This window comes from Somniosus microcephalus, unplaced genomic scaffold (assembly GCF_052327205.1).
Source record: "Somniosus microcephalus isolate GS21.2 unplaced genomic scaffold, FLI_Smic_1.0 scaffold50, whole genome shotgun sequence".
NCBI classification, from domain to species: Eukaryota; Metazoa; Chordata; class Chondrichthyes; order Squaliformes; family Somniosidae; genus Somniosus; species Somniosus microcephalus.
Window position 1 is genome coordinate 108,894 of NW_028225237.1, and position 71,934 is coordinate 180,827.

Consider the following 71,934-nt stretch of genomic DNA (forward strand, 5'->3'; position numbering starts at 1 on the left):
GGCTGCACCCCCCTAACAAACATAGCTTATCACAGCACGGCTATCATTCAACTCAACGCCAGTTTGAAGAATGCAACATTTGAAAGTTAGCAACGTGTGCAAGACTTTAGTGAGAGAGAGTTGGGCCGTGATAACATTTCTAAGCAGTAAGATATTCAGTAGGCCTGAGCCCTTGCTGCATAATACAATTCTCCCCATACTGATTCTGCTATCTTCAATTGGTCTCCTCTGGTTACCGTCATACCTGCCACTGGCAAGCGTTTCTCCTTATTACCTCAATCAAATCCCCTTGTAATTTTGAAAGCCTCTTATTAAATTTCCTCTGAACCGTCTGAGGAAAACAATCACAAACTCTCAACATAACTGAAGTTCCTTATCCCTCGGACCACTCTGCAAGACGTCAAACTGACTGTCTCGCTCTGTATGTCTATCTTTGTCTCCCTCTTCGTCCCTGTCTCTCTCTGTATAGGATTCTGAGGGTGCTTGACAGGATAGATGCAGGGAGGATGTTTCCCCTCCTGGGGGAATCTACAACTAGGGGGCAAAGCTCCAGGATATCCGGTCGCCCATTTAAAAGGGAGATGAGGAGGAATTTCTTCTCTCAGAATGTCGTGAATCTTTGGAATCCTCTACCCCAGAGAGCTGTGGAGGCGGAGCCACTGAATATATTCAAGGTGGAGGTAGACATATATTTGAGCTGCAGTGGAGTCAAGGGTTATGGGGAGCGGGCAGGAAAGTGGCGTTGAGTAGAAGATCTGATCAGCCATGATCTTATTGAATGGCGGGGCAGGCTCGAGGGGCCGAATGGCCCACTCCTGCTCCTATTCCTTCTATTCTTATTTCTGTCCCTTCTGCCTCTGTCCCTCTGTTCACAGGTCGATTTTTGCTCTGACAGATTCGGCACCTTTCAGTTCCTCGTTAGTATAGTGGTGAGTATCCCCGCCTGTCACGCGGGAGACCGGGGTTCAATTCCCCGACGGGGAGGATTTTTAACATCCCCAATTTTAAACCTTTGGGCAGCTCCTTAAAAAGACCCTGGGAAAAGTTGAATAGAACAAAATGAACGAAAATAATTTTAAAATATGTACATGACGAAATTTATAACAACTCCCTGCACCAGTTCCTCGTTAGTAGAGTGTTCTCCTTCTGTTTGCCTGTTGTGTGGGGCTCTGAGGAGGGAGAGAGAAAATGAGATAACAGCGGGAGAAAGCACGACTGCTCTTTCAAAGAGACAGCACAGGCACGATTGGCCGAAAGGCCTCCCACCGTGCTGCCAGCCTCCATGAATGCATGACACTGAGATGGATATCTGAGACATACCCACACAAAGAGAGCACATACGGGTATTTTGTGTGTGTTTGCTGCTTTGTCTCAAGCACTGCATAACCATTTCCTGGACAATGTCGTGGATATTATGATGTTCAGTTTTCACTTCCCCGACGGCTTCTCTCTGACTTTATGCCTCTGTCTCTGAGAAAAGCATAGAAGGAAATATATGGCAAATGGACCCCTTCCCGCACTTGATGCTGTGGCTTAGTGAACATGTCCTTTGTGTTCTCGTCTAAAAGATGTCATCTTGTCCGAAAAGTTTGCCTGGCGTGAAAATGATCTGAATTTCAAAGCAGCAAGGAGGAAAGTCTGCGTTGCTCTGCTTGCTGGCAGGCAGCTTCTTGCAGCTTCCCTGGTGGTCTAGTGGTTAGGATTCGGCGCTTTCACCGCCACGGCCCGGGTTCGATTCCCGGTTAGGGAACAGTGCGTTTTGAGGCTGTTTAAAATGCCTCCAATCAATGCACCGGCGCGAAGCAATGTCTGCTCCTGATCAACCTTTGCCATTTCAACACTGCTGCTGCCTCAACAGGTACACAATGCACTTCCTTGCATTTTGTAAAATGCCTGCTGTTTCAAAGTCAGCAGGAAATTACATTTGGGACGAGACAATTTAAACGTGTACATGCCCACATTTAACTGCAGCTGACAGTGTCAGAACAGTCACTGTTATTATCAAACTTCCATGTATTTTCTTGCAGGCTGCACCCCCCTAACAAACATAGCTTATCACAGCACGGCTATCAATCAACTCAACGCCAGTTTGAAGAATGCAACATTTGAAAGTTAGCAACGTGTGCAAGACTTTAGTGAGAGAGAGTTGGGCCGTGATAACATTTCTAAGCAGTAAGATATTCAGTAGGCCTGAGCCTTTGCTGCGTAATACAATTCTCCCCATACTGATTCTGCTATCTTCAATTGGTCTCCTCTGGTTACCGTCATACCTGCCACTGGCAAGCGTTTCTCCTTATTACCTCAATCAAATCCCCTTGTAATTTTGAAAGCCTCTTATTAAATTTCCTCTTAACCGTCTGAGGAAAACAATCACAAACTCTCAACATAACTGAAGTTCCTTATCCCTCGGACCACTCTGCAAGACGTCAAACTGACTGTCTCGCTCTGTATGTCTATCTTTGTCTCCCTCTTTGTCCCTGTCTCTCTCTGTATAGGATTGTGAGGGTGCTTGACAGGATAGATGCAGGGAGGATGTTTCCCCTCCTGGGGGAATCTACAACTAGGGGGCAAAGCTCCAGGATATCCGGTCGCCCATTTAAAACGGAGATGAGGAGGAATTTGTTCTCTCAGAATGTCGTGAATCTTTGGAATCCTCTACCCCAGAGAGCTGTGGAGGCGGAGCCACTGAATATATTCAAGGTGGAGATAGACATATATTTGAGCTGCAGTGGAGTCAAGGGTTATGGGGAGCGGGCAGGAAAGTGGCGTTGAGTACAAGATCTGATCAGCCATGATCTTATTGAATGGCGGGGCAGGCTCGAGGGGCCGAATGGCCCACTCCTGCTCCGATTCCTTCTGTTCTTATTTCTGTCCCTTCTGCCTCTGTCCCTCTGTTCACAGGTCGATTTTTGCTCTGACAGATTCGGCACCTTTCAGTTCCTCGTTAGTATAGTGGTGAGTATCCCCGCCTGTCACGCGGGAGACCGGGGTTCAATTCCCCGACGGGGAGAATTTTTAACATCCCCAACTTTAAACTTTTGGGCAGCTCCTTAAAAAGACCCTGGGAAAAGTTGAATAGAACAAAATGAACGAAAATAATTTTAAAATATGTACATGACGAAATTTATAACAACTCCCTGCACCAGTTCCTCGTTAGTAGAGTGTTCTCCTTCTGTTTGCCTGTTGTGTGGGGCACTGAGGAGGGAGAGAGAAAATGAGATAACAGCGGGAGAAAGCACGACTGCTCTTTCAAAGAGACAGCACAGGCACGATTGGCCGAATGGCCTCCCACCGTGCTGCCAGCCTCCATGAATGCATGACACTGAGATGGATATCTGAGACATACCCACACAAAGAGAGCACATACGGGTATTTTGTGTGTGTTTGCTGCTTTGTCTCAAGCACTGCATAACCATTTCCTGGACAATGTCGTGGATATTATGATGTTCAGTTTTCACTTCCCCGACGGCTTCTCTCTGACTTTATGCCTCTGTCTCTGAGAAAAGCATAGAAGGTAATATATGGCAAATGGACCCCTTCCCGCACTTGATGCTGTGGCTTAGTGAACATGTCCTTTGTGTTCTCGTCTAAAAGATGTCATCTTGTACGAAAAGTTTGCCTGGCGTGAAAGTGATCTGAATTTCAAAGCAGCAAGGAGGAAAGTCTGCGTTGCTCTGCTTGCTGGCAGGCAGCTTTTTGCAGCATCCCTGGTGGTCTAGTGGTTAAGATTCGGCGCTTTTACTGCCGCGGCCCGGGTTCGATTCCCGATTAGAAAACAGTGCGTTTTGAGGCTGTTTGAAATGCCTCCAATCAATGCACCGGCGCGAAGCAATGTCTGCTCCTGATCAACCTTTGCAATTTCAACACTGCTGCTGCCTCAACAGGTACACAATGCACTTCCTTGCCTTTTGTAAAATGCCTGCTGTTTCAAAGTCAGCAGGAAATTACATTTGGGACGAGACAATTTAAACGTGTACATGCCCACATTTAACTGCAGCTGACAGTGTCAGAACAGTCACGGTTATTATCAAACTTCCATGTATTTTCTTGCAGGCTGCACCCCCGTAACAAACTTAGCTTATCACAGCACGGCTATCAATCAACTCAACGCCAGTTTGAAGAATGCAACATTTGAAAGTTAGCAACGTGTGCAAGACTTTAGTGAGAGAGAGTTGGGCCGTGATAACATTTCTAAGCAGTAAGATATTCAGTAGGCCTGAGCCCTTGCTGCGTAATACAATTCTCCCCATACTGATTCTGCTATCTTCAATTGGTCTCCTCTGGTTACCGTCATACCTGCCACTGGCAAGCGTTTCTCCTTATTACCTCAATCAAATCCCCTTGTAATTTTGAAAGCCTCTTATTAAATTTCCTCTTAACCGTCTGAGGAAAACAATCACAAACTCTCAACATAACTGAAGTTCCTTATCCCTCGGACCACTCTGCAAGACGTCAAACTGAGTGTCTCGCTCTGTATGTCTATCTTTGTCTCCCTCTTTGTCCCTGTCTCTCTCTGTATAGGATTCTGAGGGTGCTTGACAGGATAGATGCAGGGAGGATGTTTCCCCTCCTGGGGGAATCTACAACTAGGGGGCAAAGCTCCAGGATATCCGGTCGCCCATTTAAAACGGAGATGAGGAGGAATTTGTTCTCTCAGAATGTCGTGAATTTTTGGAATCCTCTACCCCAGAGAGCTGTGGAGGCGGAGCCACGGAATATATTCAAGGTGGAGATAGACATATATTTGAGCTGCAGTGGAGTCAAGGGTTATGGGGAGCGGGCAGGAAAGTGGCGTTGAGTACAAGATCTGATCAGCCATGATCTTATTGAATGGCGGGGCAGGCTCGAGGGGCCGAATGGCCCACTCCTGCTCCGATTCCTTCTGTTCTTATTTCTGTCCCTTCTGCCTCAGTCCCTCTGTTCACAGGTCGATTTTTGCTCTGACAGATTCGGCACCTTTCAGTTCCTCGTTAGTATAGTGGTGAGTATCCCCGCCTGTCACGCGGGAGACCGGGGTTCAATTCCCCGTCGGGGAGGATTTTTAACATCCCCAACTTTAAACTTTTGGGCAGCTCCTTAAAAAGACCCTGGGAAAAGTTGAATAGAACAAAATGAACGAAAATAATTTTAAAATATGTACATGACGAAATTTATAACAACTCCCTGCACCAGTTCCTCGTTAGTAGAGTGTTCTCCTTCTGTTTGCCTGTTGTGTGGGGCACTGAGGAGGGAGAGAGAAAATGAGATAACAGCGGGAGAAAGCACGACTGCTCTTTCAAAGAGACAGCACAGGCACGATTCGCCTAATGGCCTCCCACCGTGCTGCCAGCCTCCATGAATGCATGACACTGAGATGGATATCTGAGACATACCCACACAAAGAGAGCACATACGGGTATTTTGTGTGTGTTTGCTGCTTTGTCTCAAGCACTGCATAACCATTTCCTGGACAATGTCGTGGATATTATGATGTTCAGTTTTCACTTCCCCGACGGCTTCTCTCTGACTTTATGCCTCTGTCTCTGAGAAAAGCATAGAAGGAAATATATGGCAAATGGACGCCTTCCCGCACTTGATGCTGTGGCTTAGTGAACATGTCCTTTGTGTTCTCGTCTAAAAGATGTCATCTTGTCCGAAAAGTTTGCCTGGCGTGAAAGTGATCTGAATTTCAAAGCAGCAAGGAGGAAAGTCTGCGTTGCTCTGCTTGCTGGCAGGCAGCTTCTTGCAGCTCCCTGCAGCATCCCTGGTGGTCTAGTGGTTAGGAATCGGCGCTTTCACCGCCGCGGCCCGGGTTCGATTCCCGGTTATGGAACAGTGCGTTTTGAGGCTGTTTGAAATGCCTCCAATCAATGCACCCGCGCGAAGCAATGTCTGCTCCTGATCAACCTCAGCAATTTCAACACTGCTGCTGCCTCAACAGGTACACAATGCACTTCCTTGCCTTTTGTAAAATGCCTGCTGTTTCAAAGTCAGCAGGAAATTACATTTGGGACGAGACAATTTAAACGTGTACATGCCCACATTTAACTGCAGCTGACAGTGTCAGAACAGTCACGGTTATTATCAAACTTCCATGTATTTTCTTGCAGGCTGCACCCCCCTAACAAACTTAGCTTATCACAGCACGGCTATCAATCATCTCAACGCCAGTTTGAAGAATGCAACATTTGAAAGTTAGCAACGTGTGCAAGACTTTAGTGAGAGAGAGTTGGGCCGTGATAACATTTCTAAGCAGTAAGATATTCAGTAGGCCTGAGCCCTTGCTGCATAATACAATTCTCCCCATACTGATTCTGCTATCTTCAATTGGTCTCCTCTGGTTACCGTCATACCTGCCACTGGCAAGCGTTTCTCCTTATTACCTCAATCAAATTCCCTTGTAATTTTGAAAGCCTCTTATTAAATTTCCTCTTAACCGTCTGAGGAAAACAATCACAAACTCTCAACATAACTGAAGTTCCTTATCCCTCGGACCACTCTGCAAGACGTCAAACTGACTGTCTCGCTCTGTATGTCTATCTTTGTCTCCCTCTTTGTCCCTGTCTCTCTCTGTATAGGATTCTGAGGGTGCTTGACAGGATAGATGCAGGGAGGATGTTTCCCCTCCTGGGGGAATCTACAACTAGGGGGCAAAGCTCCAGGATATCCGGTCGCCCATTTAAAACGGAGATGAGGAGGAATTTCTTCTCTCAGAATGTCGTGAATCTTTGGAATCCTCTACCCCAGAGAGCTGTGGAGGCGGAGCCACTGAATATATTCAAGGTGGAGGTAGACATATATTTGAGCTGCAGTGGAGTCAAGGGTTATGGGGAGCGGGCAGGAAAGTGGCGTTGAGTAGAAGATCTGATCAGCCATGATCTTATTGAATGGCGGGGCAGGTTCGAGGGGCCGAATGGCCCACTCCTGCTCCTATTCCTTCTATTCTTATTTCTGTCCCTTCTGCCTCTGTCCCTCTGTTCACAGGTCGATTTTTGCTCTGACAGATTCGGCACCTTTCAGTTTCTCGTTAGTATAGTGGTGAGTATCCCCGCCTGTCACGCGGGAGACCGGGGTTCAATTCCCCGACGGGGAGAATTTTTAACATTCCCAATTTTAAACCTTTGAGCAGCTCCTTAAAAAGACCCTGGGAAAAGTTGAATAGAACAAAATGAACGAAAATAATTTTAAAATATGTACATGACGAAATTTATAACAACTCCCTGCACCAGTTCCTCGTTAGTAGAGTGTTCTCCTTCTGTTTGCCTGTTGTGTGGGGCTCTGAGGAGGGAGAGAGAAAATGAGATAACAGCGGGAGAAAGCACGACTGCTCTTTCAAAGAGACAGCACAGGCACGATTGGCCGAAAGGCCTCGCACCGTGCTGCCAGCCTCCATGAATGCATGACACTGAGATGGATATCTGAGACATACCCACACAAAGAGAGCACATACGGGTATTTTGTGTGTGTTTGCTGCTTTGTCTCAAGCACTGCATAACCATTTCCTGGACAATGTCGTGGATATTATGATGTTCAGTTTTCACTTCCCCGAGGGCTTCTCTCTGACTTTATGCCTCTGTCTCTGAGAAAAGCATAGACGGAAATATATGGCAAATGGACCCCTTCCCGCACTTGATGCTGTGGCTTAGTGAACATGTCCTTTGTGTTCTCGTCTAAAAGATGTCATCTTGTCCGAAAAGTTTGCCTGGCGTGAAAGTGATCTGAATTTCAAAGCAGCAAGGAGGAAAGTCTGCGTTGCTCTGCTTACTGGCAGGCAGCTTCTTGCAGCTTCCCTGGTGGTCTAGTGGTTAGGATTCAGCACTTTCACCGCCGCGGCCCGGGTTCGAATCCCGGTTAGGGAACAGTGCGTTTTGAGGCTGTTTGAAATGCCTCCAATCAATGCACCGGCGCGAAGCAATGTCTGCTCCTGATCAACCTTTGCCATTTCAACACTGCTGCTGCCTCAACAGGTACACAATGCACTTCCTTGCCTTTTGTAAAATGCCTGCTGTTTCAAAGTCAGCAGGAAATTACATTTGGGACGAGACAATTTAAACGTGTACATGCCCACATTTAACTGCAGCTGACAGTGTCAGAACAGTCACTGTTATTATCAAACTTCCATGTATTTTCTTGCAGGCTGCACCCCCCTAACAAACATAGCTTATCACAGCACGGCTATCAATCAACTCAACGCCAGTTTGAAGAATGCAACATTTGAAAGTTAGCAACGTGTGCAAGACTTTAGTGAGAGAGAGTTGGGCCGTGATAACATTTCTAAGCAGTAAGATATTCAGTAGGCCTGAGCCCTTGCTGCATAATACAATTCTCCCCATACTGATTCTGCTATCTTCAATTGGTCTCCTCTGGTTACCGTCATACCTGCCACTGGCAAGCGTTTCTCCTTATTACCTCAATCAAATCCCCTTGTAATTTTGAAAGCCTCTTATTAAATTTCCTCTTAACCGTCTGAGGAAAACAATCACAAACTCTCAACATAACTGAAGTTCCTTATCCCTCGGACCACTCTGCAAGACGTCAAACTGACTGTCTCGCTCTGTATGTCTATCTTTGTCTCCCTCTTTGTCCCTGTCTCTCTCTGTATAGGATTCTGAGAGTGCTTGACAGGATAGATGCAGGGAGGATGTTTCCCCTCCTGGGGGAATCTACAACTAGGGGGCAAAGCTCCAGGATATCCGGTCGCCCATTTAAAACGGAGATGAGGAGGAATTTGTTCTCTCAGAATGTCGTGAATTTTTGGAATCCTCTACCCCAGAGAGCTGTGGAGGCGGAGCCACGGAATATATTCAAGGTGGAGATAGACATATATTTGAGCTGCAGTGGAGTCAAGGGTTATGGGGAGCGGGCAGGAAAGTGGCGTTGAGTAGAAGATCTGATCAGCCATGATCTTATTGAATGGCGGGGCAGGTTCGAGGGGCCGAATGGCCCACTCCTGCTCCTATTCCTTCTATTCTTATTTCTGTCCCTTCTGCCTCTGTCCCTCTGTTCACAGGTCGATTTTTGCTCTGACAGGTTCGGCATCTTTCAGTTCCTCGTTAGTATAGTGGTGAGTATCCCCGCCTGTCACGCGGGAGACCGGGGTTCAATTCCCCGACGGGGAGAATTTTTAACATCCCCAATTTTAAACCTTTGGGCAGCTCCTTAAAAAGACCCTGGGAAAAGTTGAATAAAACAAAATGAACGAAAATAATTTTAAAATATGTACATGACGAAATTTATAACAACTCCCTGCACCAGTTCCTCGTTAGTAGAGTGTTCTCCTTCTGTTTGCCTGTTGTGTGGGGCTCTGAGGAGGGAGAGAGAAAATGAGATAACAGCGGGAGAAAGCACGACTGCTCTTTCAAAGAGACAGCACAGGCACGATTGGCCGAATGGCCTCCCACCGTGCTGCCAGCCTCCATGAATGCATGACACTGAGATGGATATCTGAGACATACCCACACAAAGAGAGCGCATACGGGTATTTTGTGTGTGTTTGCTGCTTTGTCTCAAGCACTGCATAACCATGTCGTGGATATTATGATGTTCAGTTTTCACTTCCCCGACGGCTTCTCTCTGACTTTATGCCTCTGTCTCTGAGAAAAGCATAGAAGGTAATATATGGCAAATGGACCCCTTCCCGCACTTGATGCTGTGGCTTAGTGAACATGTCCTTTGTGTTCTCGTCTAAAAGATGTCATCTTGTACGAAAAGTTTGCCTGGCGTGAAAGTGATCTGAATTTCAAAGCAGCAAGGAGGAAAGTCTGCGTTGCTCTGCTTGCTGGCAGGCAGCTTTTTGCAGCATCCCTGGTGGTCTAGTGGTTAAGATTCGGCGCTTTTACTGCCGCGGCCCGGGTTCGATTCCCGATTAGAAAACAGTGCGTTTTGAGGCTGTTTGAAATGCCTCCAATCAATGCACCGGCGCGAAGCAATGTCTGCTCCTGATCAACCTTTGCAATTTCAACACTGCTGCTGCCTCAACAGGTACACAATGCACTTCCTTGCCTTTTGTAAAATGCCTGCTGTTTCAAAGTCAGCAGGAAATTACATTTGGGACGAGACAATTTAAACGTGTACATGCCCACATTTAACTGCAGCTGACAGTGTCAGAACAGTCACGGTTATTATCAAACTTCCATGTATTTTCTTGCAGGCTGCACCCCCTAACAAACTTAGCTTATCACAGCACGGCTATCAATCAACTCAACGCCAGTTTGAAGAATGCAACATTTCAAAGTTAGCAACGTGTGCAAGACTTTAGTGAGAGAGAGTTGGGCCGTGATAACATTTCTAAGCAGTAAGATATTCAGTAGGCCTGAGCCCTTGCTGCGTAATACAATTCTCCCCATACTGATTCTGCTATCTTCAATTGGTCTCCTCTGGTTACCGTCATACCTGCCACTGGCAAGCGTTTCTCCTTATTACCTCAATCAAATCCCCTTGTAATTTTGAAAGCCTCTTATTAAATTTCCTCTTAACCGTCTGAGGAAAACAATCACAAACTCTCAACATAACTGAAGTTCCTTATCCCTCGGACCACTCTGCAAGACGTCAAACTGAGTGTCTCGCTCTGTATGTCTATCTTTGTCTCCCTCTTTGTCCCTGTCTCTCTCTGTATAGGATTCTGAGGGTGCTTGACAGGATAGATGCAGGGAGGATGTTTCCCCTCCTGGGGGAATCTACAACTAGGGGGCAAAGCTCCAGGATATCCGGTCGCCCATTTAAAACGGAGATGAGGAGGAATTTGTTCTCTCAGAATGTCGTGAATTTTTGGAATCCTCTACCCCAGAGAGCTGTGGAGGCGGAGCCACGGAATATATTCAAGGTGGAGATAGACATATATTTGAGCTGCAGTGGAGTCAAGGGTTATGGGGAGCGGGCAGGAAAGTGGCGTTGAGTACAAGATCTGATCAGCCATGATCTTATTGAATGGCGGGGCAGGCTCGAGGGGCCGAATGGCCCACTCCTGCTCCGATTCCTTCTGTTCTTATTTCTGTCCCTTCTGCCTCAGTCCCTCTGTTCACAGGTCGATTTTTGCTCTGACAGATTCGGCACCTTTCAGTTCCTCGTTAGTATAGTGGTGAGTATCCCCGCCTGTCACGCGGGAGACCGGGGTTCAATTCCCCGTCGGGGAGGATTTTTAACATCCCCAACTTTAAACTTTTGGGCAGCTCCTTAAAAAGACCCTGGGAAAAGTTGAATAGAACAAAATGAACGAAAATAATTTTAAAATATGTACATGACGAAATTTATAACAACTCCCTGCACCAGTTCCTCGTTAGTAGAGTGTTCTCCTTCTGTTTGCCTGTTGTGTGGGGCACTGAGGAGGGAGAGAGAAAATGAGATAACAGCGGGAGAAAGCACGACTGCTCTTTCAAAGAGACAGCACAGGCACGATTCGCCGAATGGCCTCCCACCGTGCTGCCAGCCTCCATGAATGCATGACACTGAGATGGATATCTGAGACATACCCACACAAAGAGAGCACATACGGGTATTTTGTGTGTGTTTGCTGCTTTGTCTCAAGCACTGCATAACCATTTCCTGGACAATGTCGTGGATATTATGATGTTCAGTTTTCACTTCCCCGACGGCTTCTCTCTGACTTTATGCCTCTGTCTCTGAGAAAAGCATAGAAGGAAATATATGGCAAATGGACCCCTTCCCGCACTTGATGCTGTGGCTTAGTGAACATGTCCTTTGTGTTCTCGTCTAAAAGATGTCATCTTGTCCGAAAAGTTTGCCTGGCGTGAAAATGATCTGAATTTCAAAGCAGCAAGGAGGAAAGTCTGCGTTGCTCTGCTTGCTGGCAGGCAGCTTCTTGCAGCTTCCCTGGTGGTCTAGTGGTTAGGATTCGGCGCTTTCACCGCCACGGCCCGGGTTCGATTCCCGGTTAGGGAACAGTGCGTTTTGAGGCTGTTTAAAATGCCTCCAATCAATGCACCGGCGCGAAGCAATGTCTGCTCCTGATCAACCTTTGCCATTTCAACACTGCTGCTGCCTCAACAGGTACACAATGCACTTCCTTGCATTTTGTAAAATGCCTGCTGTTTCAAAGTCAGCAGGAAATTACATTTGGGACGAGACAATTTAAACGTGTACATGCCCACATTTAACTGCAGCTGACAGTGTCAGAACAGTCACTGTTATTATCAAACTTCCATGTATTTTCTTGCAGGCTGCACCCCCCTAACAAACATAGCTTATCACAGCACGGCTATCAATCAACTCAACGCCAGTTTGAAGAATGCAACATTTGAAAGTTAGCAACGTGTGCAAGACTTTAGTGAGAGAGAGTTGGGCCGTGATAACATTTCTAAGCAGTAAGATATTCAGTAGGCCTGAGCCTTTGCTGCGTAATACAATTCTCCCCATACTGATTCTGCTATCTTCAATTGGTCTCCTCTGGTTACCGTCATACCTGCCACTGGAAAGCGTTTCTCCTTATTACCTCAATCAAATCCCCTTGTAATTTTGAAAGCCTCTTATTAAATTTCCTCTTAACCGTCTGAGGAAAACAATCACAAACTCTCAACATAACTGAAGTTCCTTATCCCTCGGACCACTCTGCAAGACGTCAAACTGACTGTCTCGCTCTGTATGTCTATCTTTGTCTCCCTCTTTGTCCCTGTCTCTCTCTGTATAGGATTCTGAGGGTGCTTGACAGGATAGATGCAGGGAGGATGTTTCCCCTCCTGGGGGAATCTACAACTAGGGGGCAAAGCTCCAGGATATCCGGTCGCCCATTTAAAACGGAGATGAGGAGGAATTTGTTCTCTCAGAATGTCGTGAATCTTTGGAATCCTCTACCCCAGAGAGCTGTGGAGGCGGAGCCACTGAATATATTCAAGGTGGAGATCGACATATATTTGAGCTGCAGTGGAGTCAAGGGTTATGGGGAGCGGGCAGGAAAGTGGCGTTGAGTACAAGATCTGATCAGCCATGATCTTATTGAATGGCGGGGCAGGCTCGAGGGGCCGAATGGCCCACTCCTGCTCCGATTCCTTCTGTTCTTATTTCTGTCCCTTCTGCCTCTGTCCCTCTGTTCACAGGTCGATTTTTGCTCTGACAGATTCGGCACCTTTCAGTTCCTCGTTAGTATAGTGGTGAGTATCCCCGCCTGTCACGCGGGAGACCGGGGTTCAATTCCCCGACGGGGAGAATTTTTAACATCCCCAACTTTAAACTTTTGGGCAGCTCCTTAAAAAGACCCTGGGAAAAGTTGAATAGAACAAAATGAACGAAAATAATTTTAAAATATGTACATGACGAAATTTATAACAACTCCCTGCACCAGTTCCTCGTTAGTAGAGTGTTCTCCTTCTGTTTGCCTGTTGTGTGGGGCACTGAGGAGGGAGAGAGAAAATGAGATAACAGCGGGAGAAAGCACGACTGCTCTTTCAAAGAGACAGCACAGGCACGATTGGCCGAATGGCCTCCCACCGTGCTGCCAGCCTCCATGAATGCATGACACTGAGATGGATGTCTGAGACATACCCACACAAAGAGAGCACATACGGGTATTTTGTGTGTGTTTGCTGCTTTGTCTCAAGCACTGCATAACCATTTCCTGGACAATGTCGTGGATATTATGATGTTCAGTTTTCACTTCCCCGACGGCTTCTCTCTGACTTTATGCCTCTGTCTCTGAGAAAAGCATAGAAGGTAATATATGGCAAATGGACCCCTTCCCGCACTTGATGCTGTGGCTTAGTGAACATGTCCTTTGTGTTCTCGTCTAAAAGATGTCATCTTGTACGAAAAGTTTGCCTGGCGTGAAAGTGATCTGAATTTCAAAGCAGCAAGGAGGAAAGTCTGCGTTGCTCTGCTTGCTGGCAGGCAGCTTTTTGCAGCATCCCTGGTGGTCTAGTGGTTAAGATTCGGCGCTTTTACTGCCGCGGCCCGGGTTCGATTCCCGATTAGAAAACAGTGCGTTTTGAGGCTGTTTGAAATGCCTCCAATCAATGCACCGGCGCGAAGCAATGTCTGCTCCTGATCAACCTTTGCAATTTCAACACTGCTGCTGCCTCAACAGGTACACAATGCACTTCCTTGCCTTTTGTAAAATGCCTGCTGTTTCAAAGTCAGCAGGAAATTACATTTGGGACGAGACAATTTAAACGTGTACATGCCCACATTTAACTGCAGCTGACAGTGTCAGAACAGTCACGGTTATTATCAAACTTCCATGTATTTTCTTGCAGGCTGCACCCCCGTAACAAACTTAGCTTATCACAGCACGGCTATCAATCAACTCAACGCCAGTTTGAAGAATGCAACATTTGAAAGTTAGCAACGTGTGCAAGACTTTAGTGAGAGAGAGTTGGGCCGTGATAACATTTCTAAGCAGTAAGATATTCAGTAGGCCTGAGCCCTTGCTGCGTAATACAATTCTCCCCATACTGATTCTGCTATCTTCAATTGGTCTCCTCTGGTTACCGTCATACCTGCCACTGGCAAGCGTTTCTCCTTATTACCTCAATCAAATCCCCTTGTAATTTTGAAAGCCTCTTATTAAATTTCCTCTTAACCGTCTGAGGAAAACAATCACAAACTCTCAACATAACTGAAGTTCCTTATCCCTCGGACCACTCTGCAAGACGTCAAACTGAGTGTCTCGCTCTGTATGTCTATCTTTGTCTCCCTCTTTGTCCCTGTCTCTCTCTGTATAGGATTCTGAGGGTGCTTGACAGGATAGATGCAGGGAGGATGTTTCCCCTCCTGGGGGAATCTACAACTAGGGGGCAAAGCTCCAGGATATCCGGTCGCCCATTTAAAACGGAGATGAGGAGGAATTTGTTCTCTCAGAATGTCGTGAATTTTTGGAATCCTCTACCCCAGAGAGCTGTGGAGGCGGAGCCACGGAATATATTCAAGGTGGAGATAGACATATATTTGAGCTGCAGTGGAGTCAAGGGTTATGGGGAGCGGGCAGGAAAGTGGCGTTGAGTACAAGATCTGATCAGCCATGATCTTATTGAATGGCGGGGCAGGCTCGAGGGGCCGAATGGCCCACTCCTGCTCCGATTCCTTCTGTTCTTATTTCTGTCCCTTCTGCCTCAGTCCCTCTGTTCACAGGTCGATTTTTGCTCTGACAGATTCGGCACCTTTCAGTTCCTCGTTAGTATAGTGGTGAGTATCCCCGCCTGTCACGCGGGAGACCGGGGTTCAATTCCCCGACGGGGAGAATTTTTAACATCCCCAACTTTAAACTTTTGGGCAGCTCCTTAAAAAGACCCTGGGAAAAGTTGAATAGAACAAAATGAACGAAAATAATTTTAAAATATGTACATGACGAAATTTATAACAACTCCCTGCACCAGTTCCTCGTTAGTAGAGTGTTCTCCTTCTGTTTGCCTGTTGTGTGGGGCACTGAGGAGGGAGAGAGAAAATGAGATAACAGCGGGAGAAAGCACGACTGCTCTTTCAAAGAGACAGCACAGGCACGATTCGCCTAATGGCCTCCCACCGTGCTGCCAGCCTCCATGAATGCATGACACTGAGATGGATATCTGAGACATACCCACACAAAGAGAGCACATACGGGTATTTTGTGTGTGTTTGCTGCTTTGTCTCAAGCACTGCATAACCATTTCCTGGACAATGTCGTGGATATTATGATGTTCAGTTTTCACTTCCCCGACGGCTTCTCTCTGACTTTATGCCTCTGTCTCTGAGAAAAGCATAGAAGGAAATATATGGCAAATGGACGCCTTCCCGCACTTGATGCTGTGGCTTAGTGAACATGTCCTTTGTGTTCTCGTCTAAAAGATGTCATCTTGTCCGAAAAGTTTGCCTGGCGTGAAAGTGATCTGAATTTCAAAGCAGCAAGGAGGAAAGTCTGCGTTGCTCTGCTTGCTGGCAGGCAGCTTCTTGCAGCTCCCTGCAGCATCCCTGGTGGTCTAGTGGTTAGGAATCGGCGCTTTCACCGCCGCGGCCCGGGTTCGATTCCCGGTTAGGGAACAGTGCGTTTTGAGGCTGTTTGAAATGCCTCCAATCAATGCACCCGCGCGAAGCAATGTCTGCTCCTGATCAACCTCAGCAATTTCAACACTGCTGCTGCCTCAACAGGTACACAATGCACTTCCTTGCCTTTTGTAAAATGCCTGCTGTTTCAAAGTCAGCAGGAAATTACATTTGGGACGAGACAATTTAAACGTGTACATGCCCACATTTAACTGCAGCTGACAGTGTCAGAACAGTCACGGTTATTATCAAACTTCCATGTATTTTCTTGCAGGCTGCACCCCCCTAACAAACTTAGCTTATCACAGCACGGCTATCAATCATCTCAACGCCAGTTTGAAGAATGCAACATTTGAAAGTTAGCAACGTGTGCAAGACTTTAGTGAGAGAGAGTTGGGCCGTGATAACATTTCTAAGCAGTAAGATATTCAGTAGGCCTGAGCCCTTGCTGCATAATACAATTCTCCCCATACTGATTCTGCTATCTTCAATTGGTCTCCTCTGGTTACCGTCATACCTGCCACTGGCAAGCGTTTCTCCTTATTACCTCAATCAAATTCCCTTGTAATTTTGAAAGCCTCTTATTAAATTTCCTCTTAACCGTCTGAGGAAAACAATCACAAACTCTCAACATAACTGAAGTTCCTTATCCCTCGGACCACTCTGCAAGACGTCAAACTGACTGTCTCGCTCTGTATGTCTATCTTTGTCTCCCTCTTTGTCCCTGTCTCTCTCTGTATAGGATTCTGAGGGTGCTTGACAGGATAGATGCAGGGAGGATGTTTCCCCTCCTGGGGGAATCTACAACTAGGGGGCAAAGCTCCAGGATATCCGGTCGCCCATTTAAAACGGAGATGAGGAGGAATTTCTTCTCTCAGAATGTCGTGAATCTTTGGAATCCTCTACCCCAGAGAGCTGTGGAGGCGGAGCCACTGAATATATTCAAGGTGGAGGTAGACATATATTTGAGCTGCAGTGGAGTCAAGGGTTATGGGGAGCGGGCAGGAAAGTGGCGTTGAGTAGAAGATCTGATCAGCCATGATCTTATTGAATGGCGGGGCAGGTTCGAGGGGCCGAATGGCCCACTCCTGCTCCTATTCCTTCTATTCTTATTTCTGTCCCTTCTGCCTCTGTCCCTCTGTTCACAGGTCGATTTTTGCTCTGACAGATTCGGCACCTTTCAGTTCCTCGTTAGTATAGTGGTGAGTATCCCCGCCTGTCACGCGGGAGACCGGGGTTCAATTCCCCGACGGGGAGAATTTTTAACATTCCCAATTTTAAACCTTTGAGCAGCTCCTTAAAAAGACCCTGGGAAAAGTTGAATAGAACAAAATGAACGAAAATAATTTTAAAATATGTACATGACGAAATTTATAACAACTCCCTGCACCAGTTCCTCGTTAGTAGAGTGTTCTCCTTCTGTTTGCCTGTTGTGTGGGGCTCTGAGGAGGGAGAGAGAAAATGAGATAACAGCGGGAGAAAGCACGACTGCTCTTTCAAAGAGACAGCACAGGCACGATTGGCCGAAAGGCCTCGCACCGTGCTGCCAGCCTCCATGAATGCATGACACTGAGATGGATATCTGAGACATACCCACACAAAGAGAGCACATACGGGTATTTTGTGTGTGTTTGCTGCTTTGTCTCAAGCACTGCATAACCATTTCCTGGACAATGTCGTGGATATTATGATGTTCAGTTTTCACTTCCCCGAGGGCTTCTCTCTGACTTTATGCCTCTGTCTCTGAGAAAAGCATAGACGGAAATATATGGCAAATGGACCCCTTCCCGCACTTGATGCTGTGGCTTAGTGAACATGTCCTTTGTGTTCTCGTCTAAAAGATGTCATCTTGTCCGAAAAGTTTGCCTGGCGTGAAAGTGATCTGAATTTCAAAGCAGCAAGGAGGAAAGTCTGCGTTGCTCTGCTTACTGGCAGGCAGCTTCTTGCAGCTTCCCTGGTGGTCTAGTGGTTAGGATTCAGCACTTTCACCGCCGCGGCCCGGGTTCGAATCCCGGTTAGGGAACAGTGCGTTTTGAGGCTGTTTGAAATGCCTCCAATCAATGCACCGGCGCGAAGCAATGTCTGCTCCTGATCAACCTTTGCCATTTCAACACTGCTGCTGCCTCAACAGGTACACAATGCACTTCCTTGCCTTTTGTAAAATGCCTGCTGTTTCAAAGTCAGCAGGAAATTACATTTGGGACGAGACAATTTAAACGTGTACATGCCCACATTTAACTGCAGCTGACAGTGTCAGAACAGTCACTGTTATTATCAAACTTCCATGTATTTTCTTGCAGGCTGCACCCCCCTAACAAACATAGCTTATCACAGCACGGCTATCAATCAACTCAACGCCAGTTTGAAGAATGCAACATTTGAAAGTTAGCAACGTGTGCAAGACTTTAGTGAGAGAGAGTTGGGCCGTGATAACATTTCTAAGCAGTAAGATATTCAGTAGGCCTGAGCCCTTGCTGCATAATACAATTCTCCCCATACTGATTCTGCTATCTTCAATTGGTCTCCTCTGGTTACCGTCATACCTGCCACTGGCAAGCGTTTCTCCTTATTACCTCAATCAAATCCCCTTGTAATTTTGAAAGCCTCTTATTAAATTTCCTCTTAACCGTCTGAGGAAAACAATCACAAACTCTCAACATAACTGAAGTTCCTTATCCCTCGGACCACTCTGCAAGACGTCAAACTGACTGTCTCGCTCTGTATGTCTATCTTTGTCTCCCTCTTTGTCCCTGTCTCTCTCTGTATAGGATTCTGAGAGTGCTTGACAGGATAGATGCAGGGAGGATGTTTCCCCTCCTGGGGGAATCTACAACTAGGGGGCAAAGCTCCAGGATATCCGGTCGCCCATTTAAAACGGAGATGAGGAGGAATTTGTTCTCTCAGAATGTCGTGAATTTTTGGAATCCTCTACCCCAGAGAGCTGTGGAGGCGGAGCCACGGAATATATTCAAGGTGGAGATAGACATATATTTGAGCTGCAGTGGAGTCAAGGGTTATGGGGAGCGGGCAGGAAAGTGGCGTTGAGTAGAAGATCTGATCAGCCATGATCTTATTGAATGGCGGGGCAGGTTCGAGGGGCCGAATGGCCCACTCCTGCTCCTATTCCTTCTATTCTTATTTCTGTCCCTTCTGCCTCTGTCCCTCTGTTCACAGGTCGATTTTTGCTCTGACAGGTTCGGCATCTTTCAGTTCCTCGTTAGTATAGTGGTGAGTATCCCCGCCTGTCACGCGGGAGACCGGGGTTCAATTCCCCGACGGGGAGAATTTTTAACATCCCCAATTTTAAACCTTTGGGCAGCTCCTTAAAAAGACCCTGGGAAAAGTTGAATAAAACAAAATGAACGAAAATAATTTTAAAATATGTACATGACGAAATTTATAACAACTCCCTGCACCAGTTCCTCGTTAGTAGAGTGTTCTCCTTCTGTTTGCCTGTTGTGTGGGGCTCTGAGGAGGGAGAGAGAAAATGAGATAACAGCGGGAGAAAGCACGACTGCTCTTTCAAAGAGACAGCACAGGCACGATTGGCCGAATGGCCTCCCACCGTGCTGCCAGCCTCCATGAATGCATGACACTGAGATGGATATCTGAGACATACCCACACAAAGAGAGCGCATACGGGTATTTTGTGTGTGTTTGCTGCTTTGTCTCAAGCACTGCATAACCATGTCGTGGATATTATGATGTTCAGTTTTCACTTCCCCGACGGCTTCTCTCTGACTTTATGCCTCTGTCTCTGAGAAAAGCATAGAAGGAAATATATGATAAATGGACCCCTTCCCGCACTTGATGCTGTGGCTTAGTGAACATGTCCTTTGTGTTCTCGTCTAAAAGATGTCATCTTGTACGAAAAGTTTGCCTGGCGTGAAAGTGATCTGAATTTCAAAGCAGCAAGGAGGAAAGTCTGCGTTGCTCTGCTTGCTGGCAGGCAGCTTTTTGCAGCTTCCCTGGTGGTCTAGTGGTTAAGATTCGGCGCTTTTACTGCCGCGGCCCGGGTTCGATTCCCGATTAGGGAACAGTGCGTTTTGAGGCTGTTTGAAATGCCTCCAATCAATGCACCCGCGCGAAGCAATGCCTGCTCCTGATCAACCTTTGCAATTTCAACACTGCTGCTGCCTCAACAGGTACACAATGCACTTCCTTGCCTTTTGTAAAATGCCTGCTGTTTCAAAGTCAGCAGGAAATTACATTTGGGACGAGACAATTTAAACGTGTACATGCCCACATTTAACTGCAGCTGATAGTGTCAGAACAGTCACGGTTATTATCAAACTTCCATGTATTTTCTTGCAGGCTGCACCCCCCTAACAAACTTAGCTTATCACAGCACGGCTATCAATCAACTCAACGCCAGTTTGAAGAATGCAACATTTGAAAGTTAGCAACGTGTGCAAGACTTTAGTGAGAGAGAGTTGGGCCGTGATAACATTTCTAAGCAGTAATATATTCAGTAGGCCTGAGCCCTTGCTGCGTAATACAATTCTCCCCATACTGATTCTGCTATCTTCAATTGGTCTCCTCTGGTTACCGTCATACCTGCCACTGGCAAGCGTTTCTCCTTATTACCTCAATCAAATCCCCTTGTAATTTTGAAAGCCTCTTATTAAATTTCCTCTTAACCGTCTGAGGAAAACAATCACAAACTCTCAACATAACTGAAGTTCCTTATCCCTCGGACCACTCTGCAAGACGTCAAACTGACTGTCTCGCTCTGTATGTCTATCTTTGTCTCCCTCTTTGTCCCTGTCTCTCTCTGTATAGGATTCTGAGGGTGCTTGACAGGATAGATGCAGGGAGGATGTTTCCCCTCCTGGGGGAATCTACAACTAGGGGGCAAAGCTCCAGGATATCCGGTCGCCCATTTAAAACGGAGATGAGGAGGAATTTGTTCTCTCAGAATGTCGTGAATCTTTGGAATCCTCTACCCCAGAGAGCTGTGGAGGCGGAGCCACTGAATATATTCAAGGTGGAGATAGACATATATTTGAGCTGCAGTGGAGTCAAGGGTTATGGGGAGCGGGCAGGAAAGTGGCGTTGAGTACAAGATCTGATCAGCCATGATCTTATTGAATGGCGGGGCAGGCTCGAGGGGCCGAATGGCCCACTCCTGCTCCGATTCCTTCTGTTCTTATTTCTGTCCCTTCTGCCTCTGTCCCTCTGTTCACAGGTCGATTTTTGCTCTGACAGATTCGGCACCTTTCAGTTCCTCGTTAGTATAGTGGTGAGTATCCCCGCCTGTCACGCGGGAGACCGGGGTTCAATTCCCCGACGGGGAGAATTTTTAACATCCCCAACTTTAAACTTTTGGGCAGCTCCTTAAAAAGACCCTGGGAAAAGTTGAATAGAACAAAATGAACGAAAATAATTTTAAAATATGTACATGACGAAATTTATAACAACTCCCTGCACCAGTTCCTCGTTAGTAGAGTGTTCTCCTTCTGTTTGCCTGTTGTGTGGGGCACTGAGGAGGGAGAGAGAAAATGAGATAACAGCGGGAGAAAGCACGACTGCTCTTTCAAAGAGACAGCACAGGCACGATTGGCCGAATGGCCTCCCACCGTGCTGCCAGCCTCCATGAATGCATGACACTGAGATGGATATCTGAGACATACCCACACAAAGAGAGCACATACGGGTATTTTGTGTGTGTTTGCTGCTTTGTCTCAAGCACTGCATAACCATTTCCTGGACAATGTCGTGGATATTATGATGTTCAGTTTTCACTTCCCCGACGGCTTCTCTCTGACTTTATGCCTCTGTCTCTGAGAAAAGCATAGAAGGAAATATATGGCAAATGGACCCCTTCCCGCACTTGATGCTGTGGCTTAGTGAACATGTCCTTTGTGTTCTCGTCTAAAAGATGTCATCTTGTCCGAAAAGTTTGCCTGGCGTGAAAGTGATCTGAATTTCAAAGCAGCAAGGACGAAAGTCTGCGTTGCTCTGCTTGCTGGCAGGCAGCTTCTTGCAGCTCCCTGCAGCATCCCTGGTGGTCTAGTGGTTAGGATTCGGCGCTTTCACCGCCGCGGCCCGGGTTCGATTCCCGGTTAGGGAACAGTGCGTTTTGAGGCTGTTTGAAATGCCTCCAATCAATGCACCCGCGCGAAGCAATGTCTGCTCCTGATCAACCTTTGCCATTTCAAAACAGCTGCTGCCTCAACAGGTACACAATGCACTTCCTTGCCTTTTGTAAAATGCCTGCTGTTTCAAAGTCAGCAGGAAATTACATTTGGGACGAGACAATTTAAACGTGTACATGCCCACATTTAACTGCAGCTGACAGTGTCAGATCAGTCACTGTTATTATCAAACTTCCATGTATTTTCTTGCAGGCTGCACCCCCCTAACAAACATAGCTTATCACAGCACGGCTATCATTCAACTCAACGCCAGTTTGAAGAATGCAACATTTGAAAGTTAGCAACGTGTGCAAGACTTTAGTGAGAGAGAGTTGGGCCGTGATAACATTTCTAAGCAGTAAGATATTCAGTAGGCCTGAGCCCTTGCTGCATAATACAATTCTCCCCATACTGATTCTGCTATCTTCAATTGGTCTCCTCTGGTTACCGTCATACCTGCCACTGGCAAGCGTTTCTCCTTATTACCTCAATCAAATCCCCTTGTAATTTTGAAAGCCTCTTATTAAATTTCCTCTGAACCGTCTGAGGAAAACAATCACAAACTCTCAACATAACTGAAGTTCCTTATCCCTCGGACCACTCTGCAAGACGTCAAACTGACTGTCTCGCTCTGTATGTCTATCTTTGTCTCCCTCTTTGTCCCTGTCTCTCTCTGTATAGGATTCTGAGGGTGCTTGACAGGATAGATGCAGGGAGGATGTTTCCCCTCCTGGGGGAATCTACAACTAGGGGGCAAAGCTCCAGGATATCCGGTCGCCCATTTAAAACGGAGATGAGGAGGAATTTCTTCTCTCAGAATGTCGTGAATCTTTGGAATCCTCTACCCCAGAGAGCTGTGGAGGCGGAGCCACTGAATATATTCAAGGTGGAGGTAGACATATATTTGAGCTGCAGTGGAGTCAAGGGTTATGGGGAGCGGGCAGGAAAGTGGCGTTGAGTAGAAGATCTGATCAGCCATGATCTTATTGAATGGCGGGGCAGGTTCGAGGGGCCGAATGGCCCACTCCTGCTCCTATTCCTTCTATTCTTATTTCTGTCCCTTCTGCCTCTGTCCCTCTGTTCACAGGTCGATTTTTGCTCTGACAGATTCGGCACCTTTCAGTTCCTCGTTAGTATAGTGGTGAGTATCCCCGCCTGTCACGCGGGAGACCGGGGTTCAATTCCCCGACGGGGAGAATTTTTAACATCCCCAATTTTAAACCTTTGGGCAGCTCCTTAAAAAGACCCTGGGAAAAGTTGAATAGAACAAAATGAACGAAAATAATTTTAAAATATGTACATGACGAAATTTATAACAACTCCCTGCACCAGTTCCTCGTTAGTAGAGTGTTCTCCTTCTGTTTGCCTGTTGTGTGGGGCTCTGAGGAGGGAGAGAGAAAATGAGATAACAGCGGGAGAAAGCACGACTGCTCTTTCAAAGAGACAGCACAGGCACGATTGGCCGAATGGCCTCCCACCGTGCTGCCAGCCTCCATGAATGCATGACACTGAGATGGATATCTGAGACATACCCACACAAAGAGAGCACATACGGGTATTTTGTGTGTGTTTGCTGCTTTGTCTCAAGCACTGCATAACCATTTCCTGGACAATGTCGTGGATATTATGATGTTCAGTTTTCACTTCCCCGACGGCTTCTCTCTGACTTTATGCCTCTGTCTCTGAGAAAAGCATAGAAGGTAATATATGGCAAATGGACCCCTTCCCGCACTAGATGCTGTGGCTTAGTGAACATGTCCTTTGTGTTCTCGTCTAAAAGATGTCATCTTGTACGAAAAGTTTGCCTGGCGTGAAAGTGATCTGAATTTCAAAGCAGCAAGGAGGAAAGTCTGCGTTGCTCTGCTTGCTGGCAGGCAGCTTTTTGCAGCTTCCCTGGTGGTCTAGTGGTTAAGATTCGGCGCTTTTACTGCCGCGGCCCGGGTTCGATTCCCGATTAGGCAACAGTGCGTTTTGAGGCTGTTTGAAATGCCCCCAATCAATGCACCCGCGCGAAGCAATGCCTGCTCCTGATCAACCTTTGCAATTTCAACACTGCTGCTGCCTCAACAGGTACACAATGCACTTCCTTGCCTTTTGTAAAATGCCTGCTGTTTCAAAGTCAGCAGGAAATTACATTTGGGACGAGACAATTTAAACGTGTACATGCCCACATTTAACTGCAGCTGACAGTGTCAGAACAGTCACGGTTATTATCAAACTTCCATGTATTTTCTTGCAGGCTGCACCCCCCTAACAAACTTAGCTTATCACAGCACGGCTATCAATCAACTCAACGCCAGTTTGAAGAATGCAACATTTGAAAGTTAGCAACGTGTGCAAGACTTTAGTGAGAGAGAGTTGGGCCGTGATAACATTTCTAAGCAGTAAGATATTCAGTAGGCCTGAGCCCTTGCTGCGTAATACAATTCTCCCCATACTGATTCTGCTATCTTCAATTGGTCTCCTCTGGTTACCGTCATACCTGCCACTGGCAAGCGTTTCTCCTTATTACCTCAATCAAATCCCCTTGTAATTTTGAAAGCCTCTTATTAAATTTCCTCTTAACCGTCTGAGGAAAACAATCACAAACTCTCAACATAACTGAAGTTCCTTATCCCTCGGACCACTCTGCAAGACGTCAAACTGACTGTCTCGCTCTGTATGTCTATCTTTGTCTCCCTCTTTGTCCCTGTCTCTCTCTGTATAGGATTCTGAGGGTGCTTGACAGGATAGATGCAGGGAGGATGTTTCCCCTCCTGGGGGAATCTACAACTAGGGGGCAAAGCTCCAGGATATCCGGTCGCCCATTTAAAACGGAGATGAGGAGGAATTTGTTCTCTCAGAATGTCGTGAATTTTTGGAATCCTCTACCCCAGAGAGCTGTGGAGGCGGAGCCACGGAATATATTCAAGGTGGAGATAGACATATATTTGAGCTGCAGTGGAGTCAAGGGTTATGGGGAGCGGGCAGGAAAGTGGCGTTGAGTACAAGATCTGATCAGCCATGATCTTATTGAATGGCGGGGCAGGCTCGAGGGGCCGAATGGCCCACTCCTGCTCCGATTCCTTCTGTTCTTATTTCTGTCCCTTCTGCCTCTGTCCCTCTGTTCACAGGTCGATTTTTGCTCTGACAGATTCGGCACCTTTCAGTTCCTCGTTAGTATAGTGGTGAGTATCCCCGCCTGTCACGCGGGAGACCGGGGTTCAATTCCCCGACGGGGAGGATTTTTAACATCCCCAACTTTAAACTTTTGGGCAGCTCCTTAAAAAGACCCTGGGAAAAGTTGAATAGAACAAAATGAACGAAAATAATTTTAAAATATGTACATGACGAAATTTATAACAACTCCCTGCACCAGTTCCTCGTTAGTAGAGTGTTATCCTTTTGTTTGCCTGTTGTGTGGGGCACTGAGGAGGGAGAGAGAAAATGAGATAACAGCGGGAGAAAGCACGACTGCTCTTTCAAAGAGACAGCACAGGCACGATTGGCCGAATGGCCTCCCACCGTGCTGCCAGCCTCCATGAATGCATGACACTGAGATGGATATCTGAGACATACCCACACAAAGAGAGCACATACGGGTATTTTGTGTGTGTTTGCTGCTTTGTCTCAAGCACTGCATAACCATTTCCTGGACAATGTCGTGGATATTATAATGTTCAGTTTTCACTTCCCCGACGGCTTCTCTCTGACTTTATGCCTCTGTCTCTGAGAAAAGCATAGAAGGAAATATATGGCAAATGGACCCCTTCCCGCACTTGATGCTGTGGCTTAGTGAACATGTCCTTTGTGTTCTCGTCTAAAAGATGTCATCTTGTCCGAAAAGTTTGCCTGGCGTGAAAGTGATCTGAATTTCAAAGCAGCAAGGAGGAAAGTCTGCGTTGCTCTGCTTGCTGGCAGGCAGCTTCTTGCAGCTTCCCTGGTGGTCTAGTGGTTAGGATTCGGCGCTTTCACCGCCGCGGCCCGGGTTCGATTCCCGGTTAGGGAACAGTGCGTTTTGAGGCTGTTTGAAATGCCTCCAATCAATGCACCGGCGCGAAGCAATGTCTGCTCCTGATCAACCTTTGCCATTTCAACACTGCTGCTGCCTCAACAGGTACACAATGCACTTCCTTGCCTTTTGTAAAATGCCTGCTGTTTCAAAGTCAGCAGGAAATTACATTTGGGACGAGACAATTTAAACGTGTACATGCCCACATTTAACTGCAGCTGACAGTGTCAGAACAGTCACTGTTATTATCAAACTTCCATGTATTTTCTTGCAGGCTGCACCCCCCTAACAAACATAGCTTATCACAGCACGGCTATCATTCAACTCAACGCCAGTTTGAAGAATGCAACATTTGAAAGTTAGCAACGTGTGCAAGACTTTAGTGAGAGAGAGTTGGGCCGTGATAACATTTCTAAGCAGTAAGATATTCAGTAGGCCTGAGCCCTTGCTGCATAATACAATTCTCCCCATACTGATTCTGCTATCTTCAATTGGTCTCCTCTGGTTACCGTCATACCTGCCACTGGCAAGCGTTTCTCCTTATTACCTCAATCAAATCCCCTTGTAATTTTGAAAGCCTCTTATTAAATTTCCTCTGAACCGTCTGAGGAAAACAATCACAAACTCTCAACATAACTGAAGTTCCTTTTCCCTCGGACCACTCTGCAAGACGTCAAACTGACTGTCTCGCTCTGTATGTCTATCTTTGTCTCCCTCTTTGTCCCTGTCTCTCTCTGTATAGGATTCTGAGGGTGCTTGACAGGATAGATGCAGGGAGGATGTTTCCCCTCCTGGGGGAATCTACAACTAGGGGGCAAAGCTCCAGGATATCCGGTCGCCCATTTAAAACGGAGATGAGGAGGAATTTCTTCTCTCAGAATGTCGTGAATCTTTGGAATCCTCTACCCCAGAGAGCTGTGGAGGCGGAGCCACTGAATATATTCAAGGTGGAGGTAGACATATATTTGAGCTGCAGTGGAGTCAAGGGGTATGGGGAGCGGGCAGGAAAGTGGCGTTGAGTAGAAGATCTGATCAGCCATGATCTTATTGAATGGCGGGGCAGGTTCGAGGGGCCGAATGGCCCACTCCTGCTCCTATTCCTTCTATTCTTATTTCTGTCCCTTCTGCCTCTGTCCCTCTGTTCACAGGTCGATTTTTGCTCTGACAGATTCGGCACCTTTCAGTTCCTCGTTAGTATAGTGGTGAGTATCCCCGCCTGTCACGCGGGAGACCGGGGTTCAATTCCCCGACGGGGAGAATTTTTAACATCCCCAATTTTAAACCTTTGAGCAGCTCCTTAAAAAGACCCTGGGAAAAGTTGAATAGAACAAAATGAACGAAAATAATTTTAAAATATGTACATGACGAAATTTATAACAACTCCCTGCACCAGTTCCTCGTTAGTAGAGTGTTCTCCTTCTGTTTGCCTGTTGTGTGGGGCTCTGAGGAGGGAGAGAGAAAATGAGATAACAGCGGGAGAAAGCACGACTGCTCTTTCAAAGAGACAGCACAGGCACGATTGGCCGAATGGTCTCCCACCGTGCTGCCAGCCTCCATGAATGCATGACACAGAGATGGATATCTGAGACATACCCACACAAAGAGAGCACATACGGGTATTTTGTGTGTGTTTGCTGCTTTGTCTCAAGCACTGCATAACCATTTCCTGGACAATGTCGTGGATATTATGATGTTCAGTTTTCACTTCCCCGACGGCTTCTCTCTGACTTTATGCCTCTGTCTCTGAGAAAAGCATAGAAGGAAATATATGGCAAATGGACCCCTTCCCGCACTTGATGCTGTGGCTTAGTGAACATGTCCTTTGTGCTCTCGTCTAAAAGATGTCATCTTGTCCGAAAAGTTTGCCTGGCGTGAAAGTGATCTGAATTTCAAAGCAGCAAGGAGGAAAGTCTGCGTTGCTCTGCTTGCTGGCAGGCAGCTTCTTGCAGCTTCCCTGGTGGTCTAGTGGTTAGGATTCGGCGCTTTCACCGCCGCGGCCCGGGTTCGATTCCCGGTTAGGGAACAGTGCGTTTTGAGGCTGTTTGAAATGCCTCCAATCAATGCACCGGCGCGAAGCAATGTCTGCTCCTGATCAACCTTTGCCATTTCAACACTGCTGCTGCCTCAACAGGTACACAATGCACTTCCTTGCATTTTGTAAAATGCCTGCTGTTTCAAAGTCAGCAGGAAATTACATTTGGGACGAGACAATTTAAACGTGTACATGCCCACATTTAACTGCAGCTGACAGTGTCAGAACAGTCACTGTTATTATCAAACTTCCATGTATTTTCTTGCAGGCTGCACCCCCCTAACAAACATAGCTCAGCACGGCTATCAATCAACTCAACGCCAGTTTGAAGAATGCAACATTTGAAAGTTAGCAACGTGTGCAAGACTTTAGTGAGAGAGAGTTGGGCCGTGATAACATTTCTAAGCAGTAAGATATTCAGTAGGCCTGAGCCCTTGCTGCGTAATACAATTCTCCCCATACTGATTCTGCTATCTTCAATTGGTCTCCTCTGGTTACCGTCATACCTGCCACTGGCAAGCGTTTCTCTTTATTACCTCAATCAAATCCCCTTGTAATTTTGAAAGCCTCTTATTAAATTTCCTCTTAACCGTCTGAGGAAAACAATCACAAACTCTCAACATAACTGAAGTTCCTTATCCCTCGGACCACTCTGCAAGATGTCAAACTGACTGTCTCGCTCTGTATGTCTATCTTTGTCTCCCTCTTTGTCCCTGTCTCTCTCTGTATAGGATTCTGAGGGTGCTTGACAGGATAGATGCAGGGAGGATGTTTCCCCTCCTGGGGGAATCTACAACTAGGGGGCAAAGCTCCAGGATATCCGGTCGCCCATTTAAAACGGAGATGAGGAGGAATTTCTTCTCTCAGAATGTCGTGAATCTTTGGAATCCTCTACCCCAGAGAGCTGTGGAGGCGGAGCCACTGAATATATTCAAGGTGGAGGTAGACATATATTTGAGCTGCAGTGGAGTCAAGGGTTATGGGGAGCGGGCAGGAAAGTGGCGTTGAGTAGAAGATCTGATCAGCCATGATCTTATTGAATGGCGGGGCAGGTTCGAGGGGCCGAATGGCCCACTCCTGCTCCTATTCCTTCTATTCTTATTTCTGTCCCATCTGCCTCTGTCCCTCTGTTCACAGGTCGATTTTTGCTCTGACAGATTCGGCATCTTTCAGTTCCTCGTTAGTATAGTGGTGAGTATCCCCGCCTGTCACGCGGGAGACCGGGGTTCAATTCCCCGACGGGGAGAATTTTTAACATCCCCAATTTTAAACCTTTGGGCAGCTCCTTAAAAAGACCCTGGGAAAAGTTGAATAGAACAAAATGAACGAAAATAATTTTAAAATATGTACATGACGAAATTTATAACAACTCCCTGCACCAGTTCCTCGTTAGTAGAGTGTTCTCCTTCTGTTTGCCTGTTGTGTGGGGCACTGAGGAGGGAGAGAGAAAATGAGATAACAGCGGGAGAAAGCACGACTGCTCTTTCAAAGAGACAGCACAGGCACGATTGGCCGAATGGCCTCCCACCGTGCTGCCAGCCTCCATGAATGCATGACACAGAGATGGATATCTGAGACATACCCACACAAAGAGAGCACATACGGGTATTTTGTGTGTGTTTGCTGCTTTGTCTCAAGCACTGCATAACCATTTCCTGGACAATGTCGTGGATATTATGATGTTCAGTTTTCACTTCCCCGACGGCTTCTCTCTGACTTTATGCCTCTGTCTCTGAGAAAAGCATAGAAGGAAATATATGGCAAATGGACCCCTTCCCGCACTTGATGCTGTGGCTTAGTGAACATGTCCTTTGTGCTCTCGTCTAAAAGATGTCATCTTGTCCGAAAAGTTTGCCTGGCGTGAAAGTGATCTGAATTTCAAAGCAGCAAGGAGGAAAGTCTGCGTTGCTCTGCTTGCTGGCAGGCAGCTTCTTGCAGCTTCCCTGGTGGTCTAGTGGTTAGGATTCGGCGCTTTCACCGCCGCGGCCCGGGTTCGATTCCCGGTTAGGGAACAGTGCGTTTTGAGGCTGTTTGAAATGCCTCCAATCAATGCACCGGCGCGAAGCAATGTCTGCTCCTGATCAACCTTTGCCATTTCAACACTGCTGCTGCCTCAACAGGTACACAATGCACTTCCTTGCATTTTGTAAAATGCCTGCTGTTTCAAAGTCAGCAGGAAATTACATTTGGGACGAGACAATTTAAACGTGTACATGCCCACATTTAACTGCAGCTGACAGTGTCAGAACAGTCACTGTTATTATCAAACTTCCATGTATTTTCTTGCAGGCTGCACCCCCCTAACAAACATAGCTCAGCACGGCTATCAATCAACTCAACGCCAGTTTGAAGAATGCAACATTTGAAAGTTAGCAACGTGTGCAAGACTTTAGTGAGAGAGAGTTGGGCCGTGATAACATTTCTAAGCAGTAAGATATTCAGTAGGCCTGAGCCCTTGCTGCGTAATACAATTCTCCCCATACTGATTCTGCTATCTTCAATTGGTCTCCTCTGGTTACCGTCATACCTGCCACTGGCAAGCGTTTCTCCTTATTACCTCAATCAAATCCCCTTGTAATTTTGAAAGCCTCTTATTAAATTTCCTCTTAACCGTCTGAGGAAAACAATCACAAACTCTCAACATAACTGAAGTTCCTTATCCCTCGGACCACTCTGCAAGATGTCAAACTGACTGTCTCGCTCTGTATGTCTATCTTTGTCTCCCTCTTTGTCCCTGTCTCTCTCTGTATAGGATTCTGAGGGTGCTTGACAGGATAGATGCAGGGAGGATGTTTCCCCTCCTGGGGGAATCTACAACTAGGGGGCAAAGCTCCAGGATATCCGGTCGCCCATTTAAAACGGAGATGAGGAGGAATTTCTTCTCTCAGAATGTCGTGAATCTTTGGAATCCTCTACCCCAGAGAGCTGTGGAGGCGGAGCCACTGAATATATTCAAGGTGGAGGTAGACATATATTTGAGCTGCAGTGGAGTCAAGGGTTATGGGGAGCGGGCAGGAAAGTGGCGTTGAGTAGAAGATCTGATCAGCCATGATCTTATTGAATGGCGGGGCAGGTTCGAGGGGCCGAATGGCCCACTCCTGCTCCTATTCCTTCTATTCTTATTTCTGTCCCTTCTGCCTCTGTCCCTCTGTTCACAGGTCGATTTTTGCTCTGACAGATTCGGCACCTTTCAGTTCCTCGTTAGTATAGTGGTGAGTATCCCCGCCTGTCACGCGGGAGACCGGGTTTCAATTCCCCGACGGGGAGAATTTTTAACATCCCCAATTTTAAACCTTTGAGCAGCTCCTTAAAAAGACCCTGGGAAAAGTTGAATAGAACAAAATGAACGAAAATAATTTTAAAATATGTACATGACGAAATTTATAACAACTCCCTGCACCAGTTCCTCGTTAGTAGAGTGTTCTCCTTCTGTTTGCCTGTTGTGTGGGGCTCTGAGGAGGGAGAGAGAAAATGAGATAACAGCGGGAGAAAGCACGACTGCTCTTTCAAAGAGACAGCACAGGCACGATTGGCCGAATGGCCTCCCACCGTGCTGCCAGCCTCCATGAATGCATGACACTGAGATGGATATCTGAGACATACCCACACAAAGAGAGCACATACGGGTATTTTGTGTGTGTTTGCTGCTTTGTCTCAAGCACTGCATAACCATTTCCTGGACAATGTCGTGGATATTATGATGTTCAGTTTTCACTTCCCCGACGGCTTCTCTCTGACTTTATGCCTCTGTCTCTGAGAAAAGCATAGAAGGAAATATATGGCAAATGGACCCCTTCCCGCACTTGATGCTGTGGCTTAGTGAACATGTCCTTTGTGCTCTCGTCTAAAAGATGTCATCTTGTCCGAAAAGTTTGCCTGGCGTGAAAGTGATCTGAATTTCAAAGCAGCAAGGAGGAAAGTCTGCGTTGCTCTGCTTGCTGGCAGGCAGCTTCTTGCAGCTTCCCTGGTGGTCTAGTGGTTAGGATTCGGCGCTTTCACCGCCGCGGCCCGGGTTCGATTCCCGGTTAGGGAACAGTGCGTTTTGAGGCTGTTTGAAATGCCTCCAATCAATGCACCGGCGCGAAGCAATGTCTGCTCCTGATCAACCTTTGCCATTTCAACACTGCTGCTGCCTCAACAGGTACACAATGCACTTCCTTGCATTTTGTAAAATGCCTGCTGTTTCAAAGTCAGCAGGAAATTACATTTGGGACGAGACAATTTAAACGTGTACATGCCCACATTTAACTGCAGCTGACAGTGTCAGAACAGTCACTGTTATTATCAAACTTCCATGTATTTTCTTGCAGGCTGCACCCCCCTAACAAACATAGCTCAGCACGGCTATCAATCAACTCAACGCCAGTTTGAAGAATGCAACATTTGAAAGTTAGCAACGTGTGCAAGACTTTAGTGAGAGAGAGTTGGGCCGTGATAACATTTCTAAGCAGTAAGATATTCAGTAGGCCTGAGCCCTTGCTGCGTAATACAATTCTCCCCATACTGATTCTGCTATCTTCAATTGGTCTCCTCTGGTTACCGTCATACCTGCCACTGGCAAGCGTTTCTCTTTATTACCTCAATCAAATCCCCTTGTAATTTTGAAAGCCTCTTATTAAATTTCCTCTTAACCGTCTGAGGAAAACAATCACAAACTCTCAACATAACTGAAGTTCCTTATCCCTCGGACCACTCTGCAAGATGTCAAACTGACTGTCTCGCTCTGTATGTCTATCTTTGTCTCCCTCTTTGTCCCTGTCTCTCTCTGTATAGGATTCTGAGGGTGCTTGACAGGATAGATGCAGGGAGGATGTTTCCCCTCCTGGGGGAATCTACAACTAGGGGGCAAAGCTCCAGGATATCCGGTCGCCCATTTAAAACGGAGATGAGGAGGAATTTCTTCTCTCAGAATGTCGTGAATCTTTGGAATCCTCTACCCCAGAGAGCTGTGGAGGCGGAGCCACTGAATATATTCAAGGTGGAGGTAGACATATATTTGAGCTGCAGTGGAGTCAAGGGTTATGGGGAGCGGGCAGGAAAGTGGCGTTGAGTAGAAGATCTGATCAGCCATGATCTTATTGAATGGCGGGGCAGGTTCGAGGGGCCGAATGGCCCACTCCTGCTCCTATTCCTTCTATTCTTATTTCTGTCCCATCTGCCTCTGTCCCTCTGTTCACAGGTCGATTTTTGCTCTGACAGATTCGGCATCTTTCAGTTCCTCGTTAGTATAGTGGTGAGTATCCCCGCCTGTCACGCGGGAGACCGGGGTTCAATTCCCCGACGGGGAGAATTTTTAACATCCCCAATTTTAAACCTTTGGGCAGCTCCTTAAAAAGATCCTGGGAAAAGTTGAATAGAACAAAATGAACGAAAATAATTTTAAAATATGTACATGACGAAATTTATAACAACTCCCTGCACCAGTTCCTCGTTAGTAGAGTGTTCTCCTTCTGTTTGCCTGTTGTGTGGGGCACTGAGGAGGGAGAGAGAAAATGAGATAACAGCGGGAGAAAGCACGACTGCTCTTTCAAAGAGACAGCACAGGCACGATTGGCCGAATGGCCTCCCACCGTGCTGCCAGCCTCCATGAATGCATGACACAGAGATGGATATCTGAGACATACCCACACAAAGAGAGCACATACGGGTATTTTGTGTGTGTTTGCTGCTTTGTCTCAAGCACTGCATAACCATTTCCTGGACAATGTCGTGGATATTATGATGTTCAGTTTTCACTTCCCCGACGGCTTCTCTCTGACTTTATGCCTCTGTCTCTGAGAAAAGCATAGAAGGAAATATATGGCAAATGGACCCCTTCCCGCACTTGATGCTGTGGCTTAGTGAACATGTCCTTTGTGCTCTCGTCTAAAAGATGTCATCTTGTCCGAAAAGTTTGCCTGGCGTGAAAGTGATCTGAATTTCAAAGCAGCAAGGAGGAAAGTCTGCGTTGCTCTGCTTGCTGGCAGGCAGCTTCTTGCAGCTTCCCTGGTGGTCTAGTGGTTAGGATTCGGCGCTTTCACCGCCGCGGCCCGGGTTCGATTCCCGGTTAGGGAACAGTGCGTTTTGAGGCTGTTTGAAATGCCTCCAATCAATGCACCGGCGCGAAGCAATGTCTGCTCCTGATCAACCTTTGCCATTTCAACACTGCTGCTGCCTCAACAGGTACACAATGCACTTCCTTGCATTTTGTAAAATGCCTGCTGTTTCAAAGTCAGCAGGAAATTACATTTGGGACGAGACAATTTAAACGTGTACATGCCCACATTTAACTGCAGCTGACAGTGTCAGAACAGTCACTGTTATTATCAAACTTCCATGTATTTTCTTGCAGGCTGCACCCCCCTAACAAACATAGCTCAGCACGGCTATCAATCAACTCAACGCCAGTTTGAAGAATGCAACATTTGAAAGTTAGCAACGTGTGCAAGACTTTAGTGAGAGAGAGTTGGGCCGTGATAACATTTCTAAGCAGTAAGATATTCAGTAGGCCTGAGCCCTTGCTGCGTAATACAATTCTCCCCATACTGATTCTGCTATCTTCAATTGGTCTCCTCTGGTTACCGTCATACCTGCCACTGGCAAGCGTTTCTCCTTATTACCTCAATCAAATCCCCTTGTAATTTTGAAAGCCTCTTATTAAATTTCCTCTTAACCGTCTGAGGAAAACAATCACAAACTCTCAACATAACTGAAGTTCCTTATCCCTCGGACCACTCTGCAAGATGTCAAACTGACTGTCTCGCTCTGTATGTCTATCTTTGTCTCCCTCTTTGTCCCTGTCTCTCTCTGTATAGGATTCTGAGGGTGCTTGACAGGATAGATGCAGGGAGGATGTTTCCCCTCCTGGGGGAATCTACAACTAGGGGGCAAAGCTCCAGGATATCCGGTCGCCCATTTAAAACGGAGATGAGGAGGAATTTCTTCTCTCAGAATGTCGTGAATCTTTGGAATCCTCTACCCCAGAGAGCTGTGGAGGCGGAGCCACTGAATATATTCAAGGTGGAGGTAGACATATATTTGAGCTGCAGTGGAGTCAAGGGTTATGGGGAGCGGGCAGGAAAGTGGCGTTGAGTAGAAGATCTGATCAGCCATGATCTTATTGAATGGCGGGGCAGGTTCGAGGGGCCGAATGGCCCACTCCTGCTCCTATTCCTTCTATTCTTATTTCTGTCCCTTCTGCCTCTGTCCCTCTGTTCACAGGTCGATTTTTGCTCTGACAGATTCGGCATCTTTCAGTTCCTCGTTAGTATAGTGGTGAGTATCCCCGCCTGTCACGCGGGAGACCGGGGTTCAATTCCCCGACGGGGAGAATTTTTAACATCCCCAATTTTAAACCTTTGGGCAGCTCCTTAAAAAGACCCTGGGAAAAGTTGAATAGAACAAAATGAACGAAAATAATTTTAAAATATGTACATGACGAAATTTATAACAACTCCCTGCACCAGTTCCTCGTTAGTAGAGTGTTCTCCTTCTGTTTGCCTGTTGTGTGGGGCACTGAGGAGGGAGAGAGAAAATGAGATAACAGCGGGAGAAAGCACGACTGCTCTTTCAAAGAGACAGCACAGGCACGATTGGCCGAATGGCCTCCCACCGTGCTGCCAGCCTCCATGAATGCATGACACTGAGATGGATATCTGAGACATACCCACACAAAGAGAGCACATACGGGTATTTTGTGTGTGTTTGCTGCTTTGTCTCAAGCACTGCATAACCATTTCCTGGACAATGTCGTGGATATTATGATGTTCAGTTTTCACTTCCCCGACGGCTTCTCTCTGCCTTAATGCCTCTGTCTCTGAGAAAAGCATAGAAGGTAATATATGGCAAATGGACCCCTTCCCGCACTTGATGCTGTGGCTTAGTGAACATGTCCTTTGTGTTCTCGTCTAAAAGATGTCATCTTGTCCGAAAAGTTTGCCTGGCGTGAAAGTGATCTGAATTTCAAAGCAGCAAGGAGGAAAGTCTGCGTTGCTCTGCTTGCTGGCAGGCAGCTTCTTGCAGCTTCCCTGGTGGTCTAGTGGTTAAGATTCGGCGCTTTCACCGCCGCGGCCCGCGTTCGATTCCCGGTTAGGGAACAGTGCGTTTTGAGGCTGTTTGAAATGCCTCCAATCAATGCACCGGCGCGAAGCAATGTCTGCTCCTGATCAACCTTTGCCATTTCAACACTGCTGCTGCCTCAACAGGTACACAATGCACTTCCTTGCATTTTGTAAAATGCCTGCTGTTTCAAAGTCAGCAGGAAATTACATTTGGGACGAGACAATTTAAACGTGTACATGCCCACATTTAACTGCAGCTGACAGTGTCAGAACAGTCACTGTTATTATCAAACTTCCATGTATTTTCTTGCAGGCTGCACCCCCCTAACAAACATAGCTTATCACAGCACGGCTATCATTCAACTCAACGCCAGTTTGAAGAATGCAACATTTGAAAGTTAGCAACGTGTGCAAGACTTTAGTGAGAGAGAGTTGGGCCGTGATAACATTTCTAAGCAGTAAGATATTCAGTAGGCCTGAGCCCTTGCTGCATAATACAATTCTCCCCATACTGATTCTGCTATCTTCAATTGGTCTCCTCTGGTTACCGTCATACCTGCCACTGGCAAGCGTTTCTCCTTATTACCTCAATCAAATCCCCTTGTAATTTTGAAAGCCTCTTATTAAATTTCCTCTGAACCGTCTGAGGAAAACAATCACAAACTCTCAACATAACTGAAGTTCCTTATCCCTCGGACCACTCTGCAAGACGTCAAACTGACTGTCTCGCTCTGTATGTCTATCTTTGTCTCCCTCTTTGTCCCTGTCTCTCTCTGTATAGGATTCTGAGGGTGCTTGACAGGATAGATGCAGGGAGGATGTTTCCCCTCCTGGCGGAATCTACAACTAGGGGGCAAAGCTCCAGGATATCCGGTCGCCCATTTAAAACGGAGATGAGGAGGAATTTCTTCTCTCAGAATGTCGTGAATCTTTGGAATCCTCTACCCCAGAGAGCTGTGGAGGCGGAGTCACTGAATATATTCAAGGTGGAGATAGACATATATTTGAGCTGCAGTGGAGTCTAGGGTTATGGGGAGCGGGCAGGAAAGTGGCGTTGAGTAGAAGATCTGATCAGCCATGATCTTATTGAATGGCGGGGCAGGCTCGAGGGGCCGAATGGCCCACTCCTGCTCCTATTCCTTCTGTTCTTATTCTTCTTTCTGTCCCTTCTGCCTCTGTCCCTCTGTTCACAGGTCGATTTTTGCTCTGACAGATTCGGCACCTTTCAGTTCCTCGTTAGTATAGCGGTGAGTATCCCCGCCTGTCACGCTGGAGACCGGGGTTCAATTCCCCGACGGGGAGGATTTTTAACATCCCCAATTTTAAACCTTTGGGCAGCTCCTTAAAAAGACCCTGGGAAAAGTTGAATAGAACCAAATGAACGAAAATAATTTTAAAATATGTACATGACGAAATTTATAACAACTCCCTGCACCAGTTCCTCGTTAGTAGAGTGTTCTCCTTCTGTTTGCCTGTTGTGTGGGGCACTGAGGAGGGAGAGAGAAAATGAGATAACAGCGGGAGAAAGCACGACTGCTCTTTCAAAGAGACAGCACAGGCGCGATTGGCCGAATGGCCTCCCACCGTGCTGCCAGCCTCCATGAATGCATGACACTGAGATGGATATCTGAGACATACGAGCACATACGGGTATTTTGTGTGTGTTTGCTGCTTTGTCTCAAGCACTGCATAACCATTTCCTCTACAATGTCGTGTATATTATGATGTTCAGTTTTCACTTCCCCGACGGCTTCTCTCTGACTTTATGCCTCTGTCTCTGAGAAAAGCATAGAAGGAAATATATGGCAAATGGACGCCTTCCCGCACTTGATGCTGTGACTTAGTGAACATGTCCTTTGTGTTCTCGTCTAAAAGATGTCATCTTGTACGAAAAGTTTGCCTGGCGTGAAAGTGATCTGAATTTCAAAGCAGCAAGGAGGAAAGTCTGCGTTGCTCTGCTTGCTGGCAGGCAGCTTCTTGCAGCTTCCCTGGTGGTCTAGTGGTTAAGATTCGGCGCTTTCACCGCCGCGATCCGGGTTCGATTCCCGGTTAGGAAACAGTGCGTTTTGAGGCTGTTTGAAATGCCTCCAATCAATGCACCCGCGCGAAGCATTGCCTGCTCCTGATCAACCTTTGCAATTTCAACACTGCTGCTGCCTCAACAGGTACACAATGCACTTCCATGCCTGCTGTTTCAAAGTCAGCAGGAAATTACATTTGGAACGAGACAATTTAAACGTGTACATGCCCACATTTAACTGCAGCTGACAGTGTCAGAACAGTCACGGTTATTATCAAACTTCCATGTATTTTCTTGCAGGCTGCACCCCCCTAACAAACTTAGCTTATCACAGCACGGCTATCAATCAACGCAACGCCAGTGTGAAGAATGCAACATTTGAAAGTTAGCAACGTGTGCAAGACTTTAGTGAGAGAGAGTTGGGCCGTGATAACATTTCTAAGCAGTAAGATATTCAGTAGGCCTGAGCCCTTGCTGCGTAATACAATTCTCCCCATACTGATTCTGTTATCTTCAATTGGTCTCCTCTGGTTACCGTCATACCTGCCACTGGCAAGCGTTTCTCCTTATTACCTCAATCAAATCCCCTTGTAATTTTGAAAGCCTCTTATTAAATTTCTTCTTAACCGTCTGAGGAAAACAATCACAAACTCTCAACATAACTGAAGTTCCTTATCCCTCGGACCACTCTGCAAACGTCAAACTGAGTGTCTCGCTCTGTATGTCTATCTTTGTCTCCCTCTTTGTCTCTCTCTGTACAGGATTCTGAGGGTGCTTGACAGGATAGATGCAGGGAGGATGTTTCCCCTCCTGGCGGAATCTACAACTAGGGGGCAAAGCTCCAGGATATCCGGTCGCCCATTTAAAACGGAGATGAGGAGGAATTTCTTCTCTCAGAATGTCGTGAATCTTTGGAATCCTCTACCCCAGAGAGCTGTGGAGGCGGAGTCACTGAATATATTCAAGGTGGAGATAGACATATATTTGAGCTGCAGTGGAGTCTAGGGTTATGGGGAGCGGGCAGGAAAGTGGCGTTGAGTAGAAGATCTGATCAGCCATGATCTTATTGAATGGCGGGGCAGGCTCGAGGGGCCGAATGGCCCACTCCTGCTCCTATTCCTTCTGTTCTTATTCTTCTTTCTGTCCCTTCTGCCTCTGTCCCTCTGTTCACAGGTCGATTTTTGCTCTGACAGATTCGGCACCTTTCAGTTCCTCGTTAGTATAGCGGTGAGTATCCCCGCCTGTCACGCGGGAGACCGGGGTTCAATTCCCCGACGGGGAGAATTTTTAACATCCCCAATTTTAAACCTTTGGGCAGCTCCTTAAAAAGACCCTGGGAAAAGTTGAATAGAACCAAATGAACGAAAATAATTTTAAAATATGTACATGACGAAATTTATAACAACTCCCTGCACCAGTTCCTCGTTAGTAGAGTGTTCTCCTTCTGTTTGCCTGTTGTGTGGGGCACTGAGGAGGGAGAGAGAAAATGAGATAACAGCGGGAGAAAGCACGACTGCTCTTTCAAAGAGACAGCACAGGCGCGATTGGCCGAATGGCCTCCCACCGTGCTGCCAGCCTCCATGAATGCATGACACTGAGATGGATATCTGAGACATACGAGCACATACGGGTATTTTGTGTGTGTTTGCTGCTTTGTCTCAAGCACTGCATAACCATTTCCTCTACAATGTCGTGTATATTATGATGTTCAGTTTTCACTTCCCCGACGGCTTCTCTCTGACTTTATGCCTCTGTCTCTGAGAAAAGCATAGAAGGAAATATATGGCAAATGGACGCCTTCCCGCACTTGATGCTGTGACTTAGTGAACATGTCCTTTGTGTTCTCGTCTAAAAGATGTCATCTTGTACGAAAAGTTTGCCTGGCGTGAAAGTGATCTGAATTTCAAAGCAGCAAGGAGGAAAGTCTGCGTTGCTCTGCTTGCTGGCAGGCAGCTTCTTGCAGCTTCCCTGGTGGTCTAGTGGTTAAGATTCGGCGCTTTCACCGCCGCGATCCGGGTTCGATTCCCGGTTAGGAAACAGTGCGTTTTGAGGCTGTTTGAAATGCCTCCAATCAATGCACCCGCGCGAAGCGTTGCCTGCTCCTGATCAACCTTTGCAATTTCAACACTGCTGCTGCCTCAACAGGTACACAATGCACTTCCATGCCTGCTGTTTCAAAGTCAGCAGGAAATTACATTTGGAACGAGACAATTTAAACGTGTACATGCCCACATTTAACTGCAGCTGACAGTGTCAGAACAGTCACGGTTATTATCAAACTTCCATGTATTTTCTTGCAGGCTGCACCCCCCTAACAAACTTAGCTTATCACAGCACGGCTATCAATCAACTCAACGCCAGTGTGAAGAATGCAACATTTGAAAGTTAGCAACGTGTGCAAGACTTTAGTGAGAGAGAGTTGGGCCGTGATAACATTTCTAAGCAGTAAGATATTCAGTAGGCCTGAGCCCTTGCTGCGTAATACAATTCTCCCCATACTGATTCTGTTATCTTCAATTGGTCTCCTCTGGTTACCGTCATACCTGCCACTGGCAAGCGTTTCTCCTTATTACCTCAATCAAATCCCCTTGTAATTTTGAAAGCCTCTTATTAAATTTCTTCTTAACCGTCTGAGGAAAACAATCACAAACTCTCAACATAACTGAAGTTCCTTATCCCTCGGACCACTCTGCAAGACGTCAAACTGAGTGTCTCGCTCTGTATGTCTATCTTTGTCTCCCTCTTTGTCTCTCTCTGTACAGGATTCTGAGGGTGCTTGACAGGATAGATGCAGGGAGGATGTTTCCCCTCCTGGCGGAATCTACAACTAGGGGGCAAAGCTCCAGGATATCCGGTCGCCCATTTAAAACGGAGATGAGGAGGAATTTCTTCTCTCAGAATGTCGTGAATCTTTGGAATCCTCTACCCGAGAGAGCTGTGGAGGCGGAGTCACTGAATATATTCAAGGTGGAGATAGACATATAATTGAGCTGCAGTGGAGTCTAGGGTTATGGGGAGCGGGCAGGAAAGTGGCGTTGAGTAGAAGATCTGATCAGCCATGATCTTATTGAATGGCGGGGCAGGCTCGAGGGGCCGAATGGCCCACTCCTGCTCCTATTCCTTCTGTTCTTATTCTTATTTCTGTCCCTTCTGCCTCTGTCCCTCTGTTCACAGGTCGATTTTTGCTCTGACAGATTCGGCACCTTTCAGTTCCTCGTTAGTATAGTGGTGAGTATCCCCGCCTGTCACGCGTGAGACCGGGGTTCAGTTCCCCGACGGGGAGGATTTTTAACATCCCCAATTTTAAACCTTTGGGCAGCTCCTTAAAAAGACCCTGGGAAAAGTTGAATAGAACCAAATGAACGAAAATAATTTTAAATATGTACATGACGAAATTTATAACAACTCCCTGCACCAGTTCCTCGTTAGTAGAGTGTTCTCCTTCTGTTTGCCTGTTGTGTGGGGCACTGAGGAGGGAGAGAGAAAATGAGATAACAGCGGGAGAAAGCACGACTGCTCTTTCAAAGAGACAGCACAGGCACGATTGGCCGAATGGCCTCCCACCGTGCTTCCAGCCTCCATGAATGCATGACACTGAGATGGATATCTGAGACATACGAGCACATACGGGTATTTTGTGTGTGTTTGCTGCTTTGTCTCAAGCACTGCATAACCATTTCCTCTACAATGTCGTGTATATTATGATGTTCAGTTTTCACTTCCCCGACGGCTTCTCTCTGACTTTATGCCTCTGTCTCTGAGAAAAGCATAGAAGGAAATATATGGCAAATGGACGCCTTCCCGCACTTGATGCTGTGGCTTAGTGAACATGTCCTTTGTGTTCTCGTCTAAAAGATGTCATCTTGTACGAAAAGTTTGCCTGGCGTGAAAGTGATCTGAATTTCAAAGCAGCAAGGAGGAAAGTCTGCGTTGCTCTGCTTGCTGGCAGGCAGCTTCTTGCAGCTTCCCTGGTGGTCTAGTGGTTAAGATTCGGCGCTTTCACCGCCGCGATCCGGGTTCGATTCCCGGTTAGAAAACAGTGCGTTTTGAGGCTGTTTGAAATGCCTCCAATCAATGCACTCGCGCGAAGCAATGCCTGCTCCTGATCAACCTTTGCAATTTCAACACTGCTGCTGCCTCAACAGGTACACAATGCACTTCCTTGCCTTCTGTAAAATGCCTGCTGTTTCAAAGTCAGCAGGAAATTACATTTGGAACGAGACAATTTAAACGTGTACATGCCCACATTTAACTGCAGCTGACAGTGTCAGAACAGTCACGGTTATTATCAAACTTCCATGTATTTTCTTGCAGGCTGCACCCCCCTAACAAACTTAGCTTATCACAGCACGGCTATCAATCAACTCAACGCCAGTGTGAAGAATGCAACATTTGAAAGTTAGCAACGTGTGCAAGACTTTAGTGAGAGAGAGTTGGGCCGTGATAACATTTCTAAGCAGTAAGATATTCAGTAGGCCTGAGCCCTTGCTGCGTAATACAATTCTCCCCATACTGATTCTGTTATCTTCAATTGGTCTCCTCTGGTTACCGTCATACCTGCCACTGGCAAGCGTTTCTCCTTATTACCTCAATCAAATCCCCTTGTAATTTTGAAAGCCTCTTATTAAATTTCTTCTTAACCGTCTGAGGAAAACAATCACAAACTCTCAACATAACTGAAGTTCCTTATCCCTCGGACCACTCTGCAAGACGTCAAACTGAGTGTCTCGCTCTGTATGTCTATCTTTGTCTCCCTCTTTGTCCCTGTCTCTCTCTGTATCGGATTCTGAGGGTGCTTGACAGGATAGATGCAGGGAGGATGTTTCCCCTCCTGGGGGAATCTACAACTAGGGGGCAAAGCTCCAGGATATCCGGTCGCCCATTTAAAACGGAGATGAGGAGGTATTTCTTCTCTCAGAATGTCGTGAATCTTTGGAATCCTCTACCCCAGAGAGCTGTGGAGGCGGAGTCACTGAATATATTCAAGGTGGAGATAGACATATATTTGAGCTGCAGTGGAGTCAAGGGTTATGGGGAGCGGGCAGGAAAGTGGCGTTGAGTAGAAGATCTGATCAGCCATGATCTTATTGAATGGCGGTGCAGGCTCGAGGGGCCGAATGGCCCACTCCTGCTCCTATTCCTTCTGTTCTTATTCTTATTTCTGTCAATTCTGCCTCTGTCCCTCTGTTCACAGGTCGATTTTTGCTCTGACAGGTTCGGCATTTTTCAGTTCCTCGTTAGTATAGTGGTGAGTATCCCCGCCTGTCACGCGGGAGACCAGGGTTCAATTCCCCGACGGGGAGGAATTTAAACATCCGCAATTTTAAACCTTTGGGCAGCTCCTTAAAAAGACCCTGGGAAAAATTGAATAGAATCAAATGAGCGAAAATAATTTTAAAATATGTACATGACGAAATTTATAACAACTCCCTGCACCAGTTCCTCGTTAGTAGAGTGTTCTCCTTCTGTTCGCCTGTTGTGTGGGGCACTGAGGAGGGAGAGAGAAAATGAGATAACAGCGGGAGAAAGCCAGACTGCTCTTTCAAAGAGAAAGCACAGGCACGATTGGCCGAATGGCCTCCCACCGTGCTGCCAGCCTCCATGAATGCATGACACTCAGATGGATATCTGAGACATACCCGCCGCGGCGCGGGTTCGATTCCCGGTAAGGGAACAGTGCGTTTTGAGGCTGTTTGAAATGCCTCCAATCAATGCACCCGCGCGAAGCAATGGCTGCTCCTGATCAACCTTTGCAATTTCAACACTGCTGCTGCCTCAACAGGTACACAATGCACTTCCTTGCCTTCTGTAAAATGCCTGCTGTTTCAAAGTCAGCAGGAAATTACATTTGGAACGAGACAATTTAACTGCAGCTGACAGTGTCAGAACAGTCACGGTTATTATCAAACTTCCATGTATTTTCTTGCAGGCTGCACCCCACTAACAAACTTAACTTATCACAGCACGGCTATCAATCAACTCAACGCCAGTGTGAAGAATGCAACATTTGAAAGTTAGCAACGTGTGCAAGACTTTAGTGAGAGAGAGTTGGGCCGTGATAACATTTCTAAGCTGTAAGATATTCAGTAGGCCTGAGCCCTTGCTGCGTAATACAATTCTCCCCATACAGATTCTGTTATCTTCAATTGTTCTCCTCTGGTTACCATCATACCTGCCACTGGCAAGCGTTTCTCCTTATTACCTCAATCAAATCCCCTTGTAATTTTGAAAGCCTCTTATTAAATTTCCTCTTAACCGTCTGAGGAAAACAATCACAAACTCTCAACATAACTGAAGTTCCTTAGCCCTCGGACCACTCTGCAAGACGTCAAACTGAGTGTCTCGCACTGTATGTCTATCTTTGTCTCCCTCTTTGTCCCTGTCTCTCTCTGTATAGGATTCTGAGGGTGCTTGACAGGATAGATGCAGGGAGGACGTTTCCCCTCCTGGGGGAATCTACAACTAGGGGGCAAAGCTCCAGGATATCCGGTCGCCCATTTAAAACGGAGATGAGGAGGAATTTCTTCTCTCAGAATGTCGTGAATCTTTGGAATCCTCTACCCCAGAGAGCTGTGGAGGCGGAGTCACTGAATATATTCAAGGTGGAGATAGACATATATTTGAGCTGCAGTGGAGTCAAGGGTTATGGGGAGCGGGCAGGAAAGTGGCGTTGAGTAGAAGATCTGATCAGCCATGATCTTATTGAATGGCGGGGCAGGTTCGAGGGGCCGAATGGCCCACTCCTGCTCCTATTCCTTCTGTTCTTATTTCTGTCCCTTCTGCCTCTGTCCCTCTGTTCACAGGTCGATTTTTGCTCTGACAGATTCGGCACCTTTCAGTTTCTCGTTAGTATAGTGGTGAGTATCCTCGCCTGTCACGTGGGAGACCGGGGTTCAATTCCCCGACGGGGAGAATTTTTAACATCCCCAATTTTACACCTTTGGGCAGTTCCTTAAAAAGACCCTGGGAAAAGTTGAATAGAACAAAATGAACGAAAATAATTTTAAAATATGTACATGACGATATTTATAACAACTCCCTGCACCAGTTCCTCGTTAGTGGAGTGTTCTCCTTCTGTTTGCCTGTTGTGTGGGGCACTGAGGAGGGAGAGAGAAAATGAGATAACAGCGGGAGAAAGCACGACTGCTCTTTCAAAGAGACAGCACAGGCACGATTGGCCGAATGGCCTCCCACCGTGCTGCCAGCCTCCATGAATGCATGACACTGAGATGGATATCTGAGACATACCCACACAAAGAGAGCACATACGGGTATTTTGTGTGTGTTTGCTGCTTTGTCTCAAGCACTGCATAACCATTTCCTCTACAATGTCGTGGATATTATGATGTTCAGTTTTCACTTCCCCGACGGCTTCTCTCTGACTTTATGCCTCTGTCTCTGAGAAAAGCATAGAAGGAAATATATGGCAAATGGACGCCTTCCCGCACTTGATGCTGTGGCTTAGTGAACATGTCCTTTGTGTTCTCGTCCAAAAGATGTCATCTTGTACGAAAAGTTTGCCTGGCGTGAAAGTGATCTGATATCTTATATATTTCATTAAGATCGCCTCTCATTCTTCTGACCTCCAATGAGTAGAGTCCCAATCTACTCAACCTCTCCTCATATGTCCACCCCCTCATCCCCGGGATTAACCGAGTGCACCTTCTTTGTACTGACTCGAGAGCAAGTATGTCTTTTCTTAAAGTAAGGACACCAAAACTGTGTGCAGTATTCCAGGTACGGTCTCACCAATACCTTGTACAATTGCAACAATACCTCCCTGTTTTTATATTCTCTCCCCCTAGCAATAAAAGCCAACATTCCCTTGGCCATCTTGATCACTTGCTGCACCTGCATACTTACTTTTTGAGTTTCGTGCACCAGGACCCCCAATCCCTTTCTACTACAGTACTTTCCAGTTTCTTGTCATTCAGATAATAACATGCTCTATGATTTTTCCCATCAAAGTGTATACCCTCACACTTTCCAGTATTGTATTCCATCTGCCGAATCTCTGCCCACTTACTTAGCCTGTCTATGTCCCATTGCAGGTTTTTTATGTCCCCCTCATTCACTAATTTCCTTCCAATCTTTGCATCATCTGCAAACTTTGTTATTTTACACTCGGTCCCCTCCTCCAAATCGTTAATATAGATTGTAAAGAGTTGGGGACCCAGCACTGACCCCTGCGGAACGCCACTAGTTACTGGTTGCCAGTCTGAGAATGAACCATTTATCCCAACTCTCTGCTTTCTGTTACACACTGTCTACACTGGGCTCCTTGGGCCTGATATTGTGGCGAGTCGCTTTCTTCCAGGCCGCCCGAGGGTCCGGTGTTCGGGGACATTCACAAACTCACTCACGCACTGTCGACACTGGCCTCCCTGGGCCTGAAATTGTGGTGAGCTGCTCCCACCCGGGCTGCGGGGCCGGTGATCGGGGTCATTCACACACTCACTCTCACACTTTCTGCAATGGGCTCACTGGGACTGATATTGTGTCGAGGCACTCTCCCCCGGGCCGAATGCCCGTGGGGCTGGTGCCCTTAAAGATAAACGTTGGGACTAACAAATGTACATTCCCCTGGATTTCTGTGGACATACAGGCTAGTAGAAAGAATAAAAGGGAGGTGAATGAGAGATACCGAGTGCTAAATACTGCAGAATGTTTAGAGGAGTACGGAAAGTACAGGACTGCAATTAAAAACGAAATTAAGAAAGCAAAGTGAGTACATGAACAATTCTTGGCAAGTAAAATCCAGGAAACACGAAAGATATTAATGAATATTTTAAGTTTAAGAGTATAACTAAAGAAAGTGTAGGGCCTATTAGAGATCATGAGGGTTATCTGTGAGTGGAGGCGGGAGACATCAGTCGCGTTCTTAATGAATATTTTGCGTCCGTCTTCACAAAGGAGCAGGCAATGCAGACATTGCTATCAGTGGGAATGAGTGTGAAGTTTTAGATGAAATAAACATAGTGAGAGAGGAAGTACTAAGGGGATTCGCAGCTTTAAAAGTGGTTAAATCCCCAGGCTCGGATGAAATGTATCCCAGGCTGTTAAGCAAAGCGAAAGAGGAAATAGCAAAGTCCCTGACCATCACCTTCCAATCTTCTCTGGCTTCAGGTGTGGTGCCGGAGTAATGGAGGACTGCTAATGTGGTACCCTGGTTTAAAAAGGGAGCTAAGGTTAGACAGAGTAATTACAGGCCAGTCAACCTAACCATGGTGGTGGGAAAAATATTGGATAGAATTCTGAAGGAAAGCGTCGGCGGGATTCTCGAGCGGCAGAGCGGGGCTATAAAAGTCCCAGAGACCAGGTAAGGCCTCACAGCATCGGCGGGAATCCTGAGCGGCAGAGCGGGGCTATAAAAGTCCCACAGACCAGGTAAGGTTTACCAATCTCCAGTCTGGAAACTCGGAGGGAAGGAGAGAGGTAAAAAGTAATCCAAGTGTGACGTCACCAGAAAGCGGGTAATGATTGGTTGGTAAGTATTTCTCCCTTTTTAAGCTTAAATCTCTTTGGTTTATAATTTCTAAGGTGTGATATTCAACATCCAGAATCGGGGCAGAGGGTATTTAAGAATAATATTAATAAATTTAATTAATTACATAGAATGGGAGATCAGGTGATGTGTTGCTGCTGCAATATGTGGGAGCTGGTGACCACCATTGATGCTCACGGTGATCACATTTGCAGTAATTGTTGGCTGCTCGAGAAAACACCGGCTCCGTGTTGAAGAGCTGGAGTCCGAGCTTCAAACACTGAGACACATCAGGGAGGGGGAGAGTTACCTGGACTCTGTGTATCACGAGGTATTCACACCAATTAGATTAATTAATTCAGATGTAGTCCGTGGCCATGGTCAGGATGGTGTGACTAGAAGTGAGGCAGGTACGGGGATCCAGGAGGTAGTGTTGGAGGAGCCGCAGCCCTTGCTCTTGTCCAACAGGTTTGAGGCTCTTACTCCCTGTGAGGATGGGAACAGGGACTGAGGGGAGGATGAGCAACCTGGCCACAGCACCGTGGAGCAGGGGGCCATTCAAGTGGGGGACTTAAAAGAAATCTTGTAGTGGTAGGGGATAGTATCGTTAAGGGGATAGATAGAGTTCTTTGCAGCCGAGAGCGAGAGTCCCGAAGGCTGTGTTGCCTGCCCGGTGCCAGGGTTAAGGACATCTCCTCTGGACTGGAGAGGAACTTTGAGTGGGAGGGGGAGGATCCAGTTGTCGTGGTCCATGTTGGTACCAACGACATAGATAGGACAAGGAAGGAGGTTCTGCTGAGGGAGTTTGAGCAGCTAGGGGCCAAATTAAAAAGCAGAACCACAAGGGTAATAATCTCTGGATTATTACCTGAGCCACGAGCGAATTTGGCTAGGACAAATAAAATTAGAGAGTTAAATGCGTGGCTCAAAGACTGGTGTGGGAGAAATGGGTTTTGCTTCCTGGGACACTGGCACCAGTACTGGGGCAGGAGGTAGCTGTTCCGTTCGGACGGGCTTCACTTGGCCAGTGTTGGGGCTAGAGTCCTGGCGGATCATATAACTAGAGCTGTAGAGAGGGCTTTAAACTAACCAGTGGGGGGGAGGTTCCAAGAGAGCAAATAATAAAAATGACAACAAAGAAGGTGATAGACTTAGGTAGCAGTGGGTAAATTAAAAACCAGAGCGTGTCAGGAAGGGGCAGAAGGTATGGAGTAAAAGGTAAAGTAATAAAAAGGGCAAAAGCAGGAACTAAGTGTCACAAAACATATTTGAAAGTTCTCTATCTGAATGCACGTAGCATTCGTTCTGAATGCACGTAGCATTCACAACAAAATAGACGAGTTAATGACACAAAAAACTACATATGGGTATGATCTTGTGGCCATTACAGAAACATGGCTGCAGGGTGACAATGCCTGGGAATTAAACATACCAGGTCATTTAACGATCAGGAAGGACAGGCAGGAAGGAAGGGGAGGTGGGGTGGCTATGTTAATAAAGGAAGGAATCACTGTAATACAGAGAAATGATATTGTGTCAAAACATCAGGATAATGAAACAGTTTGGGTGGAGGTAAGGAATAATAAGGGGGAAAAACACTAGTGGGCGTAGTCTATAGGCCTCCAAACAATGGCAACTCTGATGGATGGAGTATCAATCAGGAAATAGTTGAGGCTTGTAATAAGGGAACATCTATAATTATGGGGGATTTTAACAATCATATTAATTGGACAAATCAAATTGGGCAGGGCTGCCTTGAGGATGAGTTCATTGAGTGCATTAGGGATGGGTTTCTTGAGCAGTATGTAACTGAACCGACCAGGGGGCAAGCAACCTTAGATCTGGTCCTGTGTAACGAGACAGGATTAATTAAAAATGTCCTAGTAAAGGATCCCCTTGGAATGAGTGACCATAACATGGTTGAATTCCATATTCAATTAGAGGGTGAGAAGGTGGGATCTCAAACAAGCGTGCTAAGCTTGAATAAAGGAGACTATGAAGTTATGAGAGCGGAATTGAGTAGAGTGGATTGGGAAAATAGATTAAAGGGTAAGACGATACATGATCAGTGGTGTACATTTAAGGAGTTATTTTACAACTTCCAAAAAAAAAAATATTCCACTGAAAAGTAAAGGGTGTAAAAGAAAAGACAGCCATCCGTGGCTAAGTAAATAAATTAAGGATTGTATTCGACTAAAAACAAGGGCATATAAGGTCGCCAAATCTAGTGGGATGATAGAGGATTGGGAAAACTTTAAAAGACAGCAAAAAATAACAAAAAGATTGATTAAGAAAGGGAAGATAGATTATGAAAGTAAATTAGCAAAAAATATAAAAACAGATATAAGAGTGTTTATAGTTATATAAAAAGAAAAAGGGTGGCTAAAGTAAATGTTGGTCCATTAGAGGATGAGACCAGGAAATTAATGGTGGGAAATATGGAGATGGCAAAAACACTGAATGAATATTTTACATCAGTCTTTACAGTAGAAGACACTAAGAATACCCCAACACTGGACAAACAGGGGGCTAAAGGGGGGAGGAGCTAAACACGATCAAAATCACTAAGGAAGTGGTACTCGGTAAAATAATGGGACTCAAGGCGGATAAATCACCTGGACCTGTTGGCTTACATCCTAGGGTCTTGAGGGAAGTGGCGGTAGGGATTGTGGATGCATTGGTAATAATTTTCCAAAACTCCCTGGACTCGGCAAAGGTCCCGTCAGACTGGAAAACTGCTAATGTAACACGCTTATTTAAAAAGGGCAGTAGACAGAAGGCTGGAAACTATAAACCGGTTAGCCTAACATGTGTGGTAGGTAAAATTTTGGAGTCCATTATTAAGGAGACAGTAACAGGACATTTGGATAATCATAATTTAATAGGACAAAGTCAGCATGGTTTTATGAAGGGGAAGTCATGTTTGACAAATTTGCTGGAGTTCTTTGAGGAAGTAACGTATAGAGTGGATAAAGGGCAACCAGTGGAGGTAGTGTATTTACACTTCCAAAAGGCATATGTCAAGGTGCCACACAAAAGATTATTGCTTAAGATAAAAAATCACGGGTTGGGGGTAATATTCTGGCATGGAGAGAGTATTGGCTATCTAACAGAAGGCAGAGAGTTGGGATAAATGGTTCATTCTCAGACTGGCAATCAGTAACTAGTGGTGTTCAGCAGGGGTCAGTGCTGGGTCCCCAACTCTTTACAATCTATATTAACGATTTGGAGGAGGGGAATGAGTGTAACATATCAAAGTTTGCAGATGCTACTAAGATGGGAGGGAAAGTAGTGAGTGAGGAGGACATAAAAAACCTGCAAGGGGACATAGACCAGAAGTGGGCAGACATTTGGCAGATGGAATACAATACTGGAAAGTGTGAGGTTATGCACTTTGGCAGGAAAAATCGTAGGTCAAGTTATTATCTTAATGCAAGAAACTGGAAAGTACTGAAGTACAAAGGGATCTGGGGGTCCTGGTGCACGAAACTCAAAGGTTAGTATGCAGGTGCAGCAAGTGATTAGGAAGGCCAATGGAATATTGGCTTTCATTGCTAGGGGGATAGAATATAAAAATAGGGAGGCATTGCTTCTGTTGTAGAAGGTATTGGTGAGACCGCACCTGGAATACTGCGTACAGTTTTGGTGTCCATACTTAAGAAAGGACATACTTTCTCTCGAGTTAGTACAAAGAAGGTTCACTCGGTTAATCCCGGGGATGAGGGGGTGGACATATGAGGAGAGGTTGAGTAGATTGGGACTCTACTCATTGGAGTTCAGAAAAATGAGAGGCGATCTTATTGAAACATATAAGATTGTGAAGGGGTTGGATCGGGTGGATGCGGGGAAGATGTTCCTGATGATGGGTGAAACTAGAACTAGGGGGCATAGTCTTAGAATAAGGGGCTGCTCTTTCAAAACTGAGATGAGGATGAACTACTTCACTCAGAGGGTGGTAAGTCCATGGAATATGCTGCCCCAAAAAGCTGTAGAAGCTACATCATTACATAAATTTAAAACAGAAATAGACAGTTTCCTTGAATTAAAGGGAATTAAGGGTTACGGGGAGCGGGCAGGAATGTGGACATGAGTCTAGGTTCGGATCGGTCATGGCCCTGTCGGTAGCGGAGCGGGCCCAGCGGCCGTCTAGCCTGATCCTGCTCCTATTTCGTGTGTCTAATTCTGTTAGATTCCATAGATTGTTCTGTGATAGTGGATTGGCGGTTAGGGTCAGATCAGCCATGATCTTATAGAATGGCAGAGCAGGCTCGAGGGGCCGATTGGCCTACTCCTGCTCCTATTTCTTATGTTCTTAAGTTCTTATGTTCATTTAGAAAGATGCTGATTGATCAAGGATCGTCAGCGCCGATTTGTTAAGGGGAAGTCGTGTCTGACAAACTTCATTGAATAATTTTGGGCGGTAACAAGGAGGGTCGATGAGGACAGGTCATTTGTTGTAGTCTACATGCATTTTGGAAGGCTCTTGATGAGGTTCCACATGGCAGACCGACCACGAAGTTAAAAGACCATGGCATCCACGGCAAAGTGTGAAGTTGGATTCAATACTGGCTCGGAGACAGGAAGCAGAGGGTAATGGTCGATTGTTATTTCTGTGATTGGAAGGCTGTACCCAGTGGGGTTCTGCAGCTCACTTGCTCTTTGTGGTATATGTCAATGATCTTGACTTGAATATAATGGGTATGCCTAAGAAGTTTTCAGATTATACTAAAATCGGCTGTGTGGTTGAAACGGAAGAAGGAAGCTGTATACTGCAGGAAGATATCTATAAATTGGTCAGGTGGTCAGAACAGTGGCAAATAGAATTCAATCCGGAGAAGTGTGGTGTATTGCTTTTGTGCAGGGCTAACAAGGAAATGAAATACACATTAAATGGTAGTACACTGAGTAGTGTAGAGGTACAAAGGGGCCTTGGAGTGCATGTCCACAGATCCCTGAAGGTAGCAGGCCAGGTAGATAAGCTGGTTTAGAATGTAAACGGGCTGCTTGCCATTATTAGACGTGGCATAGAATACAAGAGCAGGGAGGCTATGCTTCAACTGTATAAAACACTAGTTAGGCCTCAGCTATTGTACTGCTTGCAGTTCTGGTCACCACATTACAGAAAAGCTGTGATTGCACTACAGAGTGTACAGAGGATACGTAAAAGGCTGTTGCCGGGAGTAGAGAATCTTAGCTACGAGGAGAGACTGGATAGGCTGGGTTTGTTTTCTTTGGAACAGAGGAGGCTGAGGCGAGACCTTATTGAGGTGTATTAAATTATGAGGGGCCTAGATAAAGTGGATTGAAAGGACCTATTTCCCTTAGCAGATGGGTGAAAAACCAGGGGCAAAGATTTAAAGTAATTTGTGGAAGGTTTAGAGCTGATTTGAGGGGAGATTTCTTCACGCAGAGGATTGTGGGGGTCTGGAACTCACTGCCTGACAGGGCGATAGAGGCAGAATACCTAACCACATTTAAAAAGTACTTGGATATGCACTTTGGATGCTGTAAGCTGCAGGGCTACGGACCAAGAGCTGAGAAATGGGATTAGGCTGGAGAGCTCTTTGATGGCGAGCGCAGAGACGATGTGCTGAAATGACCGCCTTCCACGCTGTAACTTTCTATGATCTATGATTCTATGATTCTCTCGGGAACATTCGCTCACACACTTTCTACACTGGGCTCTCTGGGCCTGTTATTGAGGTAAGCGCTCTCCCCCATGCCGCCTGCGGATCCGGTGATCAGCGACATTAACATACACAATCACACATTGCCTACACTGGCCTCCCTGGGCTTGATATTGTGTGAGCTGCTCTCTCCAGGTCGCCCGCAGGGCCGGTGGTCGGGGACATTCACACGCTCGCTCACACGCTGGGCTCCCTCGGCTGTAATAGTTTCAGGGGCTGTATTAATTTCAGGGCCTGCCTTACATTGAGTGGCTGTATTAAATTTAGGGGCTGTATTTGTTTGAGGGACTCTATAATTTGAGGGGCTCTGTTACTTTCAGAGGCTGTATTAGTTACAGGTTCTGTATTAGTTTGAGAGGCTGTATCAGTTTCAGGGGCTGTATTAGTTTGATGTGCTGTATTAATTTGAGGGGCTGTTTTAGATTGAGGGGATGTATTAGTTTCAGGTGATGTATTAGATTGAGAGTCTGTAAAGTTTGAGGGGCTGTATTAGTTTGAGGGGCTGTATTAGTTTGAGGGGCTGCATTAGTTTGAGGTGCTGTATTAGTTCAGCAGCTGTATTAGTTTGAGGGGCTGCATTAGTTTGAGGTGCTGTATTAGTTGAGGAGCTGTATTAGTTTGAGGTGCTGTGTTAATTTCAGTGGCTTTAATAGTTTGAAGGACTGTATTAGATTGAGGGCATGTAATAGTTAGAGGGACTATATTATTTTGAGGAGCTGTACTAGTTTGATGGGCTGTAGTAATTTTAGATGCTGTATTAGTTTGAGGGACTGTATTAGATTGAGGGGCTGTATTCGTTTGAGGTGCTGTATTAATCTGAGGTGCTGTATTAGTTTGAAAGGCTGTTTCAGTTTGAGGGTCTGTATAAGTTTGAATACTGTATTAGTTTGAGAGGCTGTGTTAATTTCAGAGGCTGTATTATTTTGACAGTCTATATTGGCATGTTGGGCTGTATTAGGTGAGGGAATGTGTTAGATTGAGGTGATCTATTAGTTTGAGGTGCTGTATTAGTTTAAGGGGCTATATAAGTTTGAGGTGCCGTATTACTTTGAGTGTCTGTATTATTTGAGGTGCTGTTTTAGTTGAGGTGCTGTATTAGATTGATGGGCTGTATTAGTTTGAGGGGCAGTATTAGTTTGAGGGGCTGCATTACTAAGGGGGTCTCTATTGGTTTGAGGGGCTGCATTAATAAGAGTGGCTGTATTAGTTTGAGTAGGTGTCTTACTTTGAGGGGTTGTATCAGTTTAACGGGCTTTATTAGCTTGAATGTTGTATTAGTTTGAGAGCCCCTGTTAGTTTCAGAGGCTGTTTTATTGCGACGAGCTGTATTCGTTTGATGGGATCTATTAGGCACGGGACTGTGTTAGATTGAGGTGCTCCATTAGTTTGAGTTGCTGTGTTGCCTTTGGGGGCTATATTAGTTTGAGGGGCGTTATTAGTTTTAGGCATTGTATTAGTTTGAGGGGCTGTATTAGTTTGAGGGGCTGTATTGGTTTGAATGGCTGTATTATTTTTAATGGATGTGTTAGTTTGAAGGGCTGTCTTATTTTGAGGGGTTGTATTAGTTTGTGTGGCTGTATTAGTTTGAGGGGTTGTGTTGGTTGAGGGGCTGTATTATTTTGAGGAGCTGTAGCAGTTTGAGGGGCTGTATTAGATTGAGGTGTTTTATTATTTTGAGGTACTGAATTAGTTTGAGGCGCAGTATGAGTTTGAGGGTCTGTATTATTTTGTGGCGCTGTTTCAGTTTGAGGGGTTGTATTAGTTTGACATACTGTATTAATTTCAGTGGCTGTAAAAGTTTGAGGGACTGTATTAGATTGAGGGCATGTATTAATTTGAGGGGCTTTATTTCTTTGAGGAGCGGTATTAGTTTGATGATCTGCATTACTTTTAGAAGCCATATTAGGTTGAGGGGTTGTGTTGGGTTGAGGGGCTGTATTAGTTTTAGGAGCTGAATCAGTTTGAGGAGCTGTATTAGTTTGAAATACTTTGTTAATTTCAGTGGCTGTAATAGCTTGAAGGACTGTATTAGATTGAGGGCATGTACTAGTTGAGGGACTATATTATTTTGAGGAGCTGTATTAGTTTGATGTGCTGTATTACTTTAGAAGCTCTATTAGTTTGATGGACTGTATTAGATTGAGGGGTTGTATTCGTTTGAGGTGCTGTATTAAGCTGAGGTGCTGTATTAGTTTGAAAGGCTGTTTCAGTTTGAGCATCTGTATAAATTTGATTACTGTATTAGTTTTAGAGGCTGTGTTAGTTTCAGAGGCTGTATTATTTTGACCGTCTGTATTATTATGTTGGGCTTTATTAGCTGAGGGACTGTTATTTTAGGTGACCTTTTAGTTTGATGTGCTGTAATAGTTTGTGGGGCTATATAAGTTTGAGGGGCCGTATTAGTTTGAGTGGCTGTATTATTTGAGGTGCTGTTTTAGTTTGAGTCGCTGCATTAGATTGATGGGCTGTATTAGTTTGAGTGGCGATATTAGTTTGAGAGGCTGCATTACTAAGGGGGTCTCTATTAGTTTGAGGAGGTGTATTAGTTTGAGGTGTTATTTTCGGTTGAAGGGCCGTATTTTTTTGAAGGGCTTTGTTAGTTTGAGAAGTTGTATTAGATTGAGGGGCTCTATCAATTTGAGGTGCTGTATGTATCTGAGGTTCTGTAATAGTTTGAATGTTGTATTAGTTAGAGAGGCTGTGTCAGTTCCAGAGGCTGTATTATTTTGACGGTCTCTATTAGTATGAGGGGCTTTATTAGGTGAGGGACTGTGTTAGATTGAAGCGCTCTACTAATTTGAGGTGCTGTATTAATTTGAGTGGCTGTATTAATTTCAGGGTCTGTGTTCGTTTCAGGGGCTAGTTTAGTTGGAGGCGCTCTAATATTGAGGTGCTCCATTAGTTTAAGGGACTGTATTAGATTGAGGTGCTTTATAAGTTTGAGATAATTTATTAGTTTGATGTGCTTTATTAGTTTGAGGGGCAGAATTAGTTTGAGTGGCTCTATTAGTTTGAGGGGCTGTGTTACTTTGAGGGGCTGTATTAGTTTGACGAGCTGTATGAATTTGAGGAAATACATTACATTGAGGTGCATTATAAGTATGAGGGGCTGGATTAGTTTGAGGTACTGTATGACTTTGAGCGGCTCTCTTAGTTTGGGGGCTGTATTAATTTGAGGAGTAGTATGAATTTAATGAGCTATATTAGTTTGAGATAATGTATTAACTTCAGTGGCTGTAATAGTTTGAGGGTCTGAATTAGATTGAGGGCATATATTAGTTTGATTGCCTGTATTAATTTCAGAGACTGTGTTAGTTTGAGGCACGGCATTATATTGAGGTGCTGTATTAATTTGATGGTCTGTATCTTTTGAGGGGCTGTATTAGTTCGAGGCGCTGTATTATTTGAGGTGCTCCATTAGTTTCAGGGACTGTATTAGATTGAGGTGCTTTATTAGTTTGATGGGATGTATTAGTTTGAGAGGCTGCATTAATAAGAGGGGCTGTATTAGTTTGAGAAGGTGTCTTAGTTTGAGGGGTTGTATCAGTTTAACGGGCTGTATTAGTGTTAATGTTGTATTAGTTTGAGAGGCTGTGTTAGTTTCAGAGGTTGTTTTATTGTGATGATATGTATTAGTTTGAGGAGCTGTTTAGGTGCGGGACTGTGTTAGATTGAGGTGCTCCATTAGTTTGAGGCGCTGTATTAACTTTGGGGGCTATATTAGTTTTAGGCGTTGTATTAGTTTGAGGGGCTGTATTAGTTTGAGTGTCTGCATTAGTTTGAGCGGCTCTATTATTGTGAGTTGCTGTATTAGTTTGAGGGGCTGTATTCGTTTGAGTGGCTGCATTATATTGATGGGATGTGTTAGTTTGAAGGGCTGTCTTATTTTGAGGGGCAGTATTAGTTTGAGGCACTGTATTATATTGAGGTGCTCTATTATTATAATGGACCATATTAGATTGAAGTGCTTTATTGCTTTGAGGTACTGTATTAGTTTGAGGTGGAGTAATAGTTTGAGGGGCTGTATTAGTTTGAGGGGCTTTATTAGTTTGTGGGTCTGAATTAGTTTGAGGGGTTGTGTTGGTTTGAAGGGCTGTATTAGTTTGTGGAGCTGTATCAGTTTGAGGCACTGTATTAGATTGAGGTGTTTTATTAGTTTGAGGTAGTGTATTAGTTTGAGGCGCAGTATGAGTTTGAGGGCCTGTATTATTTTGTGGTGCTGTGTCAGTTTCATGGGTGGTATTTGCTTGAGATACTGTATTAATTTCAGTAGCTATAAAAGTTTGAGGAACTGTATTAGATTGAGGGCATGTATTAATTTGAGGAGCTTTATTACTTTGAGGAGCTGTATTAGTTTGCTTTGACTGCATTAATTATAGAAGCTGTGTTAGTTTGAGGGACTGTATTAGATTTAGGTGATGTATTAATTTGAGGGACTGTATGAGATTGAGGGGCTGTAGAATTTTGAGGTGCTTTGTTAGTTTCAGGGGTTGTATTAGTTTGAGAGACTGTATTAGATTGTGTGGCTTTATTTGTCTGAGGGACAGTATCAGTTTGAGTAGCATTGTTAGTTTGAGAAACTGTTTGAGTTTGAGGGGCTGTATTATTTTGAGGGGATGTATTACTTTGAAGGGCTTTATTAGATTGATCGGCTGTATTAATCTGTGGGTTTGTATTAGTTTGAGCGCCTGTATTATTTTGAGTTGGTGCATTAGATTGAGGGACTGCATTAGTTTGAGGAGGTGTATTACTTTGAGGGGTCGTATTAGTTTGAGGAGCTGTATTATTATGAGTGGTTCTATTAGTTCGAGTGGCTGTATTAGTTTGAGGTACTGTAATAGTTTGAGGGTCTGTATTAGTTGGAGCTGATGAGTTAGTTTGAGGGAATGTATTAGTTTGAGGGGGTTCAGTAGTTTGTGGGTCTGTAATCGTTTGAGGGGCTGTATTATTTTGAGGTACTCTTATTAGTTTGAGGGTCTGTATTGGTTTGAGGGACTGTAGTAGTTTGTGGGACTGTATTATTTTGGGGGTCTGTATTAGTTTGAGGGTCTGTATTAGTTTGAGGGGTATATTTGTTTGTGGGTCTGTATTAGTTTGAGGGGCTGTATTAGTTTGAGGGACTGTATTAGTTTTAGGGTCTGTATTTGTTTGAGGGACTGTATTAGTTTGCCGGTCTGTATTAGTTTGAAGTACGTCTTAGATTAAAGCTCTGTATTTGTTTGAGGGACTGTATTAGTTTGAGAATCTATTAGTTTGAGGGGATGTATTAGTTTGCACGGCTGTATTAGTTTGAGTGTCTGTATTAGTTTTCAGGCTGTATTACTTTTAGGGGCAGTATTATTGTGAGGTGCTGTATTAGATTGGGGGTCGCTATTAGTTTGAGAGGCTGTATTACTTTGAGGGGCTGCATTAGTTTACGGGACTGTATTATGTTGAGGGTCTGCATTAGTTTGCGGTTCTTTTTTAGTTTGAGTGATTGTATTAGTTTGATGGACTGCATTAGTTTGAGGATACGTATTAGTTTGAGGGGCTGTATTAGTGTGAGGTATTGTTTTATATTGGGTGTTGTGGTGTATGTGCCTTTAAGAGCAATTATGGTGTATGTGCCTTTAAGAGCCCCAGATGTGCGTAATGCCGGTAATTGCCACTTGGGCCATATAAGCCTGTGTATTGTGTATATCCTTTAGAAACCCACCCCCCCCCAAGACTTGCTTAGTAAATACCTATGAACCAACTCCTGTCTTCAGTGTCTTTATCTATACACGGCCACTACAGTGATGACGAAGTGGAAACGGACTTACCTGCAATTCGGCAGCACCTCAAGGACATCCATTCCTCCAGCGTCCAGAAGATTCAAGGAAGTAAGAGAAACTGTGATTTCACCAGCTGGCCAAGCTGGTGACAGGTACTGCGCTAATCCTTCCTGGGCGTCAGGCTGGAGCTCCAGCGGCGGGCTCGACAGCTGAGACAGGCAGCGAAATTGGAGGCAAGCAATAACGGACTGGGAGGGTGCACTCGAGAGACGGCCGGTGCGGCAAGCAGGTCAGCGTTTAGACCTCCGTCGGGAACGAGGCTCCAGCAGTGAATAAACGGAAACCACAGCAAAACAGCGTTGTTATCGGTAGCAGCGGCGGGAAAGCACGGGAAGCGCCATATCGTTGCTACAGAGAGAGAGAAAAAAAGAAAAAAAAAGAAAATAAGCGCGGGAAGCGCCATATCTTTTCTGAAATGCCTAAATCTGGTAATATTGAGGCTTTTGATGGCGAAATAGAAGATTGGACCACATACGTGGAAAGAGTAGAGGTTTATTGCACTGCAAATGGAATAACAGATGAAAAAAGAGCTTCAGTACTTCTGAACTTAATGGGCGCGAAGGCATACGGGCTGTTACGAAATTTAATCACTCCAGCCAAACCAAAGGACAAGACTTTTAAAGAAATTGTTGATACCCTGCAGGAGCATTTAAACCCAACACCGCTGCTGATAGCGGAACGATTCAAGTTCTTCAAGAGAAATCAACACAAGAATGAAAGTAACGCTGATTACCTAACCGAATTAAGAAAGCTATCAAAGTACTGCCAATTCGGAGCAGGACTATCAGATTATCTTCGAGACAAATTTGTTTGCGGTCTCTTAAGTGAAGGAACACACAAAAGACTGCTTTCTGAAAAAGATTTAACATTGGACAAAGCTTTCAGTATGGCTGTATCATACGAAGCAGCAGCAAAAGGAGCTGCAGAGATACAACAAGAGAAACAGGACTTCGGCACCCATAAAATGACACAGGTGTTCGGAAGATGTTATTGCTGCAGCAGATCCACCCATAACCAGAGGGACTGCTGGTTCAAGGGCAAAGCTTGCAGGCAATGTGGTAAGATTGGACACATTGCACGGGTATGCCAATCTGGACAAAATAAATCCACTGACAGAAAACAAAAAATCAATAAAGAAAAGTACAGGAAGGTACAAATGATGACGCACAATAGCTCCGAAGACCAGAATAGCGATAGCAACTCCGGAAACAAGAGACTAAGCTGTCTCAAATTACATAATGTACTTGCCAAAGAGGATTACCAAACCATTTGGGTTACCCTCACAATAGCAGGGTCCCCAGTTAAAATGGAGCTAGATACAGGATCCGCTCTAACCGTAATAAATCGACGAGATTACAAGAGGCTATTTTCGCATATACCTCTAAAAGACACATTCATTATCTTAAAAACATATACGGGGCAGAAAGTCTACCCCAAAGGAAAAATAAGGGTGCCTGTGGTATACAACGGCAAAGAAATACAAAAGTTGTATTTATACATTCTACAAGATGGTGGTCCACCGTTGTTGGGACGTGAATGGATAAGGAAGATACGTTTAGACTGGCACTCCATTCAGGCACTGCCGGTAACCAGTAAGGAAAAAAACAATGATGACATCATACCTGAACGATTAAAAGACATCTTGGCCAACGCCAAAGAAGTGTTTCAAGAGAAACTAGGAACCTTGAAAGGCATCACTGCCTCAATAAAAGTGGAAGATGCAGCAATTCCAAAAAAATTTAAGGCAAGACGGTGCCATACGCAATACGACCGGCAGTCGAGGCAGAGCTGAAGAATTTGGAAAAGGCAGGCGTATTATCCAAAATAGATTGGAGCGAATGGGCAACACCCATCGTTCCAGTCATGAAAAAAACATTGAAAAATAACTCTGAGGAACAGAAAAAAATTCGCATCTGTGGGGACTTTAAGGTGACTGTAAACCCGGTCCTTCACACGGTACAGTATCCTCTTCCGAGGATAGAAGATATTTTCGCCTCACTATCCGGAGGGAAACGTTTCACAAAAATTGACTTGGCACAGGCATATCTACAGATGGAGGTTGAGGAGACCTCTAAAAAATATCTCACAATAAACACACACAAAGGCCTGTACCAGTACAATCGACTGGATTTTGGAATAGCATCAGCTCCAGCTATCTGGCAAAGAGCTATGGAGCAAGTCCTGCAAGGGATTCCGGGGACTCAATGCTACCTAGGCGACATCCTTATAACAGGAGAAAACGACAATGAGCACCTTGCCAATTTGGAGCAGGTGCTCACTAGGCTGAAAGAACGAGGCCTACGAGCAACTCGCCCCAAGTGCGAATTTTTCCAAAATCAGATATCATATTGTGGCCACATAATTAATAAGGAAGGGTTGCATAAGTCACCTGAAAAAATTGAAGCAGCTATAAAAGCCCCAGCACCTGAAAATGTTTCACAATTAAGGTCATTCCTGGGATTAATAAATTACTATCATAAATTTTTACCGAACTTATCAACTATTCTACACCCTCTTAATGATCTTCTACACACAGGAGTGATTTGGAAATGGAACGAAGACTGTAAACGTGCCTTCCATAAATGAAAAGGCTTAATCACATCCGAGAAAGTTTTGGCTCATTACAACCCATCACTACCAATCAGACTGGCGTGCGATGCATCCCCTTACGGCATAGGAGCAGTATTGTCCCATAGATTCCCTGATGGCTCGGAACGGCCGATAGCTTTTGCGTCATGCTCATTGAACTCAGCTGAGCGTAACTATTCCCAGATAGACAGGGAAGCACTCAGCCTGGTATGGGGAGTGAAGAAATTCAACCATTACCTACACGGACAAAATTTACCTTGCTGACTGACCATCAACCCCTCATCTCCATATTCAACCCTAAGAAAGGTGTCCCCATTATGACGGCACAAAGACTACAGAGGTGGTCCCTTTTTCTAGGGGCACACCAATACAACATTGAATACAAAGGGTCAAAACAGCATGGGAATGCTGACGGTTTATCGCACCTGCCGTTGCCAACGGTAGAAGAGGCACCTACAGTAGACCCAATAGATATATTCCACTCTACCATAGTGGAATGTCTACCGGTGACAAATTCTGCCATTGAAAGGGAGACCAGAAATGACCCTACACTCTCACGGGTCTACGATTTAACAATGAAGGGATGGCCAGCACATGGCGAACCACTGTTGCCAGCATTCTCGCAAAGAAGAGAACAGCTGTCAGTGTGCCGAGGAACCTTGATGTGCGGATCCAGAGTGGTGATTCCACCCAAACTCCAGGATAAAGTGCTAAAGGAGCTTCACGAGGGGCATCTGGGTGGAGTGAAAATGAAGAACCTAGCTAGGGCGTTTGTATGGCGGCCAGGTATCGATGGAGACATCGAAGACATGACCAAGAGCTGCCTAGGATTCCAGAAGGTCCAAAATGCTCCGCCACAGGCCCCTCTACATCCATGGGAGTGGCCCTCATCTCCCTGGCAAAGGGTGCACATCGACTTTGCTGGTCCATTTATGGACTCAATGTTCTTAATCGCAGTTGATTCACACTCCAAGTGGCTGGAGGTAATAAAGATGTCCTCCACCACCACGGAAAAAACCATCACAGCATTAAGGACCATATTTGCCAGGAATGGGCTGCCGGAACAGATATGTTCTGATAATGGACCGCAATTTGTGTCCGAAGAATTCAGAAAGTTCTTAAGGAACAATGGGGTAAAGCACTACACGTCCGCCCCATACCATCCCGCCACCAATGGATTGGCTGAAAGGTTTGTCCAGACCTTTAAGAAGGCCATAAAGGCCATGGGTAATGAAGACATAAAACTTCAGCACAAGGTGGATATCTTCTTATTTGCATATAGGAATGCAACACATATGGTTACAAACCAGACTCCCGCCATGATGTTCTACAATAGAAACCTAAGATGCCGGCTGGATTTGGTCAAGCCCAACATCCAAAGGGACGTGGAGAACCGGCAGTTTCAGGGCATGAATGAAAGGCCAACTAGAGCCTTCCAGATAGGCCAATCGGTTTTGGCCCGGGACTACCATACCGAGAAATGGCAGCCTGGAACTATCTGCACTCGACTAGGACCACTGATGTATACCGTGGACATCGGAGAAAGCATAATAAGGCGCCATGCTGACCAAATCATTAAGTCATCCGAAAAGGGACAACCTACACCACCACGCTATACATCTAACGATGAAGTAGAGATACCCATATCTACCTCTGATCCGGTGATACTGGAACCCAATGAACCCGACACTGGCCTTCAAGCCGAATCAGCCGTGCCAGAAGAACCTACTACACCACCAGAAACGACTACACCCCCGATGCCTTATCCGGACCGAGTCAGGAAGCCTCCTGAGAGGCTAACTTATAATTAATTAATACAGCAATGTATATTATTTTGCATATAACATGTAATCAATAATTACTTAAAATATGATGTACTAGTTAGATAGAAGGGGAGGAATTGTGGTGTAGGTGCCTTTAAGAGCAATTGTGGTGTATATGCCTTTAAGAGCCCCAGGTGTGCACAATGCCAGTAATTGCCACTTGGGCTATATAAGCCTGTGTATTGTGTATATCCTTTAGAACCACCCCCCCAGACATGCTTAGTAAATACCTATGAACCAACTCCTGTCTTCAGTGTCTTTATCTACACACGGACACTACAAAAGAGCTACAGTTTTAAGGCACAATCAGATAGTACATATGCCTTAAGCTGAGTATAATAGACATACAACCCGTGACAGTAGAAAGCGATCTACGACTCCCCGAAGCAGACTGACACGACCGGACGGACGGGAAGGCAGTAGGGTGGTCTCGGATTGGGTGGATTCCTGCAGTCTGCTGCAGTGGTCACTTCCGTTGTGTCATCTCTCAAGCTGCTGGAGGTGTTAGGCCATCAGCCACCTCAGAGTTTAAACTTGACCAAGGTGTTAGGCCGTAGCCACTTTGGGGAAGCCTTCGACCCTGACTGCCTGATTTCCACTCTCGGTCATCTATATTTATAGTTATTTTTGTGGGCTGGTAATCACCTGGTGTCAATCATTTGATCCCCATCCTATTGTCCAATTGTGAAGCGGGAAGGCAACCTTCGCCGTCCCTTTCTGTATGACTGACAAGGCCTCCCTCTTATCTTTCTGAGGAATGTTTTGTCAAGTTTCTTCAAGGGCATTTTATGGCTTCGTGGCTCCTTTATATCTAGCAGGTGCTATTCTCACTGTTTCGTTACATTTTACAATTCCCTTATCACTTCTACTTGTCTTTTGATGCTTGATAATCGACCTTGCTGGCATTCATGCTATCTTTTTCCGCTTGCCTGTTGTCAGTCTCTGTTCTAAGAATTAAAACCCATCTATGAATCTAACAGCTATTCCTTACACTCCCTCCTCGCAGGGACTCACCTCACTGAGCTAAGGCCACAGATCGGTGCAGGTTACCTGTGTAAAGTCTCTGAATCAGAGATAAGAACTGGTCCATCGAACCACAATCAGCTACAGAAGTGCAATAATCAGTAAGCACAGCCAAATATTCATCCCGTTTGATGGTAACATAATGAATTTCAGCAGTCATGACCCAAAGATTCTAAGGACTGTGTTAGGGGAAGGGGACTAATCAGAACATAAGAACATAAGAACATAAGAAATAGGAGCAGGAGTAGGCCAATCTGCCCCTCGAGCCTGCTCCGCCATTCAATAAGATCATAGCTGATCTGATCCTAACCGCCAATCCACTATCACAGAACCATCTCCTGAATCTAACAGAATTAGACACACGAAATAGGAGCAGGATCAGGCTACACGGCCCCTGGGCCCGCTCCGCTACAGAAAGGGCCATGACCGATCCGAACCTAGACTCATGTCCAAATTCCTGCCCGCTCCCCGTAACCCTTAATTCCCTTTACTTCTAGGAAACTGTCTATTTCTGTTTAAAATTTGTGTAATGATGTAGCTTCTACAGCTTTTTGGGGCAGCATATTCCATGGACCTAACACCCTCTGAGTGAAGTCGTTCCTCTTCATCTCAGTTTTGAAAGAGCAGCCCCTTATTCTAAGACTATGCCCCCTAGTTCTAGTTTCACCCATCATCGGGAACATCTTCACTGCATCCACCCGATCCAACCCCTTCACAATCTTATCTGTTTCAATAAGATCGCCTCTCATTCTTCTGAACTCCAATGAGTAGAGTCCCAATCTATTCAACCTCTCCTCATATGTCCATCCCCTCATCCCCGGGATTAACCAAAGCAAATAAAGTGTTTACAATACATATACATAAAGAAAGAATAAATAATTATATAGAGAATTTGAATACTGTAAAACTACTCTCCAGCTGTTCACCTGTCTGTAATTAGATAACCTCTGTTGCTTTTGGTGCAGTCCAATAGGAAACAAAGCATTATCAATACATTTCACCTTATATATGAACATAAGAACATAAGAAGTAAAAGCAGGAGTAGGCCATACAGCCCCTCGAGCCTGCTGCATCATTCAATAAGTTCATGGCTGATCATCGACCTCAAAAGCCCTTTCCTGCCCGATCTCCATATCCCTTGATCCTCCATGAGTCCAAAAATCCATCTACCTCAGTCCTGAATACACTCAAAGACTCAGCATTCACAAGCCTCTGGGGCACAGAATACCAAAGATTCTCCACCCTATGAGTAAAGAATATCATTCTCAGCCCAGTCTCAAATTGCCTGCCCCTTATCCTGAGACTATGTCCACTAGTTCCAGACACTCCAGCCAGGGGAAGCAACCTCTCAGCATCTAACCCTGGCAATAGACTCATACAGTCGTAGAGTTATACAGCACAGAAAGAGGTGATTCGGCCCATCGAGTCCCCGCCGGCCATCAAGCCCTGTCTATTCGAATTCCATTTTTCAGTATTTCTTCCGTAGCCTTGTATGCTATGCTGTTCCAAGTGCTCATCTAAATGCTTCTTGAATGTTGTGATTGTTCCTGCCTCTACCAGCCTTTCAGGCCGTGATTTCCAGATTACAAGCAGCCTCTGGATGAAAAAGTTTTCCCTAAAATCCCCTCTTAACCTCCTGCCCCTTACCCTGAAACTATGCCCCCTGGTTATTGACCCCTCCAGTAAGGGGAAAGGTTCCTTTCTATCTACCCTATTTGTGCCACTCATAATTGTGTATACCTCAATCGGGTCCCCATTCAGACTTCACTACTCTAAGGAAAACAACACCAGCCTGTCCAGTGTCTCTTCATAGCTGAAGTGCTCCAGCCCAGGTAACACCCTGGTGAATCTCCTCTGCACCCTCTCCAAAGCAATCACATCCTTCCTGTAGTGTGGCGACCAGAACTGCACACAGTATTCCAGCTGTGGCCGAACTAGCGCTTTGTACAGCTCCATCATAACCACTCTGCTCTTATATTCTATTCCTCAGCTAATGAAGGCAAGTATCCCAGTAACCTTCAGAATCTTATAGGTTTCAATGAGATCACCTCTCATTCTTCTGAATTGCAGAGGGTTTAGGCACATTCTACACAATCTCTCATCATATGACTGCCCTCTCATCCCAGGAATCAATCTCGTGAACCTTTGTTGCTGCACCGCATATGCTTATAACCAACCTTCTGCAACCAACAGCAATAATCTTCCCCTCTGCCACTGATTACATTCGGAAAACACGAATACAGCACCATGAAGGGGAGAGATCAGTCATCTATAACAATAATTTCAAATTGGAACCGACTTGTTCCATTCCAGTTAGTGACCCACACTCAGTACAAATTTACAGTGACAGATACTCCCAGTAATGCATGGCCACTGGATTCAGGTTTTCCACTCCAGTTGCTGACCCACACTCAGTACAGTTCTACAGTGACAGATACTCCCAGTAATGCATGACCACTGGTGTCAGGTGTTCCACTCCAGTTAGTGACCCACACTCAGTACAGTTCTACAGTGACAGATACTCCCAGTAGTACATGACCACTGTGTTCAGGTGTTCCACTCCAGTTGGTGACCCACACTCAGTACATTTCTACAGTGACAGTCCATTACACGAATACCTTCTCTCAGAGAGTTGCTTACACTGATGACTGAGAGAACAATACACAATATTACGCTAAATGCAATAACTTCATAACACAGCGAGCCCGTGAGTTACAGCAGAATTTTAATTTCAGTTGACGCGTTGGAATAAAATATCAGAGGTAATTCAGGACATTTGATTAACCGAAATGTTATGATTGATCAGGTGTCTGAATAACAGTGACGACTAGATCAGGATGCAACATTATCAGTCACACATCAAAACCAGAGACCAGCTCACACACAGATTTACACAACTTCAAAAGTTATAATCACTGACCAGGAACTCCAATGACGGGAATGATCACGAAGATAATTTTCTCCACACAGTGATATGTGTCATTCATTTTCTGTGTGAAGCGCTGTGTCCCTTCGTGCTGCAGGCAATCTCTCTGAATTAAACTCTGGGGTGGTACAGTACCAGAGCCTTTCATTCATACCCTCTGGGATTCCCACGGGGACGTTGATTTTGCAGCAGCGCTGAAAGTACTCTTTTCAAAAAACATTTGAACAAACAGATGACGACAGTGGAGTTAATTCCTTGTTGTGATGGAATATATTTACTGCTGAGATTGAAATTGAACACCTCAAAGACCGGACATTTCTGATCACATGGTATAACTTATGGAAATTGCCAGCTGTATTCTCCCACCAATGCGGTTGTTGTTTCAAACACCACCAGGCCCATCTCTAGATCTCATATTGTTTTGGTGATGTCCTTCACTCTGCTGTGGCCATTCATTTATTAAATTCCAAATGTTAGAGCGTCCTCTCAGGGCTGCTCTACTGCACTCTCGGATGGGGCTGACCGCCTTAAGTGTGGCCATTTAGTTAAACAATTAAATTGGCATATTTGTCTCGATGGATCCTCAAACAGGTACAGCCCCTCAAATTAATAGAGTACCTCAATCTAATGCAGTACCTTAAACTAGAACAGTACCTCAAACTAATACAGCTCCTCAAACTAGTAGCCAGACCCGCCCACAACCTCTCTGGTCCAAAATCCAGTAATCTCGTGTTCCCACAAAGTCACAGTGCATGGGATCTCACTTATCAGACAACATGAGGGCGTTACCAGGCTAACAAGAACTGATCGTACAGATTATTTGAAAAGTTTAAACATGCGAATTCTAAATATATATTTAAAATTCTTAAGTTTATTTATGTTAAGTTAGTAATGGTTTATTAAATACAGGCATGGCAGGGCACCTCATTCCCGAGTAATGAACATCTTGTGCTATGTGGGAACTCCAGTACACTTCCCTTGTCCTGGACAACCAAATGTGCAGGACGTGTCGTCAGCTGTAGGAGCTCGAATTCTGGGTTACAGAGATTGAGCAGCAACTGGATTCACTGCGGTGGATCCGTGAGGCTGAGCGCTACTTGGATAGCACGTTTCAGGAGTTGTTCACCCCTCAACTTAAGAGTGAGCAGGAAGAGAGGGAATGCATGACCGCCAGACATAAAATGAGGATATGGCCGGTAGTTTAGGAGTCCCCTGAGTGCATCTCACTCTCTAACCGGTATTCAGTTCTAATTACTGGAGAGGGCTGTTGTTCATCTGGCGAGGACAGTCAGAGCCAAGTCCGGCGCACCTCGGGTGGCTCAGCTTTACAGTGGGGGATGGAGATGAGTGGAGATAGATCAGGAAAGCAACAGTGAAGGGGATTTAATAGTTTGTGGAATAGACAAGCGTTTCTGCGGCCGCAGACATCAATCCAGGATGGTACTTTGCCTCCCTGATGCCAGGGTCAGGGATGTGTCTGCGCGGCAGAATAAATTTCGGAGGGTAGGGTGAACAAACTGAGATCATGTTCCATATCGATAGCAATGACATATGTAGGAAGAAGAATGAGGACCTGCAGGCAGATTTTAGGGAGCTAGGAAAGAGTTTAAAATCAGGACTTCAAAGGTAGTAATACTCGAATTACTCCAGGTGCCTGTGCTTTTGAGTACAGAAATAGGAGGATAGAGCAGATGAATGCCTGGCTGGAGAGATGGTGCAAGAGGGAGGGCTTTATATTCCTGGGACTTTGGGACCGGTTATCGGGGAGGTGGGGCCTATAAAAACCTCAACAGGGCCGCAACCAATGGCCTCGATGGGGAGGGGGTGGGTTGCTCGCAGTGTTGGGGAGGTTTTATACTAAATTGGTAGGCGCTGGGCACCAGGCTGTAGCACTAGAAAGATGAAACAAGGTGCAAAAAGGATTGGAGAGATGAATAGCCAAGAGTAATAAATAATGAGGTATTATGTGGGGTCAGACTAAAAGAATACAAGACAGGTTCACACTCCAATATGGATAGATGCATGAAGTGTGGTAAATAATTTTTGTGAGCTGCAGACGCAAATAACCACAGGGAAACAAGATGTTGTGGTGATTACGTTGACATGGCTCAAGAAAGGGCAGGATTGGGTACTAAATATTCCTGGGCATAAGGTGTTCAGGAAGGAAAGGGAAGGAAATAAGGGAGTTGGGATGGCAGTATAGAATAAGGGGAATTTTACAGTGCTGGAGAGAAAGGATGTCCTGGAGGGGTTAAGGACAGAATCAATTTGGTTAGAGTTAAGAAAAAATAGAGGTAACATTACACGAATAGTTGTATTTCATAGACCACTAACTAGTGCGAAAGATCGAGAGGAGCAAACATGATAAACAGCGGAAGCAGCATGCTATAGACAGGGCAAAGCGCTCCCACCATCAACCGATCAGAACAAAGTTCTGCAGTCCTGCCTCATCCAGTCCTGAATGCTGGTGGACCATTAAACAACTAACAGGAGGTGAAGGGTCCAGTAAAATCCCCATCCTCAATGAGTGCAAAGGACAAGTCTGAAGCGTTTGCAACGATTTCCAGTCGGAAGTGCCAAGTGCCAGTCTTCAGCCAATTCGAATTACTCCAGGTGATCTCAAGAAACGGCTGAGCACATTGGATACAGCAAAGGTTATGGGCCCTGAAAACATTCCGAATGTCGTGCTGAAGGCTTGTACTCCACAACTAGCCACGACTCTAGCCTAGCTGCACCAGTACAGCTACAAAAAACTTGCATCAACCCGACAATGTGGAATCCAGCCCAGATATGTCACGTCAACTAAAAGCAGGACAAATCCAATCCGTCCAACTACCTGTCCATCAGTCTACTCGCAATCATCAGCAAAGTGATGGTAGCTGTCATCGACAGTGCTATCAAGCAGCACTTACTCAGCAAAAAGCTGCTCACCAAAGATCAATTCAGGTAATGGCAGGACCATTTGGCTCCAGAGCTCATTACAGCCTTGGTCCAAACAGAGACGAAAGAGCTGAATGCCAGAGGTGATGCGAGATTGACAGAATTTGACCGAGTGTGGTATCAAGGGAGCCCAGCAAAACTGAAGTTAATGGGAATCAGGGGGAAAACACTTCACTGGCTGTAGCCATAACTAGCAAAAAGGAAGATGGTTGCGCTTGATGGACATCAATCATCTCAGGCACAAGGCATCGCCTCAAGATTTCCTCAGAGCAGTGTCCAGGGGCCAAACGTTTTCAGCTTCTGCATCAATACCCACCGCCCCTTGAAATTCAATGGCATTACCATCGCTGAATCCCCCAGCATCAAAATCCTGGGTGTCACCATTGACCAGAAATTTAACTGGACCAGCCACATAAATGCTATGGCAACAAGAGCAGGTCAGAGGCTGGGTATTCTGCAGCGAGTGTCTCAACTCCTTACTCCTCAAAGCATTTCCACCATCGACAAGGCAAAGGTATGGAGTGTGTTGGAATCGCCTCCACTTGCCTGGATGAGTGCAGCTGCAACAACACTGAAGAAGCTCGACCCCATCCAGGACAAAGCAGCCCACTTGAATGGCACCCCATCCACCACTTCATACATTTGCTCCCTCCACCATTGGCGTACCGTGGCTACAGTGGGTACCATCTACAGGATGCACTGCAGCAACTCGCCAAAGCATCTTTGGCAGCACCTCCCAAACCTGCGACCCCTTCCACCTAGAAGGTCAAGCGCAGCAGGCTCATTGGAACACCACCACCTCCAATCTCCCCTGCAAGTCACAAAATCCTGAAACTGCCTAACTAACAGCACTGTGGGAGTACTTTCACCACACGGACTGAAGCGGTTCAAAAATGCAGCTCACCACCAAATTCGCAAGTGTAATTAGGGATGGGCATTAAATGCTGGCCTTGCCAGCGACGCTCACATCCCATAAACGAATTAAAATAAGACAGGCAGAGTGTTAGAGACAGACAGAGCCAAACAAAGAGACAGAGACAGACAGGTAGTGACAGACAGACTGACATAGTCAGATCTATATAGACAGAGTGACAGATACATACAGAGAGACCCGCAGACAGAGGCACAGAAAGTAAGAGAAAGAGGAGTGAAAAGAGAAATAGACTCCGAAAGAGAGAGCCAGACAGAGCTAGACACAGAGATACAGACGGATTGAATAAGAGAGAGAGGGACACTGATGGACCACAACACATTTTGCAACAGAAACTGACAGAGAGGGGGACAGACAGAGACACAGATACATGGACAGGATGAGAGAGTTAGACAGAGAAAGAGACACAGATGGACAGAGAGCGTCACACAGCCAGACCTAAATATATGATCAGACAAACAGACAGACAGCGACACAGCCAGACAGGGATAAATTCAGACTGAGACAGTGACAGCAACAAGGACAGACACAGCGAGACAGATAGACAAACAGAGCCA

General features: G+C 45.7%; 6 non-coding genes across 6 annotated transcripts; all 6 read left to right on the forward strand.

Annotated features, from left to right (window-relative positions):
- Positions 1–21,943: 21,943 nt before the first annotated feature.
- trnae-uuc (transfer RNA glutamic acid (anticodon UUC)) lies at positions 21,944–22,015 on the forward strand. The gene has a single exon. It is a non-coding gene; the product is annotated as a tRNA-Glu (tRNA).
- Positions 22,016–25,995: 3,980 nt separating this feature from the next.
- trnae-uuc (transfer RNA glutamic acid (anticodon UUC)) lies at positions 25,996–26,067 on the forward strand. Its single transcript has one exon. It is a non-coding gene; the product is annotated as a tRNA-Glu (tRNA).
- Positions 26,068–28,021: 1,954 nt separating this feature from the next.
- Positions 28,022–28,093, forward strand: trnae-uuc (transfer RNA glutamic acid (anticodon UUC)). The gene has a single exon. It is a non-coding gene; the product is annotated as a tRNA-Glu (tRNA).
- A 1,949-nt stretch (positions 28,094–30,042) lies between these two features.
- trnae-uuc (transfer RNA glutamic acid (anticodon UUC)) lies at positions 30,043–30,114 on the forward strand. Its single transcript has one exon. It is a non-coding gene; the product is annotated as a tRNA-Glu (tRNA).
- Positions 30,115–32,063: 1,949 nt separating this feature from the next.
- Positions 32,064–32,135, forward strand: trnae-uuc (transfer RNA glutamic acid (anticodon UUC)). The gene has a single exon. It is a non-coding gene; the product is annotated as a tRNA-Glu (tRNA).
- A 1,949-nt stretch (positions 32,136–34,084) lies between these two features.
- Positions 34,085–34,156, forward strand: trnae-uuc (transfer RNA glutamic acid (anticodon UUC)). The gene has a single exon. It is a non-coding gene; the product is annotated as a tRNA-Glu (tRNA).
- The last annotated feature ends 37,778 nt before the right edge of the window (positions 34,157–71,934 follow it).